This window comes from Carassius gibelio, chromosome B8 (genome assembly GCF_023724105.1).
Source record: "Carassius gibelio isolate Cgi1373 ecotype wild population from Czech Republic chromosome B8, carGib1.2-hapl.c, whole genome shotgun sequence".
NCBI classification, from domain to species: Eukaryota; Metazoa; Chordata; class Actinopteri; order Cypriniformes; family Cyprinidae; genus Carassius; species Carassius gibelio.
Window position 1 is genome coordinate 24,233,591 of NC_068403.1, and position 65,422 is coordinate 24,299,012.

At 37.6% G+C, this 65,422-nt stretch overlaps 3 protein-coding genes, 1 long non-coding RNA gene and 1 pseudogene across 4 annotated transcripts in view; 4 read left to right on the forward strand and 1 right to left on the reverse strand.

Moving 5' to 3' along the window:
• LOC127962990 (neuropeptide Y receptor type 1-like) overlaps positions 1 to 1,900 on the forward strand; it is a 17,901-nt gene extending 16,001 nt beyond the window's left edge. Inside the window, exon 2 of the mRNA XM_052562630.1 lies at positions 1 to 1,900. This exon is cut by the window's left edge and continues 4,239 nt beyond it. The gene's annotated coding sequence lies outside the window, so the exon portion shown is untranslated.
• Positions 1,901 to 5,400: 3,500 nt separating this feature from the next.
• LOC127962962 (uncharacterized) lies at positions 5,401 to 12,251 on the forward strand. Its single transcript, XR_008154705.1, has 3 exons — positions 5,401 to 5,459; positions 11,565 to 11,672; positions 11,773 to 12,251. It is a non-coding gene; the product is annotated as an uncharacterized LOC127962962 (long non-coding RNA).
• Positions 12,252 to 13,132: 881 nt separating this feature from the next.
• LOC127964188 (olfactory receptor 24-like) lies at positions 13,133 to 14,158 on the reverse strand. The gene has a single exon (XM_052564333.1). It carries the CDS (start codon positions 14,096 to 14,098, stop codon positions 13,133 to 13,135), a length of 966 nt encoding a protein of 321 aa, XP_052420293.1. The 5' UTR covers positions 14,099 to 14,158.
• A 2,536-nt stretch (positions 14,159 to 16,694) lies between these two features.
• On the forward strand, positions 16,695 to 18,090 carry LOC127964189 (uncharacterized; annotated as a pseudogene).
• A 10,485-nt stretch (positions 18,091 to 28,575) lies between these two features.
• On the forward strand, positions 28,576 to 37,516 carry LOC127964238 (BTB/POZ domain-containing protein KCTD9). The gene is made up of 13 exons (XM_052564383.1): positions 28,576 to 28,644; positions 28,731 to 28,807; positions 29,180 to 29,301; positions 29,499 to 29,542; positions 29,722 to 29,818; positions 31,990 to 32,048; positions 32,157 to 32,285; positions 32,530 to 32,597; positions 32,970 to 33,065; positions 33,158 to 33,307; positions 33,408 to 33,513; positions 35,725 to 35,858; positions 35,954 to 37,516. Exons 2-13 carry the CDS (start codon positions 28,760 to 28,762, stop codon positions 36,068 to 36,070), a joined length of 1,170 nt encoding a protein of 389 aa, XP_052420343.1. The 5' UTR covers positions 28,576 to 28,644; positions 28,731 to 28,759; the 3' UTR covers positions 36,071 to 37,516.
• The last annotated feature ends 27,906 nt before the right edge of the window (positions 37,517 to 65,422 follow it).

Here is a 65,422-nt window from a genome sequence, read left to right on the forward strand (position 1 = left end):
CGTAATAATCACTAAAATCTAGCTTGCGCTCACTGTTGTAAAACAGAAGCAGCTCCGGGGAATGACGTATGAGGTCAGCGCTGCGCATGCGCCGGTGAGTCTCCTGAAAACCAACTTTTGTTAACATGAGTAAAATAAAGCAAACTTTCCTTACTTTAGCAAAGAAAAAACAGTCTCTTCTTGGCTTATATGGAAATCCTCCGACATTCTACTTTACAAATCCATGTTTTGTACTTCTAATTAGTGACCGTTGTTTTGTTCTGATCGCTCCGCTGTGTTTCTGCATGCATGATTTCTGAATGGTGCTTGCACAAAGCTGACCTCATACGTCATTGCTTCATTTACAACAGTGAGAGCATGCATTATAATGATTATTATGTTTTAAATATGGATATTTTTCTTACAAAAATGCATCGATTTACTACAGAAGGCCTTTATTACCCTGGAGCCATGTGAGAGACTTTTTTTGTAATGGATTGGCTTTTTATTAAACTTATCAAAGACTAATGCAGTGTAACACCGGCTGAGTGGCATCAAACAACTTGAAAGATCAAAGACAATTTTTTAAATAACTCCAACTTGGTTCATATGAAAGAAGAAGACCATATACACCTAAAATGACTTCAGGGTGAGTAATTTATGGCTTAATTTTCATTTTTTGGGTAAACTAACCCTTTAAGTCCTCAGAGACACAATGCTCTTCTGATGTGTCAAACAAAGCACTCATCACACCATAGCACTGATAGCACACTGACTATATAACGTTTGTTCACTTCTGACACATACTGTATAGCTGCAAGTTTATTCTTATTGATTTAATTGATTGTGTTTTGCTGAAACGGTCCATGGTGGTTTTAGGGCCTGACTGAGTGGGGAAATTTATGTTTTAACTATACTAGCTTGAGTTTCCCAAAAGTAGGGTTGATTCAAGAGTGAAATGCATTAATGTGTGGCCATAAAAAACATTATAGCCATTCACCTGGAAAAGTTAAACAGTCAGACACCATTTACAAAGATATTTATGGTGTGATATGGTGTTTTTCAGAAGCATCAGTAGTTTTCCTCTCTCTGGTTTTCACATATTGGAGAGTCAGTTATTGACTGGACAGCCTGCAATGAGGAAAAGCTATATTCCAGCAATACACCTTTAGAAAATTGCTTTGAGTTTTTATGTGGATCAATACTTTTTTCTCATTTTCTTTTTATTTTGCTGGCCACAATGAGTGGAGTGTGCCTGAGGTCAGTCAGCTGTTTAACATAAAGCTGATATCTGGACTGCTCGCAATAAAGCATTTACAACAGACCTGCCATAAATACAAAGTCACATATGGCAAAATTTCCATTCATGAGGCTGAAATATACAGTATAAAATCACTAAAGTATCTGAAAATCTCCTGGACACATTGCAGCTCCAAACACTAAATAAACTATACACAATTGTACTGTTGATTTTATGTTATTGAGTATGCAAAACTTTATAATTTGCTGTTCAGGACAATTCAATGTGCCATACAGAAATTTGTGTCATGATTTATTTATATATTTCAGAACTATTTAACATATTCAATTTGCTCTATTGTCTTATAGTTTCTACATTAACCAGAATCAACAAAACACTAAATTATTTAACTAATTTGACTCATTTCATAAGAAGTAACACAAATTATGAATAGCCTATATCCATTTTCTAGTCAATTAAATAAAATTAAAATTCTGCTTTAAATGCTTTGTTTTGTGAAGAATTTAGATGGCCATCTAATAAAGGATCAGCAGAAATACCCTCAACAGTGTAGTCATTTGTACATTATTCATCATGTCATTGGATATTTGGTAATGATGTACATATAAAGTGGACCAAAGCTTGTATTGAACTTATGTATATTAAAATTTTAAACCTCCATCCTGTTTCATCTTTTGTGTTTCTTAGTGCTTAGTTACTAATTTTGAGACATTTCTGAGAGTTTTAAGATATAGTTGATGCCTAAAATAACTACACTGTAAAAAAAAAAAAAAAAAAAAAAATCCAATTAACAAAATGTTGGAAGGGTAAAAATATTTCATTTGAGCTCATTTTATTGCTGCATAGTTGAGAAGACATATTATATTAAGTCTACACAAATATATTAAAAAAAAAACATGGAATAAATGGTTATTTTCAAATCTTGTCAACATTTAGAATATTATGGAGCCCGGGGAGTCACCTCTAGGAGCAAAAATTAAATAAATAAATCTGTGGTAACCATAACCATACACAAATTCATAGACCGTTCCCTCAGTTCAGTAACAAATCCTGCCCACGGATTAATAAACCATACCCAAAGATTTCTAATCCATGTGCTCAAATTTTGTAAATCGTACCTTTTTGAATCCATATACCAACAAATTCAGAATCCGTGTGCACGCTTTTACCTATTCCCGCTTATACGGATTCATTTTAGAAGAACAGCAAGCTCCCAGGTAGCCTACGTGTTAACGAATCACAGTGTATACTGCTTTATTGTATGTTATAAAATTATATGGAATAGCCCTATGTCAGATTGTCTTAAAGGATAACTCCACCCCAAAATGAAAATTTTGTCATTAATCACTTAGCCCCATGTCATTCCAAACCCTTAAAAGCATCATTCGTCTTCAAAACACAATTTAATATATTTTGGACGAAAACCGGGAGGCTTTTGACTGTCCCATTGATGGCCAAGTAAAATACACTGCCAAGGACCAGAAAAGTATGAAAGACATCATCAGAATAGTCCATCTGCCATCAGTGGTTCAACCATAATGTTATGAAGTGATGAGAATAGTTTTTGTATGCGAAGAAAACACAAACAACAACTTTATTCAACAATTTGTCTCCTCTGTGTCTCTCCACATCACTGTAGAAAAGAGAGAAATTCTGCTGAACGCTAACTGTGTACGCTATTCTGAGTGAGCTTCACCACAAGAAAATGTTTTCAATGTGAATTTACGCTTTAATCTGAACAACAACAGTGCATCCGGGCAGCACGGCTTACACAGAAGAGCATACGCTGCTTCTGACAGCGGATATTCTCCAAAATGGCACTACACTGTTAGCGATGTAGAAGAGGAAAGGAGGCATTTGGACCAAAGCACTGCAAGGTAAAGGAGGAGAAGACTCAAAATGTTTCTAAACCTAAAATGGATTTTTGCCCCGTTTGTGTTGTTTTACTTTTTTCAAAGTTAAAGTATAAAACATTGTTATTTATAATAAACAGCATAGGATTTCCACCTATATAAAAGGTCTGCCGTAAAATCAGCATGCAGTACTCAAACTAAATTTTTGCCCATGTGAAGGATTTTACATGGATATTGGAGCATGAGTGAATTATAAAGCCATGTTTAGGCTACATAATGAATAGTTTAGCAACCATATGTTACAAATATGGCAAAAATGGAAACGTTTCAGTTTTGCTTGAATGCTGTGTACAGTAAATGCCACTATAGCCTAATTTGTGTTTTATTTAATAGTTTAATATATGTTTTTATAATTACTTGTTTTTCATTACTGTTCTGTTCTGAGTACCATTAAATTCAAAATATTTGTTGTTAAATAAAGGCAATTAAATAGGCTATTGTGTTTATATTTACCAGTATATAGATATAAATTAATGTAGCCTAACAGTTTTTTTTTTGAAGTAAGATCAATTTCTCTTAGAAGATTACTTAATTTTTTTTTTTCTGGGTTTCATTTTTCCATGTCGTAAACTCTAGGTGCAAGGCTTCTAAACCAGGGTGTTTTTAGGGGCGTTATATTCAAATGATGATTGTTTTTTTAAGCTGCCACATTAATCAACATACAAGCATTCGTACGATGAGATTTGCAGCATATGAATGTTCACGAATCACGTGTGAATTCTGTCATACGTTGATTTGTGCACACAGATCTGCACTCTTTTCTATGTTAGATTGATTAATGAGGCCTAGTGTCTGGTTCCACTCTTTGCCAAATTCTTCTGAGTGTGTCCACTGTATAAATTAAATATAGATTATTCTTTGTCAAAGCTGTGTTTTGTTATTTGCTCTCATCTCTTCTTTTGTGCTGGAATGTTTTAAAATGGATTGTGTAAACAATTACAGCTTACAAATAATAAAAGTTCACGTTCACTCTATTATTGTTAAATTTTGCAGTTAAATTGGCAGGTGGCCAGTATAAATTGCATGGGCGCAAAAATTACGTCAGAATCACGACTGAACTCTAGCACAGCTGATCAAACAGCGACCACAGCGGCTAACCTAATGTCCCCATGCAATTAACCTCTTTTGCAAGGGTGACCTGGCCAAGACCGGCAGCAGCATATAAAACGTAATACAAAAACAGAGGCACAAACAAATAACACAGAAAACTAAAACTAACACTTAAAACCATTTGCAATCATTTTACAATCTAAAATCATTTACATATTAAGGCATCTGCCTCTATATCTTTCATTTTAGATTTAAATGCGTTTAGCGAGACTAAATCAGTTAGTTTTAAGTCCTTTTGCAACGTATTCCATGCCGAGGGTGCAGAATACAGAAATGACTTCTTTCCCAATTCTTTGTCACTTCTCTCCCGAGTCTTTGGCACAGAGAGCATAAAAAAGCCCTGAGAACGCAAAAAGTGTTGCCAAATTAGATGTGTGTCGCCAAAATTAAATGTGACTAACAACCAGCCACGGTCAAATCTCAATTTATTTTTCAAATGGGTTGGGTTCCAGTCGGTGGTTTTAGCCTCATGAATGGAACTTCAGAAGGGAAGTTCATTGTTTTGAACCAAAATGAACAACTAAATCCTTTCACAAGGCCATTATCAAAGAAGGGTACATCTCAGTCAGTTCCCTAGTGAATCACTCATTCACACAAGTCCCTGCAATGGTAAAGAGACCATGGCTTAGTAAATATGGCAATTGATTAATTAAATATTGATTAATCGATTTAGTAAAATGTTACTACTAGTATTTATCAACAACAGGCAGGACCGTTATATTTTGTGTGTGGCAAAAAAAAAAAAAGTAAAAAAAAAAAAAAATGTTTTATCACAAATTTATTAAGCTGAAATTACTTTTTAAATTATTTAAAAGGCTTTACAAAAGGATTTAAAAAAACTTTACATTTCTTTCTTTATCAGGGTGTGGCCAAAGGTTTCATTGGTGCTTTCTCCTCATTACAATTTTCAGATGCTGGACAGTCAGTTCTTCCAAGGCACCAAGCACTGGCACGTGAACAGTCTTCTCCATTGCAACTCACAATATGTGTACTTTCAACACTAAGACCTAAGGTAATATGTGTAAATGTTTACAGTTTTTTTTACTACAATTAAAATGTTCTTTATTGTTCTCAGTGGTGGGCAATGGAATCCCCTAGGTTTAAAAAAATTACAAAAAGAATCCCCTTGGTTAACAGGTCTGCTCTAGGGATTTCCATCTTGTTACCACCACCCACTGGACACCATTCGCCTAGCTGTGAGTATGCAAAATTATATGCATGTACTGAATATTTTAACATAAAACAATTAATAACTATTGAACAGACATTACAAAGAAAAATTATAATTTATACAAAAATTTACCAATCAATATACATATTATAGATTTTGCCACAATTATGTAAAACTTATCATGCAAATGAAATGTTAAAATTCTCTAAATTACTTCTAATAATTTAAAAACTAAATAGTGGCGATTGGCCACTCAGAACTTGGTACTGTAACAAGTTCCTCACAAGCTGAAGCAAGTTTTCATAATGTTCTGCGCAAAATGGTTCAAGTGCAACTTTTGAAGTTCTTTAAAATTAAGACAACAGAAAATGTACGATTTTTTCCTTGATTGTAATTTAAAGGCATTCATGACATTATGTTATTGTGCTGTATGTGTGACGGATTGGTAGACGATGGGAAGGTTGACATATCGAGCAGTTTTGAACGAATCTGTGATTTGAATGATTCAATAAATCATTTATTAAAAATGGATTTACTGCCACCTAAAATGTTAAATACCTCTTGCAGACACATAATAGGTCTAATCAGGATGTAACATGTCGTGCCACAGCAGTCTAACTTCACTTCTAATAAGTGTGAATGGAACCTTGGGTATTTCCCGCTATGATTCAGACAAATAATCTGACAGCTTCATGGAAAAATGAAAGAAAGTGACTTGACAGGACAGACAGAAGAATGAGCTGTATTAATGAGCTTCTGTCACTTTAATTTTCTTTCTCCATCCACCAGTCCATTCCTACAATAAGATCTCTTTTCCCTCCCACTGTTTTTCTTTCCTTCTACTGCCCTTCTTATGTTCCAATCTCCCTTTTTGCCTTAGGATTCAGTTCTCACCTGTCTTAAATGAGCAAACCTGCACTGAGAAATGGAAATCCATGCCTTATTCATAGGATGTCAAACGTGACTCAAAAGTTTTGCACCCATATACGGTGTATTGACATTATTATACAGCACCAGAACAGACGCTCTGGGGTTAACACAGGATAAAGAACACAGATGAGCACATTGTGTACACATTTTTATCACTGACATTAAATATTTTTTAGTGCAAGACATGAACATGACTTCACGAGTATCCTGGATAACCTCACGTAAACACAGTCTGTATCGTTTGAGATATTTAATCATCATTCTGTTTTGAACTCCTTTGCTGGGAGGAACGAAACAGTAATGAAAGCTACATGTATTTAACCATCGCCAATCCTCACAACTGCTTCCCTTCCTGACCCACCTGAGTAATTAGATCCCATCTGTCATTTTGTGTACTTCTGTTAGAGAAATATTACACTGCAACAATAAATAGAATACTAAATGGATCCCCTGAAATACACTCAAATGTATTTAATTGGAGCTGAGATCCAGCACCTGCTCTAACCTGAAGCAATTACAACGAATGGCATGAATGTCGCATAAATACAAATAAAGTCATATGATTATGGAAGCTGAGAACTGATGTGTTCAGAGAGAAGTAAAATATTTTCTAATCCCTGAAATGTTCTGCAGAAGTACTAAATTTATAATGGGAGCTTGCAACAAGTCTGCGTTTTGCCTTTTGTGTCTTTTTTCAGACACAGGATAAATGTTAAATGTGGTCTTTCTGAAACAAACAGGATGAAACAAACATCAGTGTACATTTGCTAAAAGTCTCAGACATGTAAACAACAACTTGCTGCTGACATGTTATACATAAACCGGACAAATAGCGGAAAATAACTAGCAGCTTACATTCATAATAAAAATCATAGGGTACACATATGCAGGGAATTTAGAATAGCTGCCCCAAGATTAGCATAGCTAATATGTCTAAAGATACAGGTCCTAGTCTGTGGAGTTAGTTTTACCTCCATCTGGAAGTGCCAGAAGTCTGACAAGTTTGGCCACAGATTATAGGTTTAGATGATCATTGACCTGGACTTGAGGTGACCTGATGCGTCTATTAGCACTGGCTATCAGTTTGACAAACCAAACCAACTGGTCACTGAGCTCTAGGATTCTGCATATTGACCACCAAAATTTTCCCAGTAAAAATTTGGGTTTCCCACTGCCACTTCTGTCTAGACAGTTTAGAGGCCTGGGAGCTAATGTAGAGTGTAATATGACCAGAAGTGATCAACGTTAACTGAGAATGAGCCAGCAGTGCTTGGATAGAGGTTGTGGAGTATAGATTACCTGGGGAAGTAAGGCAACTTGCCACCCCATAAGCAGCATGTGTGTATAACAGTGGTTCTTATCCATTTTTTTCCACGGGGCCGCACTATGAAACTATCAAACCATTTCATAATCAATGTGGTCAGAGCAATTGGCTAGTAATCATTCATGCTGGTAATGGCTGATTTTTTAGGTATGGGAATTATAGTGGCATGATTCAGACAAATTGGCACTGTGGCTTGCTGAAGCTGTTCAGCATATGCTTTCAGTACTTGTCCTAGAATGCCAACTAGAATGCCAACCAAGCCTTTTTTCAGTTGATGCTGGATAGTGCTCTCTTTACCTAAAAGTTCTGAAGAGTGAGTGGTTGGTCACTCTGCAAAACTGATGTCTGCATTTCAGTCTGTCCTCCTGTTAAAGCTGAATCTGTTCTCAAAATGAATGAAGAAAGTATTTAGCTGCTCGGGGAGAGAGAGATAAATGGAAGTGGGATGACTGTTCCTCTGCTTATAGTCAGTGATTTTTCTTACACCTTTCCACATGACACAGCAAGTATTTTCATTTAAATGTATCCTTTGCTGATGCCTCTGTCTGTGTAGATAAGCCCTAACCCTCCTGCACTCCTCTCTATCTTGTGATCTTAGCACTGTGTCCTGGACTCCCAAGGCGCTCCCAAGGGATGCACCTGATAGACTACATTTGATTGGGATAGACCTTAAACTGTTTTTTGGGGGGCTTTACAGTATCTGTGCAGAAAATAGTGTAAGACAGAACTGTAGTAGTGTAGAGATCTATGTCTGACTTTTCAAAGAGCTCCCAGCTAATATCTTCAGAACAGACCTGCAAGGCTGAAGAAACCTCTGGTCTTTCTGGGGACCGTTATCACCCAAACACAGATGGATTACGCGGAAACACTCCCTGACTTTTCAGTGGCTAGTGACATCATTCAATTTAGGAACTTCACATCCCCTCAGGGCTTTTCCAGAAGATACTCTTCCTCATGCAGTTGGGTAACCCACCGCTGCATCAGAGCCAAGGCCCTTTGGAAAACTTCTCTTCCCGCTGGGACTGACCTCTAGAAGGAAGGAAGTCATGACAGATGGCTCCAATTTGGGTTGAGGAAGTCTGTACAAGTGCAAACTGGCTTTCAGCTCCTGGTAAAACCTGGAGCATTGCTTACACATCAACTGCCTCGGGTTGATGGCAGACAGGTCTGGGAAGTTGGATGCTCAGTCCTCCAGATTCGGCTGCTATCGGCAGCCTCTCGGCCGATACCACTGAGGAATGACCTTCTCTCGCATGCAAAGGGCATGATTTGGCATCCCTAGCCAGAGCTGTGGAGCCTTAACATTTGTTCTTAAACTGCTCTTTTTTTTTATCAAGGTGTCTCCCTTAATCAGCAGTTGCTTCCAGGTCCTACACTTGGTGCCTTATTGCTAAGAGCACTTCTACTGTTTCAGCAGTACGTGGTCAGTATCAGCAGTAACATACGTTGTATGTTTCTCCAGGTGAGACTCTTACTGGGTACTATTGCAATGATGAGGTGACGAGGGGTGAAAGTTTGTTATACTGAAGAAAGTTTGCTGATGCAGTGATGCATCCTGGCTATGATGCATATGTGGTGTAGATAAATGAGAATAACCAAGGTATGGTGAAGTTGTAACATACAAGAGGTGTATTTTGTGTCATGTGCCATAGAGCTGACAGTTGAGAAATGTCTCTGCTGGTCACAGGAACTAGGATTGGCTGGAATGGAGTGCAGGTGATACAGTGCCATTGCTATAAACCATATACAAGAACACACACACAAACACACACTAGGTTGACCAGACGTCTCTGTTTCCTGTTGCTGAAAAATAACCTGTATATATAGGAAACAGTCACGGGTCGTATCAATATTTTAAATGCAGCTATGCGAGAGGGAGAAAAGTTATATTAGGCGAGTTCGACTTGAAGCAGCACTGCACAGAATGATCACCGTATGACATCAAAGTACTGTGAGAGCGATTCGAATGCATTGGATCCGTGTGCTCTCTTATCGCTCTCGCGGTACTTTAATGTCACACAGTGATCCTTCTGTGCAGCGCTGCTTCAAGTCGAACGCTCCTATAAACTTCATTCGATTGCTTCAGAAATTGGCAGGCTGTAAAATTGTGTCGTATATCACCTCGTCCGTATGATTTTCAGATAAACTCACTTGTGAAGTGTGTGTGGACATACGATCTTCCGACCATCCGAATTTGCACTGTGTACTCCCGTCTTAAGCTGCACTTAATGGCACACCCATCTTAGCCTGTTAATTTTCCAGTTAGCCCCAAGCTCTTCCCACCCTTCACAAGGAGTTAAAGTGCCCCTATTATTGGGAGTCCCCAACAACAGGTTGACATGCATGCAAGGTCAAAAAACACTTTCATTTCATTGTCCTTTTTTCCGCATCGACTCCCAAACAATTTGTTTAATGATTCATTTTTTCCAAAACCCTCCCACCAACATATTGCTCTATTCTTTATCAGAACTACAAGTAATAACAACAACATTCACTATTAATTGACACCTTTTTAGACAATTGCAAGCGAACAGATATTGCTGTTAGCCAGTTAGACGGAGACCTACTGCATGGAGCGAACACAACTAAATACTTATTTGCATGCTACAGTACATGGTACATGACTGACAGCAACAGTTTTTAAAAGAATTACTCCACTTTTAGAATAAACATTTCCTGATAATTAACTTGCATGTCATCAAGATTTTCATGTTTCTGTTTCTGCAGTTGCACCCTCCTTGCACGTTTACTTTGTAAACAATGGGTTGGTGCTTCTGCAGCGTTTAGGATAATTTTGCAGTTGGAGGAGAAATGAGTTGCGAGTTATTCAACATTCCCTAACTGTACCCTAAGGGATTTCCCCTCACAGTGAAGAGCACAGTGTCATCTTCAAAGCCATCTGCTATGATGTTTGATGGAGGGGATGTTCAAGATTTCCCGGGTCTGGACGTGCAACAAGTGGGCAGGCATAAATATGCTAATGTTTCAGTTTGACGTCACCTTGAAACAGCTAAAAGGCTTGTTTGAGATGAGCAAAAACCGTGAGATGCATAAAGTGTCCGAGTTACGTCCGCCTTGCTCTGATTTCATGCTTACGTGTGCCAAAAAACTCTGAAGTGTCAGGGTCTGTCTGAAAAGAAGGGAAGAAATTCTGAAAAATGTTTGCTACAAAACAGCTTTGACTTGAATATTATGGAAAAATACTATGGATGTGAAATGGTGGCAGAAACCTACTTGTTTGCAAACGTTCTTCTAAATTTCCTCCTTTGTGTTCAGCAGAACAAAGGAATTGATGCACATGATTACAAAACAGTGGTATTTCGATTACATCCACTTCATCTGTGATAAAAAAAAAACGTGAACGCGTTGCTGACGTTTGCAGGCGACAAAACAGCGAGATTCAGGAAGTGTCCGACTTCAAAGGTCTTTTTTGACCCCTCCCCTTACTGCAGCCGCCTACTCTCACCTACATTTCAGGCGAGGCAAGGCGCATCTCAAACAAGCCTTAAGACTCATTTTAAAAATCATTCATTTTCATGACTCTGAGTCAACTCTTTCTTTTGAGAGACAGTAACTTTATACAGGGTGCACTTTTAGATTTAAAACTTTTTTGTTCAAAATGTTTTCATTCACTTATGTTCACTTGAGCTGTGTTACACATTGCATGAAATCTAATTTTCAAAAATCCATAACATGGGCACTTTAATTTCACAAGGAAATAATTTCACTCCTGGCAAGTGCCTATTTTATATGACATAAGTTTGGCCTAAAATGTGTTTGTGTTTCATACTTGCTATATTTTCTATTAAGGCATGTGCTTTGGTCATTTAAATGTTTATTGGAAAAGTGAAACTCTGTATTTATGTTCCCTTATAGAAACTACACACACACACCATGTGCTTTGTTCATTTATGTGGAACACGCTGTTGTGTTCTGTAAAACTTTGTGATTCTGCATATGACTGCTAGGCGGCAGTATAATAGTGTAAGTAAAAGAGTAGAGAGATAAAGAATTCTGTTATTGCTGTTAGACATGAGTTGTCAGGTGGTTTTCATGTAATAAAATCTCCATTGTATGGTTTCAGCTCTGGCCATGGTCCTTTTCATCTGCAACACCACACAGACCCAGAGCTTTAGACACTTTGACCAGCTCTTTGTCTGCTTCGGAGGTCAGCAGAAGGGAAAGCTGTCTACAAACAGAGAGGTTGGCCCACTGGTCAATGGATGCCTTCACCTTGGCGTACCAGACAAAAGGCGATCCATGCCTCCACTCAGAGTGTTGTGTCCTCCTGGACATTGGAGATTGTTTCCTTCTGTGTGTTGGGTATGAAAAGGTCATTTGCGCGAGGCCTGGCTCAGTGAACCTAGTTCTGGCTTTGGCACTTTAACTTTGACTGAAAGTGAACGTCTTGGTTGTGTTGTGTTATGTTTTTTTTTTTTTTTAAGTCAACATTGTAATAATGAAAAATTACAAGTTTTACTCAATTTAAATCATTTAATAATTATTTGTAAAATGGTAAACTTAGTTTGATGTGTTGACTAACATTAAAGCACATGGAAAGTACTTGACCAAAATTTTAACTAGTGTGCTATTTGGTATTACATTTAAATTGAATATGTTATGTAGAATAATGCATTTTTGTGGTTCAAAAAGTAATAACCTATTCAGTTGAACTAAATGCATTATATATATATATATATTATATTTATATAATGTGAAGTGTGTATATATATATATATTACATTTGGTTTGCACCAAGTATATTAAACATATTAAAATGTACTGCAAAAGTAAAACTTTCATGAATCATGATAGATTTCAGTAAGTTCTTGATAGAAATACTTCACATCATGCATTTTGTTAAGAAAGTGATGTTTTATTGCGCAGCACTGTCTCAGAGGCCTGTGCATCAAGCAGATTTTGTGGCTGAAGTCCATTTGCTTCAGGGGCTGCTCTTTGCGAGCGTTCTGGTTGGTGGTCATATACTCCTTAAACTTATGAACCTCAATCTCACACTTCCTTCAGTCCCGATGCTTAGCCAAATCAAGTTAATTTAAACGAATTTGAACAAATAGGCTACTGCTCAGCCAGGGAGCAGTTTCATCCATGCTGAAGTACAGTAAATAAATATTGTACAAGCTTTGCACTTTGGAGACCAAGTGTCTATTGATTTTCACCAGAGACAGATACAGGAGAAAAGAAGTAAAACTTAGAATAAGGATGCTGGGAAATGGACTAACATGGAGATGTACATTATTTAAAGTATGTTTGAAAGCAACCCGCAAGCAAAATTAGTAAATAGTGGTATATAGAAGTTGTATTTTTGGTGAAATTATTACTGAAAAACCATGCATTTTAAAAAATGCCACAAAAGGAAGCATCACAGAAAGCCTCCAAGTTAACATTATAAATAATCTTAGCACTTCACAGACTTATGTTCTACATCAATAATGTATATTCAGAGGATGAACTGACAGTCTCTGGATTAACAAAGAACGAATCCGGCTTTGAATCTCTTTAGTTTTCAGTGAGTAGAGGATGGGATTCATGCAGGGTGGAAGGAGGGATGACAAAGACAAGCACACTGTTCTTACATTTGGGTTTATAACAATTCCAAAAAGTCCAAGATTGAAGATAATAAAAATTGGAATGAAGAAAATCGCCACTAACATGAGGTGCTCGGTGCACGTGGCCAGAGCCTTATAACGGCTCTGATTATTTTTCATTCTGAATACAGCAATCAGTATACCCATGTAAGTCAAGAAAATAAAAATCAAAGGTACAGCACTGAAGAGTGTAGATGAAGTAGTGGCAAAATTCCACTGGGTTGTAATATCGCTACAGGAGAGTCTTAAAATGGGAGCATAATCACAAAAATAGCTGTTGACCTTAAGAGAGCCACAAAATGACAGGATTGAGATGGATAAAGGATTGTACAGTGATCTAACAGAATTAAAGAACCAAACTGCACAGATTATATAGGCCATTCTGATGTTTGTGTTTATAGACTTCTGTTTCAAAGGGAAACAGATCGCAATGAACCTGTCATAAGAGAGAATACATAAAGAAAGTGATTCAAGTGATAAAAAATTATAGTAAATAAACATTTGCACAAGGCACAGTTTAAATGGCACAAAATTGTCTAGAACAATGTAAGTTTTTATCATGCCAGGCACAAGAGAGGTGCTGAGAATAAGATCAACCAAAGCCAGACTACCAACGGCCATGAACTTTGGGGCATGCAGTCGATGGTCATAGAAAATGATGGCGATCAGAAAGACATTGCAAATGATTGTGATCACATAAATCACAGTGAGGAACATGACATAGACATTACTGTAAGGCATTGAACTCAGCGCAACAATGTAAAACCCTGCAGGCTGAATGATGGGATCGCTGGTGTTCTGCATGCCTGTCCTTTTTTTACGTCCCAGCTTCCTTGCAGCGTGCTTCACTTTCAGTGAATAAACCAGAAACCTGTGAGAAACCGTCACAAACAGTGAGTACATATCCTTATGACATTCAACCAGAAATGTAGCAATATACAAACATACACTAAATATGCTACATTGATTATTCTTAACTCCATACATGCAATGATGCTGTGGTTTGCAGATAATGCAGACGTGCCGTTGTCTTCCCCCCAGTTCAGTTCCGGATCACTGTGTATCCTAAATGTTAACTCAAGAATCTTTTTGAGGGCAATATATTGATCCATTTGTCCTCCAGAGGTGTCATTAAACAGAAAAAGAACCACCGGTATCTAAATAGTCTTGAGAGAAAAGTCATTCATTAGTGGTGTTTACTAACTGAGTTTAATGATGGTATAATTAATTGCCTTTAGTTTGTTAGTTTTTGTGTTCAATTTTGTAACAATAATACAAATTCTCAGAAGGATAATGCAAAGGAGGCATTATAAAAAAAAAACAAATTATAATATAAAAAAACTTTGCATTTAAAGATAAAGGCTATAAAATCTTTTGAAGCAACCAGTTGATTTACTATATTTTATAATGTGTCATGCTCCATGGCCCATCGTCCCCTTGGAATTATAAGGTTCTATCTGACATTTTTGTCAAAATTGAGTTATTCACATATTCATATTCTGTGTCAATGTATTTAAAATTTAAATTATTTGATAGATTTTTTTTATGTAGTGTAAATTATGGGACTTTTTATTTAAAAAACAATAAGGTTCTATCTACACAGTCGAATGGAACACAAAAACTTTGAAGCTCAATATCTCTAAACTACTCGGAATGCAGATAGAACCTTATAATTCAAAGGGGACGCAATGTCCTCCATTTCTTTATGGTCTGGGCCTACCACTGTTCCTTGGAGTAGATCCAGTGGCAGGTGGTCCAGGGCTGTGTTCCACTTTGCTTTTATATAAACACTTGCAAACACTTGCAAACTTCCCTAATTTTTGAAGTGCGTTCCATTTTGTGAAGGGGACTAGTCGATCCCTCCATTTCGACCATGTGAGCATCTACTTCAAATGTACACTTCAGGCCGCTCCATATACTAACCATTCTAACAGGCCCTAACATGTCTACGTCATGATGTGGGTTGATTTGCATGACACCACCCCAAAAGTTCACGCAAAGAAAGAAGACGTAACTTTTATTCTCGCTGTTGCCGCCAGCACCATGTTGTGGAGATGCTGTGTGTTTCGTTGTGAAAGCTAAGCTACTTTGTTTGGTCTTCCAAAAGAGGAAACAACTAGAAATCAGTGGTAAATTTGTACTTACAACATTGTTGCAGAACAGTTCAACCCTAATATTCTGATGTGTGCAGTGAAATTTAACGGAGGACAAGGACTGTTTCTGTGCACAAAGGCTGTTTCTATAAACTGGGGCAATTCCAACTTTCAAGGACAGTCTGTTGCTTCTGACTCACGGTATGTAAGTACATTTACATATTTAAAGGATTTGCCACTGATGATTCAAACGTGAGTTTTGAGCAGTGTAGAGTAGCTCTTGTTTCTCAGATTACAAATGCAGACATGGTTTTATGTTTATGCAGCGCGATACGCAATGCAACATGTATAAAGACAGTATAAGTCATTATAATCAGTATTTATTTCCCCACTGGATGCGACAAATGCAATGTTTTATAGGTTTTGTCTTGTCACTCCAGGACACACGGCATCATAGTGTCTTAAGGGGCATAACATTTCCTTCACACGCTTGAGGCATTCAGCCAATCACAACGCACTGTATAGCTGGCCAATCAGAGCACACCTCGCTTTTCAGAACGATGAGATTTGTAAAAATTTAAGCGTTTCAGAAAGATGGGGCATAGAGGAGCAACAATAATGTACATTATGTGGAAAATAATGTATTGTTTTTTTATGTTTTATAAAAAAAAAACCTTAAACCACATAAACACATTGCATTACACCAAATATACAAAATAATGTTCTTTTTCTAACTTCGCTCGGTGTTTCACTGTGGGAATCGCTTTGGGCGTGACCAACTACGGAAGCTCCTATGCCACCACGTCTGTCTTTGACAGACAGGTCGACCTGAGATCTAGATCTCTGTGTGTTAAACAAGCACCTACAGAAATATTCATTCAAAATGTTGACACACAAAACACTTTGTCGATCCATCCGCCAGAACGACTGGTTTGTGACGATCTATCTGTCAGACGCGTATTTTCACATAGATGTTTACCCGTCTCACAGGAAGTATCTCAGGTTTGCATTTCGTGGCACTGCTTATGGGCTGGGGAGCGACTCTGATGGGCAGAGCTGTGAATGGCGTTTGGCCCCCTCAGCTAATGCACAAACACATAAATTACTTGGAATTGTTGGCAGTGTTTCTAGCGCTGAAACATTTTCTGAGCTTCATCAGGGGTCGGCATGTTTTAGTGAAAACAGACAATTCCACAGTGGTTGCTTATATCAACTGACAGGGAGGCACATGCTCTCTTCAGCTGCACCAGCTGGCAAAAGAGCTGATTGTGAGAGTGGAAGCTTCATCCCCAGGTGGTGAAGCAGATATGGCAGAGATACGGCCAGGCGGTCGTGAATCTCTTCGCCTCGCAGGAAAACGCCCAAGGTCCTCTTTACTTCTCTCTGGCAGACGGAAATGCAGCATTGGGTGTGGATGCTTTAACCCACCCATGGCCAAATGTCCTGCTGTATGCATTTCCCCCTCTGAGCCTGATTTCACCCACTCTAGCCAGGGTGAGGGAAATGGGATTGTCGATGATACTGATAGCCCCACGTTGGCCATCCAGACCTTGGGTGGCCGAGATAGTTCAACTACTGTCGGGTCAGCCGTGGCCCCTCCCTCCCCGGAGGGACCTCCTGTCACTATAGCTCTCTGGGCCTGGCCCGTGAGAGGTGGAATTTAATTGCAGCAGGCCTGCCCCCATCGGTCATACACACTATACAGAGTGCAAGAGCCTCTTCCACTCGTTCACTGTATAGTAATAAATGGCGAGTCTTTGAAGAATGGTGTGGACGGAGTCATATTGTCCCTTTTCAATGTTCAGTGAGGGACACATTATGTTTCCTGCAGGATCTGCTAGATAAAGGGAAAGCTTTTTCTACGATAAAGGTATACTTAGCGGCTATATCTGCTTGTCATGTGGGTTTTGGTGACAAGACAGCAGGTCAGCACCCTTTAATAAGTCGATTTATGAAGGGGGCACGACGTAAGAGGCCAGGGGCCAGGCGAATGGTCCCATTGTGGGATTTGTCTACGGTCTTAGAGGCCCTTTCTCAACACCCTTTTGAGCCTTTGGAAGCTATAGGGTTAAAGTTTCTCTCTCTTAAGACAGCACTACTGTTAGCACTGGTGTCAACTAAGAGGGTGAGTGGCTTACAGGCACTGTCGGTCAGCCCGTCAGCAGTTTTCTACAGGGTTTACAAGGGTTTCCTTTCGCCCTAAACCCTGCTTTCGTACCTAAAGTAGTGGATTCGTCATATAGATGTCAAACTACAGATCTTGCAGCTTTTCACCCTCCTCCGTTCTCTTCTCCGGAGGAAAGGAGGTTGAAGACCTTGTGTCCTGTATGAGCACTTCGTGTGTACGTAGAAAGGACAGCAGGTTTCAGGAAAAATGACCAGCTGTTTGTGTCATGGGCTACTCCTCACAAGGGGAAGCCATTGTCACGTCAGTGACTGTCCCACTGGATTGTAGAAGCTATTTCCTTAGCATATGAATGCAGAGGTTCCCAACCTCCCGAGGGCTTAAGGGCCCACTCCACTAGGGGCATGGTGACATCATGGGCCTTACTTAGAGGCGTTTCGGTCCAGGAGAACTGTGCTGCAGCAAGCTGGGCCACACCACACACTTTTGTGCGATTTTATAGACTGAATGTGTCTGAGCCATCCTTAGCTCATGCAGTGTTAGGAGCCAGCACGTCAAGTCCCATAAGATTGGTATAGCATACGTTTCAATCTGGGAGTGGTCAATATCTCCCATAGTGAAACACAGAGTGAAGTTAGAAAAAGAACGATGGGTTACTTAACGTAATCCCGGGTTCTTTGATAAGTGAGTGAGGTGTTTCACCAACACTTGCCTCCTTGCATAGGAACGGGAAGAAATCTCTCTTAATGACTTCGTAGGGGTCGACCTGAGTAATATAGGTGCCTGACCTCAGGTCGACCTGTCTGTCAAAGACAGACGTGGTGGCATAGGAGCTTCCGTTGTTGGTCACGCCCAAAGCGATTCCCATAGTGAAACACCTCACTCTGTTATCAAAGAACCCGGGATTACGTTAAGTAACCCATCGTTCTTTTTAGCAACATCATATGACCCCTTTAATAATTTCTATAAACCTGGATTCGCCTCATCTCACCTTTGCTCAGTGCCTTGCATCACAAACATACATCCAAGCTAACAGGACAGAGGGAAGGAGCCCAGGTCCACCACATGCCATGATCCTGGGCCACTTCCTTAATATGGGCCAGCCATCCATCCCTCCCATTTGCCCTCGTTCACTCCACTTCCCTCCTGGACATTGTGTAAAGTTTTATTCATGTTTTGGGCATCAGAAGCTACCTATAATGAGGGAATTTGTCAGGTCTGGATTTGATTTGTTTGTTTGTCTTTTATTTTGTAATTTGCCTTCTCCATCTGAGGGTTATGACCCCCTAAAAATATCAATAAAACCACACTTTGAATTGTAAATGATATATAAATCACAAATGCAAACTGAGCAAAAAAATGGAAGCATTAAATCGAGGCATTCTTCTGTGTACACATTTCCTTAAAAGTACATTTTGTTGAATTTTGTTATTTGTGTTGCTTTCAAAAATTGCCCTTAAGAATTTTTATGTTTATTGCCCCCAAATGTTTGAAATGTACAATGTGGCTTTAGGCAATTTTTCTAATCACTCTCGCGGTACTTTGATGGTTTTCTGATTTTGAATGGTTCTGTTTTCATGTTTTGATTATTTCACTGTGCTCGTTGCTTTCATGTGTGTCTTTGGGTCATTAGTCTTTATGTACTGTGTAAATAGCCCCTGTGTTCCCACTGTTTCTTGTCTACCTTTGTTTGAGTAACTGCTGTTGGTATATTTTTTTCCCCATATTGATTGAGATTATAAATGGACATTTATTCTTAAAATTCTCTTGTCTTCATTCAAGGTGTTTTGAGTGGAGCTTCTACAGATGAGTTAATATTTCCAATCTGACACTGGTCAAACAAACAGTTAACAAATTGACCGTTGCTTGGAATTAGAAATGTAAAGTTTAGAACAAAACACAGCCATCTTCTTGTAAATTGACACATAACTTATACGTACCATATAAAGAAATGACAATCCAAAGGGGAAAACACACACTCATAAACAACCTAATGACTCCCCAAACAACCTCATTCTCTCTAAATAAAGAAAACAATGAAAAACTGACTAATTTGACTTCTCTTATTAAGGCAATGCTAAGACAAAAAAACAATCGTGCCTACTGTGTGAGAATGATTTCTGCTCTAATTAGCCCCAGGAAGGTCCCATCTCATGAGGGTCAGGTTTAATGGCCTTATATGCAATGCAAACAACAACGTTCATCCTCAGAGCTAGTTAATTGATCTCCCCAAACTCAAAAAAATATCATAATCCTCTCAACATTTAAATGAAAATAAACAAAACAAAAAAAAAGGGCTTCATTCAGATAACTCTTCAAAAATCAAAATGTGTGAACTTTTTTAATTGGCATCAAACTACTGAATGCACCTGAATACATGTTCATGACTGTCATTTCTTTTTGTAGAGGAAGGGCCATTGGCAATAACAGTTGCTAAAAAGCAACCACGTGCAAGTGATTTTATCCATATCCTTTCAAGTATAAATAATGCAGCCTCTTTCTGTCAACAAGCACCTTAGTCCACTGTCTACCCTGTAGATGGACAAATGGTTGAAAACAAGCTCAAACTCATTATACATCAGCTGGAAACAGATAAGCATGAAAATAAGGCATGATAAATGAGGGCAGCTATTAGCTTGGAAATGAGCTTCATTTATTACAGGGGATCTGGGAGAAGAGACTAACAGAAAACATTTTGTTTCAATTGGCCTTGACCCCTTTTGCCTTAATGATTCAGTGTCCTGACTGCTTACTTACCCCTGACTCGAGGTCGTATGTGTTGAGTTCCAGCTTTTAGCATGACCTTTAAAAAATGAGCTTGAGCTAAAGCTGTAAAAATAAAGAGATTTAACCTCTTGATTATGTCACTCTATTAGTAAGAAGTAAACACTGTAACCAAAAGCTGCATTTGACCAATTTTGCAGGTGAAATAAAGCTTTTTTAGATTCACTAAGCTATAGAAAAGTTGAAAGACAGAGGAGTGTCAAAATGACAAATGATAAATGCTGATCTATTTCTATAAAAACAGATGCAGTGTCACTGCTTGTGATGAAATACTTATACAAATTTTAGACAAGTATTTTTACTTTCAACAGAAATTCAGATTTTCTATCAGTTTTATGGATGAGCGCATCAAAATGAAAACCCGGCTTTGACACACAGATCCACCATACATCACACAACATGTGCCACTTCAAGCTATACATATGATGGCTGTGCTTTCTTGGATACATAAGCTTCCAAATTTGTCTCAAAGCAATCACATAAACCATCTTTGATGGATAACAACATTGTTTGAATGAATGTGGCATGTGGATAGATATTCAAATAATTCATTATATTCAATCATTAATGGATAAAATCGAGCCTTATTTTAAAAATAGAAAATTCTGTTTTACTCGAAAATGTCACATTGGCTCGATGTTAAATGTGTTAAATGCAGTTATTCATTTGTTTAGGGTCTTATAGTCCAGTCCTTTTGTAATGGAGAGATAGGATGTAAGTTTGAGGCCTGTCTTGTAGTTTCTTACACAAAAGTATCTGCTAAATAAATAAATGTAAGCCGTATGATATGCTTTGATGGTTGAGTCAATTGGCTTTACATTAAAATTTCAGTTATCTGACGGGATTCCACAAAGACTCTGTCATGCTATCATTTTCTCCTGTATGTAATTCTCTTTGGAGAGAAAGGATTTTTTAAGACTATAGAACTTCTCACAGCTGTCATGCCACAGAAAACTAGCTGAATGATTGCCTGCATACCTCAAAATTGCATAGTAATATCTCAAAATTCACTTTTCTTACATAATGCAATTCTGAGTAACTATAATGACCTTTTCCTCTTAGAACTGCCAGAATAAATGTCTCAGTTTATCTATGGACATCCCAGACAGGAGCAAAGTGCACTGTAACTCCACCATCTGAAACTGTACCATCATTTCCCCAGTCTTTGATCTAATGTGTCTACTGAGCTGAAGAAGCTCTGCTGGTGCTCTCAGTCAGTCTCCTCCAAATGAGAGCACAGTAGATGATAGCTTTCCTCCATCTGTGACCCTTAAAAATACTCAGTCTTCCGCAATACCTTAAATTGAATTAAAAGCATATCTGGTGTAACTTCTCTTGTGCAACAACATGATTGCATTACTTTATACGATTTTGCCTTGAAATCCTAATTGTTAGCTTTAAATAATTATGACGGAGAACATAAACGTAGTTAAAACATTATTTAGATACAAAATACAGAACTAATGATATTAAAATTAAACAAGCAGGTTTACTTTTTATTTATTATTATAATTATTAATATATATATATATATATATAATGTGCTATTTTAAGCAACATTTGTTTTTCTCACCAAAACTATTTTAGGTCACATTCTAATGGGCACTTCAAATTGTAATATTGAACATAATTCTGGTGGTCTTGCATGTCTGATAAATTATCTTGATGTTTTGTTTACATAACAATGATCATAATCATAATCAATCATAATGTCAATTCTTAGTGGAACTGCACTAATAATTCTTATAGATAGTGAAAAAAATTAAATTACTGGATTTATTTATGTAGTAATGTTTATAGTAAAATGGTTGCAGTCATGCATAAATAACAATTCTGATTAAACAATTAAACAATAATAATCTACAGAAAGGCCAAGAAGAAGACAGAACTCCAAAAGTGAAGATGAGCTCAGATTTATGAGCAATATTAAATAGTTAAGTGATCCTAATTCGCTCAGTTTCAGTTTGTAGGTATTCCAAATGTTTTATATCAATTGTGTAGTTAGACATGAACATACTGAAAAGTTTTTTGCTTATTATTTTCCTGGTGTTGTACAGATTTGCCATATAGCAACATTTTCCCCATTTTAAATGTTTTTTTTTTTTTTCTAGAGGCATTTTACAAAAACATATATTGTGTATATATTTTGTAAAAACAAACAAACAAAAAATAATAGAAAAATATATTTCCTTTGATTAAAACTATGCATACCATACATTATTTATATGATATATGTGCATGTACAGTAAATATATGGTTATAAAATTAAAGTATTTTTACATTAAATTGTAATAAAGCAGTTATTTTGATATATTAATTGTGATGATGATATAATGATGAAGCAAAAAAGATGTTGGTAAGGTGTTTAGTGTTTGTGATATCCTTTTCTCTTCTTTTCTTTGTCACACTCCCTCTGGGTTTGTACTCTGTTTAATATCTCATCTCCACTCAGACTGTATGCATTTATTATGTATCCATCTGATTTATTTCAAAAAAACATCAGAGCTGCATGGCACCTGATGCTTTATTCATGGACTGGTGCACCTTTCGGCCCACTGACCCACGGGATGCTCTTACACAGCTCCCCGTGTTTCCTCAGTGCTGTAGAAACCTTGCACTGTGAATTACATCAGCCTCAGCAGCATCCACGCTCTCAGAAAAGGGTTTTGCTGAACACAACTGGCAACCCCAAATTCAAAAGGCATTTTATAACAGAGGGTAAACATAAAAGTATTCTCCATTTACAAGCGACAGTTGTTAATCATAATTTTATTTGAGCTTTACAACCCATTAGCTATTTCAGGACCATGTTAAGAGTCACAGTTGCTGAGAAACAACTTACACAAGTCACACATGAAGAGACAAGGTTAGTACTAACCACTGTTTACACTTTCCTCTTTATGCAGTACAGTACTTTTTACTTTAACCACAGAAAGACACTGCTAGCATAGTGAAGGTATGTCACATATGGACTTATACAGCGAGCTAATGAACATGTAAATTACACTATGGCTGTGGAGAGTCCCTGTAAACCATATACGCAAGTGTGTGTGTGTGTGTGTGTGTGTGTGTATGTGCCCACACCTGTTAGCATGGTTTATGAGAACACAAATTTGTGTAATGATATGGGTATGCCAAAGGTGTCACAAGGTCAAGGTGATTTATGAAGACACTTCCTGTGTTGTCCCTGTACTTCTAAAGGCTTTAAAAACTGTTGTGCCTTCTTCACTAATGACCACTGGTGACTTGAATTATAACAAAAGTGAAATTTAAAACACAACTGATTTACTAGAATTTCAGATAGTTTTACAGGGACGTTGAAATCACTTTAGCAGCACACACACATACTCAGTTCACTTCTTCTCATTCTCTCAATCCAGGAAAGTATTATGGGCAATGTATTCTTAAAAGGAACAGCCCAATGAATGACTATATAACAGGTTTAGGGGTAGGGTTGGTGTAGTGTGGTTAACTCTCCATAGGTGTAATGGTTTTTATATTGTACAAACTTTCTACCACACTACACCAAACCCTACCCAGTATCTGTTGTGTCCCATGGGGAATTACAAAGGCGGACTTCCACTTGTCCCCCTTCTGTATCCAGATGATGTTTTATGTGCGTTGCAGGTCCAGATTTCTGAAGATGGTGGCTCCATGAAGAATTTCCAAGGAAGCTGGGTCAATGGGAATTGGATAATGCTATTTCACAATGATATTTTTGAGTGGTCAGTAGTCAATGTAAGGCCATAAATAAACAGTGGATGTGATGGGAGAGTCTGGTATATCCAGGAGTGCCTGGGTGTGGGCAGTGGGCAGTGCCCAGACATTTTTTCAGCCATGCTGATGCTCGGTGGATAAGCACTCTTACTTACCTGCCCAAGCAGAAGGTATGGCTCTCAACGAACACATCAGGCTTCTCCAGCTCTGGTGCCAAGTACATTGTTCTATTTCCCATTAAAGAACAAGTCAACCCAGTCACCTGTAAGTTGAAAAAGAGTCCCCTGTTCCCTGCTCCTCCCTATTCTGGTAGATGGCAGCCAGCTCCGGTGCCAGGCGAACGGCGGCGACTCCTCCGCTCCCGCACGGAGGGCAGCCGTCCCTCCACACCTCGGGCGGCTGGTAGCAAGCTTGTCTGTCCCCCTGGCAACTCACTCCATCCACCGCCTCGAGCGTCCACGGCGGCAGACTGCTTCGCCCTGCTCGATGGCACGGTGGATTCACCACAGCGGCGAGGGATCTTCGGCAGCGCGTCCCTCCTTCCTCCCGGGTTTCGGCACCAATGTAAAGCTTTAAAAACTTCATAATCACGGGAAGAAGGAGGCAGGAACCGGCGAACATTTAACTTGAACTTTAACTTAATAAAACAAACCCAAAACAGTGCGACAGCCCCTCGCGGAAGACTTCAGTGCACAAACAAAACCAAACACAAAATAAATCCCAGGCCTGGTCCTCTCTCCTCCTTCACTGTTTTAACTCCTCTTTTGTATCCTTCCAGAGCTCCTCCGTGGGACTCGAGACCGGTGAGTGGAACAGGTGTCGCTCATTTCCAATCACTCCACCGGCCTTGACCCGTTCCCACAGCTCTTGGCCCTGCCCCACTCGTCACAAGTACCTTGTTAGTTGGGAAACAGTTGGGACCTGAATATAAGATATAAGATATAAGATAATGGGATGAGGGAGGCGGGTACTGTTCTGGAAACACCTGGCTCTCCTGTCAAACACAAAAGAAAAAACACAACACAAATCTGTACAACACAACAAAAAAATGTTTTATAACTCTTGTCTCAGTCCGGTTCATTTTTTGTTTGTTTTGAAGAGGTCGCTATAAAGTAATGCTTGAAACAGGGCCATCACTACTGGGGTGCGAGGTGGTGACGATTATAGGCGCCCAGTAGTGATGTGCAGGTCTGATTTTTTTCCAACATGCGGGTCCCACTTTTATGAAATTATATGGCCTGCCCCTGCCCGCCCCGCAAATAAAGTACATTTTCTTTACCCGCCCTGCCCCGATCATCACACAAGGGGGCATCATGCAAGTTACATTGCTACGTAGACCTTCATATTGTAACCTTATCAAAGAATATGAATAATAATAAAATAAAATGATAAAATTTATATTTTCAATAAAATATGAAAATATATATTCCAAATATTTAATATAGGTTATAGGGAAAGGCATGCAACATACATTTTTTTATTTAGTTTTTAATGACCCATCCAACCCGCCCTGCAAATAAAGTGCCAATTTCTTTACCCGTCGGGCCTGCGGGTTATGAGGGCTGTGGGGGGGTCCTTGTGCTATTTCAACCGACTGCCTGAGGTCAGTATGAAATATATTCAGTGACAGTTGATGGGCCATTGAAGTGTGTCATTATGAAAGATTATTATTTGCATGTGTTTTTAAGCCTTTAAGAATTCAGGAGATTTAAAATCAATCAGGCAAAAGACATAAAACAGTGCGACTAAGCACACACGCACTGTGTTCGTACCAACAAATTGATTTCTCTCCCACATGCTGTGCTCACAGTGAGGATGCAGAGAGCCATGTCTCACAATACTTGAATATCGCATTGAGTTTTGCCTCTTCCTGTGCTTGAATAACAAATACATACATAAATATGTTGCAATACCTGTCTTGGCGAGTATCATCGAAAAACCATTGGTTATGTTTGAAGTGAACATAAAAGGTTGAGAAAGAAATCGGATTTGTATAATTATATTTGATGCATTGTCTCTTAAAGTGACCAGGCCTAATGTACTAGTTGCTGTCAGTCTCCTTAAAGGGTTAGCCCACCAGAAAAATATAAAATTTAGGCATCCTAGGTGTGTGTGACTTTCTTCTTTCAGACAAATCCAATTTATATTAAAAATTGTCTTTGATCTTCCAAGCTGTTTAAAGACAGGCAATGGGTGTGACCTTTCATCAGTTCAAAAGAAGTTAAATAAAAGGCATCCATCCATAATAAAGAAGTGCCTCACACGGCTCTGGGGGGAGAACAGAGTCTTCCTGTAGCGAATTGATGCGTTTTTGTAAGAAAAATATCCATACTCAAAACATGATAATCACTTTAATGTAGCATGCACTCACTGTTGTACATAGAAGCAGCTCCGGGTGGATGACGTATGAAGGTCAGATGATATGATATTTTATTTTTGATTATTTGGTTCCTGGACCACCTACATACTTGAAAAAAAAGAAAGAAAAAAAACAACATAATAATTTTTTTATTTGCATCTTTGTTCTATTTATTCATTTGTGTTATTCACATGATTTCAAACAAGGCCCAATGGTACAACCTTCACTGGGGCACCCCAAACCCCATGGCTCTTGCTAGAAATAATTGTAAAGAGCTTTATTGAATTTAAGTTCAAATTTAGAATTTATTTATCCCATCTGACAGAAAATCAAGCTAGAATGATGTCCATGTAGATAATAAAAAAATTTTAAAAAAAAACACAAAATGTGTCGACTATAAAGGAAGTCCACTTTTATATTCACATTAGTCTGAAAATATTTTAAATCGAAAATGCCCTTAACTATGTGTGCATAGGACAAACCTGTTACCTCCTATTACCTCCTGATATATTGATACATTTTTTCCCAAATCCTGTTAAGTTCAAAATGTTATTGCTGTTATGCTCCATCTATCCAGTTCAGAAGATTATGTGACTTTTAACGTGCATTGTCACATCTTAATATTTAGAGAAGATACAGAAATTGATTTAGTGTATGTCCACTAGTTTTTCTTAGACCTCAAAATGAAACTGTGGTACAGCTGATTAACTGATGTTTAGTCAAACAATATCAGACTAAATGTAGTCTGGGTAACATCCCTACTCAAAGCATAACTAATAAATCTTGCAAGGCCAGTTAAGGAGCACAAACCTTACATGCAGTGGGTATGAATATAAAATAGGTCACCACATTATCTCTGTAAAGAAAACACACTTTATTCTGTGTGTGTTCAATGGCACCTTATCTAATTTATTTTCAATAAGGCAATTCCCAACCCAAATAACCTGACCAGGAATTAAGGGAGAACTGAAAACTTCCCTGTACCTGAAGGACATTTTGTCAACAGTAGTTTGCAAGAGAAGTGATTATCAGCCCTATGTGTTTGCAGAGCACGTGGGCAGTTACAGACATAGTGGGACATTCTGGAAGAGACAGGCTTTTTACAGAAGATAAGACTGGGGCCACCATGTAAGAATCAGTCAGCTAAGCAGGATATTATCACTCACTGCCTTATTGTTTAACATCATTTATCAGTGCTTCTGTGTGTCCGGTTTTTGTTTTTTTCTAAATTCTGCAGATATGAGAGGCAAACAAATCTGCTAGCCAAGTAACGATATTAGTTTTAGCTTATGGGGATTTTTTCAATACTTCAGAAATATTATATGGAAGTAGCCTACTGGGATATTTATTTTTTCAGTGTATTTAAGTTGTGAAACATTATGTAGACTAAACAAATAGTGTGAGCAGCTATGCAGATATGACTAATTATCTTACATTAGATGTTCATAGAAAATAGATAGTATATGACATCCTAAGGTACCATTAGTAGTTCTTGAACATAAAGTTTGCGGCTTAGACTGCATGTGGTTTATATAATAATATGATGTGTGTGTGTGTGTGTGTGTGTGTGTGTGTGTGTGTGTGTGTGTGTGTGCGCGTGTGTGGACTTTATATTTAAATAAAAATCAATAAATCGCTCATATTATTTAACATTGTCTATACACAATTGCATATATAAATAGCGCAAGGGAAATAATACTAATACTAATAATATGTAAACTAGAAATTAATAATTAATATCAAGAGTCATGTGATTCTTTTTTTTACCCAAAAATGTTTACTCTGCCCTCTAGTGTACAAAAAATACACTAGAATACACTATATATGCATAAATAATTTGAAACCATCGAATGCAGTTCAGTTGAATCCATTTGCACAAAAGTCAAACGTTCTTATGAAATTATATTTTTAATTTAGAGACTTAAAATTATATAAATGACAGATTTAGAAATCTGTGGTTCATTTTGCAATACTACTTGGGCTTGACTTCCACATTTGAACCCGCAGTCCTATATACGGCTTTGTAATGAATGAGTAGTTTGACTTCAGCAGCCCACAGACACTGAGGTAATCATTTCCCTTGCGTCAAAATTCCATTCTCACCAGGCAAGTTTTTCATTAAAGAGTCCAACACCACAATTGTGTCCGATTGGTCGGAACCGCGGGCTAAGTCTATGAAACGCGTCCTGTGATTGGTCAATCGTGGAGGTAGACAACAGGATTCGCGTTTTGATTGGCCAGCTGCTTCGTCATCTTGGTACAATGTAGCTAGGTTGGTTCTTCCTACTCTCTTTACGTAGGTATTAGTTTAATACATAGATAAGTTAGCGAGATATTAATTCATTAATATTTGTACAGTTGATACGTTTAAGTGGTGTAAACAAAGCATGCGAAGGGTGACGCTTTTTGTCAACGGAACCTCCAAAAATGGCAAGGTGAGTGAACACACGCAGTGCACGTTTAGCCTGTAACTCCAGTGTTAAGTGTTGAGGGGACAGTGATGTCCTGTGAATGCATGAAGCCTTCTGTTACTCTATTTCACTTTATGTAGTAAATATTTAAGTTATTACTTTACTCCTGACGATAAGGATAAGGACGCACAAGAGCTCGCTTTTCTGTTATTTTTACATTATTGTTTATTATTCCTCGCAATTGCATTTTCTGTATTGTACTGATGTTACCAACAGCAAGCAGTAAGGCAATAAATGTCAATATACATTTAGTAAATAATTTACATATTTTTTATTTATTTATTGCAAACATTACAATTTTAATTGCTTATTCATGCATTTTTTTTTCTTTTGCAGGTTGTAGCTGTTTATGGGACTCTGTCTGATCTATTGACAGTTGCCAGCAATAAATTGGGAATCAGGGCTTGTAACCTATATAATGGGAAAGGTGGTCTAATAGATGACATTGCCCTCATCAGGTGTGCTGCATTTGCATTTTTCAATTATTTCTCATTTATGAAAGACAACAGTGGGACAACATTATTGAAAAATCCGATTCTGTTCTCAGTTGGACCTGCTTTGAGTTCTGTGATTACGGAGAGCCTTGTACTTGATTCTTGTGTGGGATGATGATATGGTGGATGAACTGACTGGTTATTGTGTATATATTCCACAGAGATGATGATGTGCTGTATGTATCAGAAGGGGACGCTTTCATTGGTGAGTCAACATCCTTTTGTTTTCCACTTTATGCCAATTGGAACACCAGGGTCATGAGATTCCCAGGGAACACAAACAAATAGCAAGGCACTTTTCATAAAAGTGTAAACATTATTCAGTGAAACTTAAAGTGCACTTATAGTTCAGTGTGTGAAACTATGAATGTGTTTGTGTTCTAGACCCTCAGAGGGATGGGAAAACGTCAGATGACATCTCAGGATCGCACACTGATTGGCTGACGCTGAATATTGGTGGGCGGCTTTTCACCACCACTAGGTAAACACATGCACCATGGGCTCGCTGGCTAAAAATCCACTGGAGTATCTAATTTATTACTTAAGTTCTAATCTTTTATAACTACTGTTAATACATATTTTTACATTTTGTATGATCCCTCTTATTTTGGTACAGTAATTCTGCAAGGTGTATGTAAACATTTGGCTCCACTTATTTTACTTATTTTAAAACAATCTTTAAAGTAAAATTGCAGTTTTGTAAAATTTAGTTTTAATTGAAATAAAGCTGAAAATAAAATATAAAATAAATGCATAATAGTATTTTTCGGACTCTAAGTCGCACCTAAGTATAAGTCGCATCAGTCCAAAAATACGTCATGGCGAGGAAAAAAAAACATGTACAAGTCGCACTGGACTATAAGTCGCATTTATTTAGAACCAAGAACCAACAGCCGCGAGAGGGCGCTCTATGTTTTCAGTGTAGACTACAGGAGCACTGAGCAGCATAGAGCGCCCTCTCGTGGCTGGAGACGGTAATGTTTTATATTGGTTCATTTCTCTTGGTTCATGTCAAATTAATTTTGATAAATAAGTCGCACCTGACTATAAGTTGCAGGACCAGCTAAACTATGAAAAGAAGTGCCACTTATAGTCCGGAAAATACGGTAAAATAAAAGTATATTATATATAAAAAATATAATATAAATATTAGCCTCAAACTGAATTAATAATTAAAGCTTAAAGAGCCACACAGATGGGAAATCAAAAATTACTTGTATTACAGTGTATGATGCAGCTGTTCATCTAAACAATGTGCAAATAATTAAACCAAAAAGTACACGATTTGTAAAGTTATTGGCCTCTAAAATAAGGAGTCGACTCTGAATCGCTGAAACGAGTCGTTATAGATTTCAAATCTTTTGCCCATCTCTATGTACGTCACTAGGAACACTTTGCATAATAATCTCCGCCTACCGTCTTGAGAGAAACGGAACTCTGACCTGCCCCACCCCCCACACAGACGCTCTGGTTGGTGTGAGAGCATCATGTCGAGGAGACAGTGTGTTTTTAATTGTAAAGGCAAGTTTGTTTTATTTTCACTGCCAAAGAATGAAGATCAGAAGAACCAATGGCTAAAATTCATTTTCACCACAATACCAGAGCAGTACAACAAATCCCTTTTGTTGTGTTCACAACATTTCACTGATGACTGCTTTTCTAATCTCGGTGAGTATAGCGGGATTTTCAAAGCGTTTGGCCATAAAAGAGGGTTCATTACCAAATTTATTTAGAACAACGAGCATCTCCGAATCACAACGCGAAGTATGATTATGAAGTTATGTGTCTGTTTTCTCCCGAGCGTCTTATCAGTATGTGTGCTGTCTGCAGCCTGTCTGCGCTGATCGTCAGTACAAACACCTCATTAAAATGAAGTGTAACTCTGTGAATACTCAACGAAGAGACATGAGAGAGATATCTATAGAAAGCTTGACATGTCTACTTTAAAACTAAACAAGTGCTGCCGAAAACAGATATTCTGTGATAAAGTAATCCATATGAAAACAACGCGATGTCTGTTTTTCATGTCTCCCTTCGTTATATGTGACCACGCCCCCGCGCTGAACGCGCCATTCAGATTCAAACTGAAGCGCGCGGCTTGAATACACCCACACAGAAGAAAAAGCAGCGAGTCTGTTCAAGTTTTTTATTTTACTGTTTGCTTCGCGATGAGAGGAATAATACATAATTCACCCCAAACAGATGCTAACGCATAGTTTACCGTGGAGGTGTGTGCGGAACAACCAATCAAAACTGACTATGTCAGTTGACCAATCAGAACATAGTATGCTATCGAAAGGTGGGGTTTAAGGAAACTGAATCTTTTGAACAGCTTCGCGCGAACCGTTTGGGGATCTCTGAGAATTGAGGTAATTTTAAAATTATATTTTGACAAAATGACAATGTTTTTTAACCTTGGATGGATTTAAACCTAATGTACAGGACTTATAAACAGTGATAGGAAGCTTAGAATTTTCCTCTTACTGGCTCTTTAATACAAAGAAGTACATAATAAACGTACTATAGTAAAAATAAATGAATTAAGACATATTTTAGTAGTATATAAAAAAAAAAAGCTAAAATAATACTAGTCTGCAGATGCTTAGTGGTCTGTCCTTGAGATGTCATTAATAAAGTTTCCTCTTGTTTAAGGAGTACTCTTGTGAGTAAGGAGCCTGACAGCATGCTGGCACACATGTTTAGAGAGAAGGGTAAGGTTAGAGTTCATGTTCACACACTGACTGATTTAGGCATTGTTTGTATTGCTAGATCATCAGGTTGTGAATCAGTGTAAAGCACAGTTCTTTCTCGATCTGCAGATGTATGGGGTAACAAGCAGGATGAGCGAGGGGCTTACCTCATTGATCGCAGCCCAGAGTACTTCGAGCCCATCCTGAATTACCTGAGGCACGGCCAGATCATTGTCAATGAAGGAATAAACTTACTCGGTGAGTGACGTCTGAATGTTACCAAAGGCATTGTCAAATGATAGTTCCCATGTAGCTTATTAGATATAAATGTAATAGTTGATGTTATATATATACTGGATATTCAACCCAGGGTGTAGATTAATGCAATAAGTTTAACCTTGGTACTGCAATACAATGCACTGCTTTTATAAAGTGACAGCAATATTAATATGATAAAGACACCATTTTATAGTTCTAGTGGAATGCTTTTTCTGTTTTCTAGGGGTACTGGAAGAAGCTCGGTTCTTTGGAATAGAGCAAATGGCTGAACAGCTAGAAGTCGCCATTAAGGTAAGTGATTCTTGCTCCATAACATTTAAATTAAAGTTTAAAGTCAGTGCGATTTTTAAGATATGCTCACCAAGGCTACATTTATTTGATGAGAAATACAGTAAAAACTGTAACTTTCTGAATTATTACCATTTAAAATAACGTTTCTCTATTTTTATATAAAAAGTTGATTATTCCTGTGACGTTAAGCTGAGTTTTCAGCATCAGTTTTCAGTGTCACATGATCCATATTTTTGTGGAAACCATAATTTTTTGTTAAACTGATACTTTATTTCAACAATAAAGCATCTTACTGACACCAAGCTTCTGAAAGGTTCTCTATATGCATATAATTATTCATTTAGTTCTTGATTTGTTTTCTATGGGGTGCAGAATTCTCATCCGCCTGAAGACCATTCTCCACTCTCACGCAAAGAATTTGTTCGCTTTCTGCTGGCTACGCCAACCAAATCAGAGCTACGCTGTCAGGTAGAAGACATTTGTTCTGGAATTATTCAGACGAGTGTTTTAGTCAGTTTGATGTTGGCATTAAGGTGTCTTTCTTCCTCTCTCCCTCTCAGGGTCTTAATTTCAGTGGAGCGGACCTTTCTCGGCTGGATTTGCGCTATATCAATTTTAAGATGGCAAATCTGAGCCGCTGCAATCTCACCTATGCAAACCTCTGCTGCTCAAACCTGGAGAGAGCGGACTTATCTGGAGCCAACCTGGATGTGAGCTGATCAAAACTTTTATCACTTTTTTTATCTCTTCTTCTGGTTTCAATCCCTTTGAACTGATATAAAGCCGGTTATTTTCTTGCCCGTTCTCCAGGGTGCTAATCTTCAGGGCGTGAAGATGCTCTGCTCTAATGCAGAGGGAGCGTCACTGAAAGGATGCAACTTTGAGGATCCCTCTGGGCTCAAGGCCAACCTAGAGGGTAAAACTGCACACAGAAGCCATTGTTTAGCATTAGAAATAAAATAACAAACACATGACAAAAAGTACTGGTACCATGTCGATACTTAATTTGTAATGTATCAATACCTGCCTTTCTGCAATATGGATAGTACCAAGCTCAGGGTTGATGCAGTAACGGCTGAGAGGGGGCTGCTGTAAAACACTCCTGTAAGTTAAAATCTCACAATATGATAATATCGCGATATGAAGTTTGCAATACGATATTTATTGTGATATTTAAAGGGGACATAACACATATTGTTAAAGAGTAGTACTGCATCCTTCATATCTCCAAAAAGTCTTTAGTTTTATCATATTTATTTATAAAATAAATATACAGCTTTCCGATTATCTCTGAAAACAGCTGATCTCCTGGAGGCACGCCGTGGGCGGAGCTAAAGAGTGACTTTGAGCGGTGATTGCCAACAAAACACTGACATTTGATTCAATTTAATTTACTGTCTGCAGGTCTGAATCATGACCTGGATCTTTTTTAACAGGGACCGCTCCATCCTTCAGTATCAAAGGATGTGAAAATCCAGCGTCGAACTGGGTCTTGTTAATGAAACATTCAGCAGCTTGGGAAACTCAGTTGCTGCCCAGGAAAACTAACTGCATTCACGGTTTACGTAACGCAAGGTTTTTTGGGAAGCTGAACAAAGTTATCTTTCCCTTAAGTTATAACCAAATACACATTTCTTTGGGGACATTCTTCCCGAGCGAGTCCCGTGCAGAGCTGCCGAGTGACACTTTGAGGGTTCAGAATTAAGAGCTGCAACCCGTTTACTTAACTAAGAAAACTTAAGTCAGAAAAAAGTCAGTGAAGTGACTTGTACCTGAACTTTAAAGTTGACTCAACCCTCTTTTTATTTGTGGTATACTGTCTCAGTCTAAATAACATTCACACTAGTGTTTAAGGAAACAAATTAGAATATAATAATAATAACAATGATAGTAATAGCCGTATATTGTAAAACAGTTGCACTATAAAATACATGAAAATGAATATTTCGTAGGTATATTATTTTTGCTTTACACTACAGTGGGAAAATTACAATACTTCTTTCCTAATTTCTAAACTAGAACGAGATATTTTGAAGTTGGACTGCATTTGAATGACTAGCTGTCAGCAATTTATACTGCAGCTTTTATTTTGGCTTTTTATTTTGCAGTAGAGCTTTTATTTTGAAGGAAAACTCCAGTTTCAGTGAGAACAGGCTTACAAAAACATGTCTCACTGCAAATCTAGTGAAATGCTGTAATTATCTGCTATGAAAATAAAGCATAACGAGAGGCTGTTGCGTTCCCAAATCCGCGCTAAACTCGCAGAACGTGCAATAAACGGGTTCTCTGTGATCAGAGGCATTCTGATGTCATTAATAACTCACCCTCATGTCGTTCCAAACCTCGGTTTATCTTCGGAACACAGTTTAAGATATTTTAGATTTAGTCCGAGAGCTCTCAGTCCCTCCATTGAAGCTGTGTGTACGGCCTACTGTCCATGTCCAGAAAGGTAAGAAAAACATCATCAAAGTAGTCCGTGTGACATCAGAGGGTCAGTTAGAATTGTTTGAAGCATCGAAAATACATTTTGGTCCAAAAATAACAAATACAATGACTTTATTCAGCATTGTCTTCTCTTCCGTGTCTGTTGTGAGAGAGTTCAAAACAAAGCAGTTTTTCATATCCGGTTCGCGAACGAATCATACGATGTTACTGGATCTTTTTGAACCAGTTCACCAAATCAAACTGAATCGTTTTAAACGGTTCGCGCCTCCAATACTCATTAATCCACAAGTGGCTTAAGCTGTTAACTTTCTGCACATCAAGTTCTTCATTCCCCACTGACTGAATCGATCATTTCTTCTTGAACCTTGCCTTATACACAGAGGCATTGTCATGTTAGAATAGAAAATTCTCTAGAATCTCATTATATACCTAAACATTAAGATTTGTACTCATGGAAATTACTAAAGTAGTCAAACCTATTCAATAGAAGGAGGTGTCCCAATACTTTTGTCAGTATAGTGCATTTGTTTTTAAAGTATTACAACAGTTTTTGCTGTGGAACGGAAATTGGTATGAAGTACTGAGATTTTGCTAATGAAAATGACGCTGATACCACATTATGTTGCATGACCATGTTTTGTGTTTGCGTGTGGGTAATTAGTGTATCCTCTGTGTGCTTTAGGGGCTAATCTGAAAGGAGTTGACATGGAGGGCAGTCAGATGACTGGTATAAACCTGCGTGTGGCCACGCTGAAGAATGCTAAGCTGAAGAACTGTAACCTGCGTGGTGCTACATTAGCCGGCACGGATCTCGAGGTGAGTCAACCGTGTTGATTTTGTGGCATGTAGCCACATTCCTCATAACACTGAAAAAATGCTTTTTACAAATGTTTTCTTTCATATGTGTGCAGAACTGCGATCTCTCAGGCTGTGATCTACAGGAAGCCAACCTGCGTGGTTCAAATGTGAAAGGAGCAATTTTTGAGGAGATGCTGACTCCGCTGCACATGTCCCAAAGTGTGAGATAGCCAATTACATCTCTCGCTGGCCGGCGACCTCAGCAGCCAGCTGTTCACAGCTCTCCCGTACCCCGAGCCCTGTCTTCGTTTCACGCTCCTGTGAAACCGTTTGCAATAATAGCACTTGGTTTGCCCAGCCTTTCTCTTTGAGCTTTACTCTCATGCACTAGTGCACATCCAGGGTCTCTGTTGTCATGGCCAAAAATAGCGAAAGCTTAGTGTAGAGAATCCAAATATTCGAAAATGCTATTTGCGAAACCAAACTTGTTACCGTTATTTATGCTTCGAGTTGACCTTTTGTTCGATTTCACTGAATGTATGCATTTCATGTTCTGTTTTGTCTCAAATAATGAAGTCAACATTTCAGTCGATCAGTACAACCAAATATATCTGTAGTATTTTAGATTTAGCAATCAATCGTAGGCAATTTATGATAAGGCTTATTGTTGCACAGCGTACTGCAGTCAAAACAAGCCATAATAGTAGCTTATAAAAATACCTTAGGGTCTGGCTACAAATATGCAACATAAACATATAGCTCTTACATATTCTGTTTTCACATCAAATTCATTGTTTGTTTTGTTTTCTGGTTTGTCAATTGTTGTTTGATCTACCTCCCAAAAAACTGTTTTAAGTCATTACGTGAAATGCAAACCACATCTTACTGTGTTTTTCCAACACCTATTAATCTTTAATAACTGTGTAATAACACTTTGCCATAGGCTAATATGCACAATTATTAACCAGTGGTGCCAATATGCTGGTTTATAATATCACTATATTGTATGTGTGAATGTTTCGCTTTCAGATTTCAAATTTTTCCCATTTTTAATCTCGTTTTTAATTGAAGTGACCGACCCACACCAAAAATTCTGTGATGTTTTTCATGTCACTATCAAACCCAGTGCTTCCTTATTTAATGTTTGTCAAGATATCACGTTTGTTCATCAATATCGTCCTACTTTTTAATAACATTTTGAACACATGGACTTGTGCATTCTTATACCTAAATTGTGTGTAAGACTGACAAAGTAGCGCATTTATGAAATGCAACGTAGGTCTTGTGCTGCTCAACTATTGCGTTATAATATCACCTGATCTGGATTAATTGCCTGAATGGTTAAAAAAATGAAACCTAACTATCTCGCATAGAGATTTCTGACAGTAGCTCAGACTTAATTGTTTTTCAACATGCTGTTATTTTTCATTTACAAATGTTATTGTAGGTACTCTATCAATCCTGTTAAATGAAGGCAATCAAAATAGACTTTTGCACCTAAAGTGTAATTCACTATGCATATCAGACCCTTGTTGAAAGGGTGCTAGCTATTTATTTATGTATCAGGCTGTGTTTATGTAAGTGGTCGGGGGAGGATCTACCCGCTCTCTCTTTACCAAACTTTGTTGCACTCTATTACGGAAATGTGTTTCCATAAATAGACTGTTATAATCAAACTCCTGCTGTCTGTCTTTATTAATTTGGTTGCATATATTAGAAACCATTCTGAAGGATCATGTGACACTGAAGACTGGAGTAATGGCTTCTGAAAATTCAGCTTTGGATCACAGGAATAAATTACATTATAAAATATATTAAAATAAAAATCATATATATTTAATAACATTTATTTGTTTATTTCTTTGATTATTTATTATGTTTGACTAAATCTGAAGACTGAGAGGAACATCATCTGCTTGCATGTTCGTGTGTATCATCATTCAATTCAATTCAAGTTTATTTGTATAGCGCTTTTTACGATACAAATCATTGCAAAGCAACTTTACAAAAAATAAAGTTTCTGCAATATTTAGTAGTAGCTTATAAGTGGTGATCAGTTTATGTGCAAATGACAGGAATTTTCAGAAAAATTTATAAAATAAATAGTCAACCAGACGATGAACACTATTAACAGCAATTATAATGTGACTGCATAGTTTTTTTTTTTTTTGTATGTTGTTTCAGTTGTTAGCATCATCTGGGGTCATCTGAGGGTAAGCATCATCTCTTCTCAGGAGTTCTGGATCCAGACTGGAGCTTGTGTAAATCCTAATTACGCAAAACATAGAAACAAATAGAGACATAATTAGCGCAGCTGCTGTTCCAACAAAGTAAAATTAATTAGTTTTACCCAAGCTGAAGAATAATAATGCAAATTTAATCAGATACAACTGCAGTCACAATTTATGAGATGCATTATTCGAATGCATGGTGAAAGAGATGTGTTTTTAATCTAGATTTAAACAGAGAGAGTGTGTCTGAACCCCGAACATTGTCAAGAAACGTTTTGTGACCTTAGGGTGCGTGATGGATTGTAGCGTGGTAGAACACTAGGTACGCAGAAGCTAAACCATTTAGGGCCTTATAGGTAAGTAATGATAATTTGTAACTGATACAGAACTTAATAGGTAGCCAGTGCAGAGACTGTAAAATTGGAGTAATGTGATCATATTTTCTTGACCTGGTAAGGACTACCTGACTACCTGTAGCTTGTTTAATGAAGAAGAAGGACAAACACCTAGAAGTGCATTACACTAGTCCAGTCTAGAGGTCATGAATGCATGAACTAGCTTTTCTGCATCAGAAACAGATAACATGTTTCGTACCTTGCCAATGTTTCTGAGATGGAAGAATGCTGTTTTTATAACATGGGAAATATGGTTTCTAATATAACACCCAGATTTTTGACACTAGAGGAAGGAACCGTACATCCGTCTAGTTGCAAACTGTAGTCTACTAGATTTTGTGTACTGTATTTTGGTCCAGTAATTAATATCTGTGTCTTATCTGAATTTAATAGAAGAAAATTATTGGTCATCCAATCTTTTACATTTTTAACACACTCTGTTAGCTTAGATAAGTTTCATCTGGTCTCGTTGAGATATATAGTTGATTATCATCAGCATTACAGACTAATCCCGTATTTTCTAATAATATTACCAAAGGGTAATCATGTCACCCCATATTCTATATTAGAAGTAGCAGACTATTTGATGCTAGTTTCTGAATGTATTTGTAGTTGTATATGCACACAGGTTACTGAACAGAAGCATTTTGCAGTTTGTGAGCTGTTGGTGAACCACCTTCCAGCCTTACAAGTTGTGAAGGATAAAAGATAACACACATCTTTCGATCTCTGTCCAGAGAATGACGGCGTTTAGGAGTTCATGAGACCACAGTGACCTGATCTTACTGAAAGAATATGAAGTACATTTTAAAAGCTGTGCCTTGTAAGTCAGCGTGTCTTTTGGTTTGAAAGAGGCATAGTTGCTTAGGTTAGTCTTGTTTGCCTTAGTTCTTTATTCATTGAGAGTCCAAACAGGGAGCATGTGCTTTATGTTTTCTACAGCAGAGGGTGATAGAATCAAGTTAATGAAGCACTTTATAAGGAAACATAGGATTGATACCTCAGAAGAACTTGAATAACTTAATAAACAGCTGTTTCCATGCCCAGAGAAGTAAATATGAAGATGATGAACTTCTTTAAAATGTTTACTATTTACAGTGGTACTATATACACATGGTAGCAAACACATCTGGAAAACAACAGCATTTATAATGTCTGATGTACAGACCTTTTGTATTGTAGCAGTCATCTTAAATCAGTCAAATTAATTGTAATTGTAATTAGTTGTTTTGATATTTTAAGTAATAGTATTTTATTTCATTTTTTTTATAAAATGTAATTTCTTTTTGTATTTTAATTTTTTGCTGTTAACTGAAATAATCTTTAAATATTCCATGTAGTCTCACTATTAGTCAAACAAACTACAATGTGTTACAACATTTTCTGAAGAACATCACAACCACAAAGCTTGAAAGTAATATAATATTAATGCAATGGCCACTTATACTTCCATGAGTCTATTTAAAAAATGAAATGTTACTTTAAAACTACATTTTAAATTATTATCTTTTAATAAAGCAATAGGCACTTAGAAGCCTTTTTTTTTTTTTTTTTTTTTGGTTTTACGGTGATTTTACAGGTCAGGGGAGTTATTAGGCACAATGTAAAGCAATGCTTAGCAGAGTGTTTAGCAACACACACATGTCGTGATACTGATATAAAAAAATAAAATGTCACGTGTGTTTTATAGAGTATTTTACAATGGCCTCAAACTTGGTTCAGCCAATCATGATCAAGACAACTATTTGTTTATAAGAAGTACTTAATTCTTAATTAAGAATTCTTTAATTGTGGTATATTGTTGCATATGATATTTAATATGGTTGAGTTCAACTAGGGCTGCCAATCGATTAAAATGTTTGAATTATGATGTGTTGATTAATTAATCTAATCGCACAACAAGTTTGGCTGAGCAATTACCCACAAAAGATAATTCAAACAAAGTTACATCAAGGAAAGCATCAAATGGATATTACAAAAAGTAGCTTTAGAATTTTTTTTTATTTTTTTTTATTTTTTTTTTTTATTATGATTTTTTTCCATTTCCAATTGGTTGAGAAAATGATATAGGCTCATTACTCAGTGTTAAACTAGCACTGTACTTGGTGTTTTGTTTCTTAAGTCTTTTTTTCTGTATGATCATGCGCTTTATGAAGAATTCAGTTTGTGAACCGAAACACGTACTGTACAACACATTAGCAAGAGTAAAGTAGTCAGGCATTCGACAGTCAGAAAACTGAACAGAACTGGGACACCGTGTAAGGCATGTCTTATTATGGATGTACGTGCTTTATTTGACTACTTTTGGACCGTTGACTGTTGAACAAAAACACCAACCTATTCCCATTTTAATGCTTGGAAGAGCCAGGATCATTTTTAATAGAACTAAGAAGACTAAGAAAGTGTCTTGAGAGGATGCTGGAGAGTGCACGGTTGACTGTCTATAAAGGTATCATTGCTTCTCATAATAATATTTTTGTTTGATGGCTTATGCTTCCAGTCTGAATGTCCTTGTGTTTGTGTGAGCGGTCACCTTCAAGATTTGCCAATGTCCTGTTGATGTGTCAGCTTCATGCTCCAGTCCAGCTCCAGCGGACCTACGCATGACTTCTGGACTGCTTGCTTTTCCCAATCATGGTCGTTTTTGTTTGCTTGTATTTTGAGCCAAATGAAGCTCCTCATTTCCCTTCCCCAAACCCTGACATATATATAATACATCATGCTGTTATTTTTTTTTATTTATTTATTTTTTTTTAACTTTATTGTAGTTTGTGATGGAGAGTTAAATGTTTTCTATGAAAGTGTATGGAAAGTTTTTTTTTTTTTTTTGAAAGATTGACACATGTATGATTATTTTACGATTATGACTTTAATTTGTTTTTGAAGTTATGTTCACTTACTTTGAAATCCATTTTATCGTACCTGTTTTATTTTATTTTATTTTTTTAATTCAGGTATACCCTACATTATGGGGATGTCCCCACAAAGATGTCAATATCTAGAAACATGCTCTATGCGCATGCTCTATTCTGCCATTACAATTGGTGCACAGATAGATCCCACTGACAGGCTTGTGCAAGCAACGTTCTCTTCCATGATGTAAAAGATTTTGCTTAAAGTTGCTTAAACTATGAAGTCGTATAGTAGCATTTAAGCCAACTGCACAATTATATAGTCTCTCTCTCTCTCTCTCTCTCTCTCTCTCTCACACACACACACACACACCTATCATTTCATTTAAGAAGACATTAACTCTAAACTGGGTTTGATGGATTAACATGTAACATGTATTAACTTTAATTGGTTTTGAAGCATCAAATTTGAGGGACCCATGCACTGACATTAGCCTATACAGACTTCTAAAAACCATAGTTTGTTCAATGATAGTTCATCAGGATTTACATAGCTCATCTACTCCAGTTCTGAAGGATAAATCACTACAGTATCTGTCTGGAGAATGATAGAGTTTGGCAGTTACTGACCTGATCTTACCTGTGCTTTATGTTCTCTCCAGCAGAGGGGGATAGAGTCCTCTTAATGCAGCACTTTATAAGAAAACCTTTTTTTTCAGTTTTGGTACTCTATTCCAGGGCCGTTTTTAATTTTTTGGGGGGTGCAACAGATGCAGTTGCTCTGGCCCCTAGGGGTAAAGGAAAGTGATGGCGAACGGACTGGGGTGACACTCCAACATTTTTTAATTGTATAGTCTATAATTTTTTTTACAAACAAATCAAAATGAACACATTTCAAACTATATTCTTTTTGAGATCTGAGTAAGTTCAATGTGTATTCTGTGCAAAGATGCAGTTTTGCATCATGGTTATATAATGGCATCATCATCCAATGATGTCACAACCTCATTTAGCAACTTTAAGCAACAAATCAACCTGCCTTTAGCAACTTTACCTCAAAATAGAGTAGGGGAACTATGACGTCACTTTGTAGGCCATTTGGCTGTTAGCATCCCTCTGGTTTGTTCTCTCAGCAAAAAATATTTTTTCCATAGGCTTTTTGACTATAGCAAAGAAAAAGCTCTGTGTTCAACCGTAGTCCATGAAACGTACACGTTTTTAATCTTCGCAATTTTGAAGCCTAAATAAAAGCACCAGAAGAACTTAAAAACTAAACTTAAGCTATAAACGAACTACAGCACCACGATCGCTCGCCTTCAAAGTCACCACCACGCTCCCGACAACTTTTTAAAATGAATTTTTAGCGTTCAGTGAAAAGGATTTACTCTGTGGATGAATTTGAATCCATGCTAGTTGAACCTTTTTATATAAACTGCAATAAATACAAAACTAGAGCCCAACTATTGAATAAATGAAATAATCATAACTAACCCTTTGATGCACAGGCTATGAAAACCCCTTTTAATGCACAAAATGGGTCTAAAATGACCCGTATTCATTTACTGTTATTTCATACTTCACTTGGCATTTCTTTTTCTTTTATATTTTGAAATCAGTTTATTTCAGCATTTAATATTCACTGATCTATAAATTCTTTGATCCATGAATATTCAAAATATCTTTTCACAATGGCGTTTTTACACTTAGGTTTTTACAATGAGGTTTTTTGTAACTACAATAAGTTTATAGGTTGTGCTCCTTGCACACAGGCCTGACACTGAACACCAGTGCTGATTTGTCTGTCTTTGGCAGCTGGGCAGATCCTGCACCTCTTCTTCTTAGGTTGACCCCCCTGTCTGATTCATACCAGTGGCCGGGTGGTGGCTGTGCTTTGTTTTTATCCCATTGCCTCTGTAGTATGGTTATGAGGTGGGGTGTGCCCTCCAAGCACCTCTTCATATGTGGCACGACAAGCTCTTTGACCAGCTCCTTGATGAATAGCCGTTGTGCATGGGTCACACCATTAATGAAATAATGGTCAGCATCAGTCCTGGAGAGCCACAGCCCTGTAGAGTTTTGCTCCATCCTTGATAAAAACTCACCTGCCTGTAGATTTCTAGTAACCCTTAGACCTTGATTGGCTTGTTCAGGTGTGATTTATGACAAAAAAATAAAAATAAATAATGAAATGTGGAGATACGAGGTTTCCGCCTGACAGCAATGATACTTGTGTATAACAACATATTATTTTGTACGCGCTAGCTAAAATAGAATATGTAAACAACAAGCTAGTTAATAGTATTGGACATGTTTCTCTGTCTCACTGGTAATAGATTTCAAGGTCAAGGTAACCTTAGTCTAACATTCAAATAGTATATCCAGTTATCTTTCACAGAATATCAAATATTTTCTTTAGTAATAAATTATAAAATAAGACTAAATGTATCAATTATACAAAAGCAGCCATGTTGAGTTGTTAAATGTGGGGCAGGTGAATAGTTTTCTGTAGTAAATATTTACTTTTTACAATTGATTGACACTTTGCCAAAACAATGGCATGCATCTTTAGTTATCATTTCCAGTTATAATGACAGATCAGTCGTGGACAACTAGGTAATTAATAAAACTGCAAAATGATGAAGTCCTTTAAAATATAACATGCTTTCGAACTTTTACAGAATCCCGCCAGGTCTTCAGGGGCAGACAACTGAGCTGCAAGTCTGGCCCAGATGTTCGCATCCATTCTTTTCTCATCCTCAGGTTGCATTGATTGCAGATTTCTAACTCCTAACGAATATGGAAAAAAGATACATGGACTGACAGTAAATTCCAGGCACTTCTCCATCCTCAGTTGATGTTGTTTAATGTCATGTTTAAATGGTGTCACTGTTGGCTAGCTTACGCCACTTAATGCTGGTGCGAATACAACCAGGAAAACAGTCGAATTTTGTTCTCAGGGGACTGGCTTGGTGACTAGTTCCTATAACTGAATTAATGTGAAAGTCCCTATAGTCAGCTATGACATCCTGAACCTGAAGTTACGATCTTTCATTAAATTAATTTGGGCTTGATGATCGATTTCCAGATTAAACTTTCTGCCAAGTAAATAAAATATCAGCGTGTCAAAGGGCCATTTGAGGGCAAGACATTCCATCTCTATTGTGGAGTACTTGTTTTTTTCTTGAAAAGCTTGTAAACTGAACTGGCTGCTCTTTTTCTGTACTTATTTGCACCAAGACTGCTCCAATGCCAGTATCAAATGCATATGCCGGAATCAGAAATCTTGTTTTGAAGTCTGGACTGAGGACTGGACTGCAACTCATCAGCTCTTTTGATGAATGCCTCCGAGGGGTCATCAGACAACTCTACAGCAGCGATTCCCAACCATGTTCCAGGAGTACCCCCCAAAACTGCTCATTTGAAATCAGAGGCAAATCGGTGCGTGTATACAGTATATGAGTGATGATCGCATACAGTAAATTATCAAAGACAAAGAGTGGGCTGAGTATTTGGGACTCAGTGCCTTGCAGCTTGAACAAAAATGTGTTTTGAATGGAAATGACGTGGGCGACAACCTACAACCAGCGAGAGAGCATATTAAAAGGGCATATTCGCTCACATATAATTTTATGTGAATTCTCGCACATGCGATTAGTGATTCGTGAGACATTCTTCCTAGTCAAAGATTTTGAAATGAGTGACCGTCATTTACCAATCTGTTTTACAAACCACAAGAGTCTCACAATAGACAAAACAGTCATGCAGTGTGAAAGGAACAGTGATCTGACAAAAATCGTGTAGTGCTTTGGTGCCATAACTTAATAAGTTAGTCAGGGTTACTGCAAAGGTTTCAAAGTTGGGAATGAAATGATAATACCAACTCATGAGACTTCACCTTCTTCTTGGGCCTTGGTGATAGAGTTTATCACCTTACCACCTATACATTGTCAACTTGAGGTATCTCCTAACAGCTGCCTAGACCAGTGGTGTCCAGTCATGTTCCTTGAGGGCCAATACTTGCAGAGTTCAGCTCCAGCTCCAATTAAACACACCAAAGTAATCTAGGTCTTCAGGCTTACGTGCATTAATGTGGTTTGTATTCAGAATTCTTGTGTATTTTAATGTGAACACTTTTAATGTAATTTTAATGTTGAAATACCTTTGAATAAATTATAAAATAAAATTTCTTAAGAGAGTAGGCTTCCCTGTATATTTTCAGGTTTGTGGTCTCAGTATGATTCTTTATATGACCCTTTATCTGTTGGCGATCAGCCGTATCCCATCTCTCTCTCCAGCTGTTCAGCTGTTAATGTTCCCAGATGGGCCAACTGCCATTGAGTAAGCACTGAGAATTTTCAGATTAATGTTTTAAATGTCGGAATGACTTGACATTGATTGTGTATTTGATGCACAAAACCGAAGTACAAGTGATAATGTCATAATCTCGCCTAGAAGCCTAGTATATCTGCTACTGAGGCTAATGTTTGCTGCCTTACAATTTCCTTTGAGAAATTCAAATCTTACCACTTTATAACTCAGTATTTACTATGAAAAATAAAGAAATAACCATGTTATCTGCTGTAACTGATTGTATGGTGTGTTTATTCTCATGACTGCAAATTTGTGACAATATTTCTCACAGTTGTGATGGTGTTTCTTGTTATTTCCAAGAGGCTGGTACCCTGGTACCTCACAGGCCTACAATCCATCCTCGTTTATAATACATAGGGAAGAAGGTAATAATGTACCAAAACTAGTATACACCATCAAAGCTGCTATAAAGTGTTCACAGCACTATTAATGCCCTAAGGCCAGGAACAGATTACATTTCTTGTTTATTTCATATTGTCCCAACAGTTAATGACAACATTAAAGAGCTGTTTGTCTATCTATATCAATTTTACAGTGTTTTTTTTTCAGCTGGAGGCCCGGTCTATAATCTGTATTTGACCCTCATGTGGCCCTTGCAGCTGACACATGATACATTTTAGTGCAAAATTGTGGTGCCAACAGAAGAGTTTTAATTTTTAATCTTGACACATTTAAATTAAAATGTTTTCTGCTATGGTTAAAATTAACCCATCATTAACCCGCTCATAACCCATGTCTTTCAGAGAGTTACACACCGGTTTCCCTTCTTCATTTCATTGCAAAAACATTTGAATGAGCTGTGTTCAACCAAGTATCTGGCTTTTCTCACAGAGAACAACCTACTGGACATGAACTGGTCTGGTTCCATAAGTGGACATTCAACTGAGACCACCTTGCTCTCAGTTGTTAAAGACCTAAGGCTGGCAAGAGCAGATATTCAATATTATCTTGCTGGATCTGTCCGCCGCATTTGACATGGTTAACCACCAGATCATCCTGTCAACCCTATTGGCAGAGAGCATCTCAGGAACCACACTCCAGTGGTTTGAGTCTTACTTCTCAGATAGGTCCTTCAAGGTATCTTGGAGAGTTGAGATGTCCAAGTCACACCATCTAACTACTGGGGTGCCTCAGGGCTCAGTTCTTGGACCACTTCTCTTCTCTTTCTACATGGCATAATTAGGTTCTGTCATTCAGAAATTTGGCTTTTCATATCACTGCTATGCTGATCACACTCAACTCTACCTCTCAATCCATTCTGATCTTGACTTGTCTAACAGACATTCCTTGCTGGATTGAAGACCTTCACCTTAAACTCAACATTGCCAAGACAGGACTCTTTATGTTTCCATCAAACACATTGTTCAACATATTATCACCATCCAATTAGGCACATTAACCATAACATTAACCATATGATTGATGATCAGCTGACTTTCTCAGACCACATTGCTAAAACTGCCTGATCCTGCAGATTTGCTTTATTCAACATCAGGCCAGACACTTTCTTCTGGAACATGCTTCACTTCAAGCTCTTGTTATGTCCGGGCTGGACTATGCAATGCTCTCCAGCCAGTTCTTTCCAACCTTTCCAATTAATCCAGAATGCGACAGCAAGATTAATGTTTAATGAGCTGGAAAGAATGCAGTCACACCTCTGTTTATCAATTTGCACTGGCTACCAATAGCTGCTCGGATAAAATTCAAGGCATTAATCTTTGCCTATAAAACCACCACTGGCTCTGCATCCCTTTTCCTAAATGTGTTACTTCAGAGGTATGTGCCCTCTAGAAGCTTGCATTGAGCAGGTGAACAGTGCATTATTGTGCCATCCCAAAGAGCCACAAATCAGTTTCACAGACTTTTACATTAAAGGCCCCCTGCTGGTGGAATGACCTGCCCAACTCAATCCAAGCAGTCCTTAGCCATCTTCAAGAACCCCTTTCATCTTTATTTGTCCCTCTAAGTCTAGGACTCTCTAATTATATTCTTTAAAATAAATTTATAAATACTTGCCCATTTTAGACTTACACTCTATTAATTTACTGCATGATAAAAAAAATATTTAAATCGTTTTACAGTTTTTGTATTCTGTTTGTTTAAACTTGCTACCGTGTACTGAATTAGGCTAAATGAGACTTATCATAGCACTATCATATCATTGCTCTTCTGTTGATTTTGATTGCTTCCATTGTCATTATTTTTAAGTTGCTTTGGATAAAACCGTCTGCTAAATGACTAAAGGGATTGTAAACATAGAATTAAGTTACAGTATTTATACCTAGCCATGTATGATCAATAGATAATGTCCCAATTTAGCCAAGTAAACGTGTGTGTGCGTATAACATATTGGACTCTTGGGGCCCTATCTTGCACCCAGCGCAATTGACTTTGTACACCGAGGCATGTGTCATTCCTATTTTGCACCCGCGCAAAGCGCGCTTTTCCCTCCACAGAAGCACGTCGCTAAACTAGTGAATGAACTTGCGCTCCCTGGGCGGTTCAGCGCAAAAAAGGAGGCGTGTTCCGGCGCAAACAATCCCTGGTGCTATTTTGCTGTTCCATTAAACAATTGCGCCACTGACCAGAAAAAACCTAGTCTAAAGTCAGTGGCGCGTTGCGCGTTGTTCATTCTGCTATTTTAAGGGCGCAAGCTTGACCATAATGTATAGCGTGCACAACGCGCATACACTTTGCTCATGTAATCTACACAGATGCAACAGTTATTTTTGCAAATCATAAATTGTTACACTAAAAAAAATATTAACACATGAGATGACGGAAATCATTGTGAAATCTTGCTTACAAATTATTCAGGCTAACTGTAGTAATTAAGGATCAGACCTGTTTGCCCGATAGTGGCAAGACATATATGTATATAAGGACATCTGACAAATTTGTTTGTCCGTCAAGAACCAGGAAAAAAAAAATCGATGAAACAATTGTGGCTATTTCCTCCCACGCCTGTTTAACCGACGCTATTTTGGGTGGGTTTCTCCCATCCCCATACAGCACAACTTCTCTGTCTTTCACTGCTCTTACAAGAACATCAGTCTCCTCGGCTGTGAACCGCTCCTGGCGTGCGCCTGGTAAATACGCCATAATAATAGCAATCCATAATGGAACTTGCGCACCTGCTTTTAAAGGGAATGTTGGATGAAGTTCTGATTGGTTTATTTAACGTTACGCCCAAACCACACCTATGAATAATGAAGCTACTTCAGACCAACCCACTTTAGATTTGCGCCGGGCGCAAGAGCCATTTATCCCGCCGGGAAAATAGCAACAGCGCCGAGACCCGCCCACAAACTTACTTGCGCTTCGCGCTTTGACACTTGCGTTTCAGATCGTTAAAATAGGGCCCTTGATGGGCCTTTAGTTTGGTAATTCCATAGCTCTTGGTTGAATGAGCATGCTGTTAGCTAATCTCCTGATTATTTTTGCAGAAATTGGACAGAAAAGATTCTGGCAAGCAAAACTCACATGCAAAACACAAATACACCAAATTATTGTTATTGTGTAAACTGATGTGTGCATCCTTCAGATGAATCTGCTATTTTACATGTCAATATATTTTACATGTTTTACAAGCCACAATATATAATAGCCAATAAAGACTAAAAGCATAAGTAAAAATGTCTTAAAATATCATCTCTGCGCAGCCTGTTTATCAAGCCCACAGGCTGCATTCAGAAAAGGTTTTACCACAAGCACAATGTAGACATTATCACCACACGTTCATTTAGTAGTACTTTTGTTATTGGTAAAATACTGCACTGGCTTTGCAAAATACATCCTGGTCATCTTTATCTAAACAGTTCCACCCAAGACAGTGTTTATTTTCACACATAAACTCTAAAAATTCCAAGTCAGCCCACTACACTGGTCATAAATTGCACTTTTAAATTACATAGTGGGTGTTGTGTCTATACGAAGGCCTAGAATTTTCTTGGAACGTTGGCTGAGGTGTACATATCTAATCATTTCATGTCTTATGAGGTTTATGTCTTTAGAGATTGTTTGACAAATACAATTTTCTGTTCTTTTTTCCCTTCTGTTCTTCTCCAGTGGACAAGACGAAGATGAAGTCACAAACTGAATGTAGTTTTCCAGCACATTTGCTGCTTCTGCTTCATTTGTTGAGTTAGATTAATGGTATTTGGACATTGGACCTGTATATTGACATAACAGCAGGAATCACTTTAGAAATTATTGGGCTGAAGCGTATGTTCCTCTATCTCTCTCATAATTTTCTTACTGCCTTTTCTGCCATATTGATAATAGATTTCTAAATAATTAATTTCAAGTCTTTGGCTTTGTTGTTTTATACCTCGTTCGCATCTGTGATTATATGTGTGTGAACACGTGTGTTTCTTCACCACATCCAAAGACCTTGTCTGGAGGAGGGCCAGCTTCCATCTGGAGCTTATTGCAGCTGACGCCATGCAGCGCAGTGCAGGAAAGTGCGATCATTGATGTGAATATTATTTAGTGTGTTCACTATGTATGTGTATTGCAGCCTAACTGTTCAAGAAGGCAAATTAGCTACCTCTTATCCTAACAGCAGTGTTTAAAACTCCTCAACAGGCAGATAATACATCTCCAATGAACAACCTTTAACTAATGCCATTCAAGCTGGGTCATGGGAAAAGACAGAATCCAGACCTCATTCATTAGAAAAAAAAACCCTCTGTGCCGATGCATATGGCTGAGAACGCTGCCATGGAAAATGCAGCCTAATGCACTACAGCAGTTTGACTGATTCATTGCAGATGGCACGGGCAGTGTTCGAGCAGAAACATGGCCAAATGCCGGATTCAAGTCAATGCATGATTCCGGGAGAATTTAAACAATCACTCTAAGAGGCTTTCCACCGGCCTGTGTTTGCCAAAAGCTTCTCATAAAAGAAGAGAGAAATGTGTGACCTTTAGGCGCAATAAGACGAGAACTATAAGGGTTGCACTATGTTTTGATGTGTGAGGTTATGTGTGTGGCGTGTGAATAAAGGAATATCTCAGACTTTGATGTGGTAAATAGTCTCTTGCAAAGCCTGGAACTGATATCAGCTCCAGATGAAGTCTAACCAGAGGAGAAGGGAGGTCATTGTTTGGTGGCTGTTCAGCATTTGAATTTAGTTTAAAGCCTGTTTTTGTAGCTTTATCTGTGGATGGATGAATGGATGGATGGATAGATTGATAGACCAAGTAACGTGGTTTTCTCCAGCTACAAGTTCTCATCTGTGGTCACTTTTAAAAATTACATATCAGACTCAGTCAAAATATATTATATTGATTTCAGAGTCAAACATCACCTAGATATACAGTAGGTTAGAAATGTGAAGAGAGAGCTGTGTCTTACATAAGAGCATTGGTTAAAGCTAAACCATACTCCTTCCAGAAGCAAATATAGAAAGACACCGCAAAGGGAAAATCTGGATCCGTTTGGGCTGAATGAGATTTATTTGGAAAAGCAATGAAAGTTCCCGGAAAATATACTACGAAAAAAGCACTTTCTCAAACACTTGAATGAATGGTCCAGGCTTTGGCATAGTTGGCACTGCAAATATACTGTTATTTTTTATTTATTTTTTTGTGTATCCTTTAAACAATATGTTTGCTTGGTCAAGCAGCGGATACATTTTTTTTTCTTTGGTAAGAATGAAAAAGAAAAATGTTAAAGTTATATATAAACCAAGATATGCTTTTCAAAACAAATCTTAAAGTCATAGGCAATTTAGGTATAGCTATTTATTTTTCACTGGTAATTTAGGATTAAAATTTAAAAAACTGTAATTTAAAAAAAATATTATTATCTCCCTCCCTCCCTCTCTCTCTCTCTCTCTCTCTCTCTTATTTTATTTTAAGTTGGGTTTGGATCAGCATTAAAATGGGAGATGAGTTCAGATACATTTTAGTTGTATTTAAAATAAACAAAAAATTGGCCAGAATTCTTTTTTATTTCAAATAATTAATAATATAATTCTACCATTATAAAAAAAAAAAAAAAAAAAAAAAATTGTGTTAGATATTGTAACCTAAAACGTTATAATAATTGAAAGCATATGTTGCCATGATTTTGTAACTGGAAAGTACTTTCTTTCCACTCTATTTTAAATATTGTATTGTCATTTTCAATTTGATGAATATATTTCGCATCATATAACTAAATTATATTTTTGTCTTCAATATACTTTGGGATGCTGAATCAAGTTGCGTAATTTGAAGTCATGATTGTAGCACAAATAGTGTGTGTGTGTGTGTGTGGGGGGGTTATTATTTAAATCACTTACCGTAAATATGCACAATACTATTAGTGGTCCACTTTCATTAAGCACCATTGAATAGCAAGTATGCACATCTTTGCATTGTTTGTTCTCTTTTCTCTTGTTCTCCATTCTTCTCTTTCTCTGTATTCTCGGTTGGAAGTGCATGCTATTCTTGAACTAGGTTTAATCAGGTAAGTGGCTCTGTATGGGCCACCACTTCAAAGCGTGCCACATTTCCAGACAACACATCTATACAGGTAGACGAGACCCACATTACCTAATAGCCTCTGTGGACCTGCGCTGGAGGAGGCTGGGAGAGTGACAGTGGCTGGTAATCTAATCTATGGACACACCATCATAGGCCACAGAAAACTGGGTGGAGTGAGATGGAGGCAAAGCTAGAGTAATTGAATATCCTCATCCTTGATTTAAAACATCTTGTCATTTGATGATTGTGCTCATTTACAGCCTTCAGCGTGGGCGACTGCTCTGCGAGACACAGGATGGGAGGTGCCAGAAGGTGTGAGAGACGGCGAGGAGGGCTGAGGTCAGATCTAGGGGAGGTGCTGTTTTAAACGGTCAGGGGGTGGAGCTGTGAAAGTCATATTAAGAGCAAATACTGCATCACCTTTCGACTGACACACGGATCAGGGTCATGACTCCTGGATGTGTGTTGTGTATTTCCCTTTAGTTGACCATGTTTTTTGGCAGATGGATTACCATTTGTATAAGTTTGACTACAAATACCACGGGTAAACTATAGTTGGTGAAACAAAAACTATATTAATCATGCTTTTTTGATTGATTGATTTATATTAAAATCATGGTTAATTTTTAAACATTGTAACGCTGCACATTTATATAATACATATTTTGCGTATTTAACTAAGATTAAGTTCATAGACAAATTTGAGAAAGAGCTAGTAAGCTATTTACAGACTTAAGTGTTTGAAGGTTTTAAGTTTGAAGTATGGTAGATTTAAAGAGTTTAAAAAAATATAGATAGATAGATAGATAGATAGATCAAACTGAGCATCAGAATGGGGAAGAAAGGGGATTTAAGTGACTTTGAACGTGGAATGGTTGTTGGTGCCAGACAGGCTGGTCTGCGTATTTCAAAAACTGCTGATCTACTGGGATTTTCACACGCAATCATCTCTAGGGTTTACAAAGAATGGTCCGAAAAAGAGAAACTATCCAGTAAGTGGCAGTTGTGTGGACAAAAATGTCTTGTTGATGTCAGAGGTCAGAGGAGAATGGGCAGACTGGATAGTAATAATAAAAGCCACTCATTACAACCAAGGTATGCAGAATACCATCTCTGAACGCACAACATGTCGAACCCTGAACCCTGGTGGTGGTGGTGTAATGGTGTGGGGAATATTTTACTGGCCCCTTAGTACCAAATGAGCATCGTTTAAAGGCTCAGCCTACCTGAGTATAGTGTATCCATCTTCTGATGACTACTTCCAGCAGGATAATGCACCATGTCACAAAGCTCAGATCATCTCAGACTGGTTTCTTGAACTTAACAATGAGTTCGCTTCACGTCAAATGGCCTCCACAGTCACCAGAACTCAATCCAATAGAGCAGGTTTGGGATGTGGTGGAACGGGAGATTCATATCATGGATGTGCAGCCGAAAGATCTGCAGTAACTGCATAATGCCATCATGTCAATATGGACCAAAATCTCTTGTTAAACTCTTGTTAACTTGTTAAATCTATATCATGAAGAATTAAGGCAGTTCTGAAGGCAAAAGGGGGTCCAACCAGGTACTAGCAAGGTGTACCTAATAAAGTGGCCTGTGTGTGTGTGTGTGTGTGTATGTATGTATTAGGGGTGTAACGGTTCACAAAATTCACTGTTCGGTTCGATACGATACACTGATGTCACGGTTCGGTTCGGTTCGGTTCGATACGTTTTAGATACAGCAAAATGTAAAAACATCTCAACTTTTCAGAATGCCGCAAGCGCACCGCGGGTCATGTGACAAGAACCAACCAATCAGCTTCATCCTTTCCCGTAACAACGTTGAGAGCTCAGCCAAGATGAAGGATCAGCTGATCATAGTTGTATATGGATTGCAATTTTGAAATAAATTTAGTAGCAGAGCTACTGCAAGCGATTTTTAGAGCTGCAAATCCATTTATCCTTCGCTGAAATTTCCGCGTCTCATGGAGAGAGCACGTCATTGTTGCTTAGCAAAGACAGACACCTCATGAGCGCTTCTGCCCGAGCGCTTTGGAAAGGAGGAGAAAGACGCGCTTAGCGTTTTCCATGCGTTTTTAGGAGCGATATGTGAACGGCCCCTAAGGCGCTCGCTCACTCAGCACGTGCTGAAGGCTCGTTGCAAAATGTCGAATGCATTTAACAGACCAGAAATATAAGATCCTAAAATAACCAACAGGTCTGGTGTTTGGGTTGGATTCCCTGTAAGCTATAGTGTCTAAATGCTGCAGGGATAGTTTGCTGCGTGCATGTTTCTCCTTTTTTTCGTCTTTTCCCAGATAGTACTGACGCATATATCCCAGATATTCCCGCTGGTGTTTTTTTTTTTTTTTTTTTTTTTTGTATTCCCGCTGGTGTACCCTGTCATGTTGCAGATGCGACATACCGTTGTTTTTTTATCCACCACTCTCTTGCCATCACCATTATAGCTTAAAGGGAATCCAAAGTGCACCCAAACACCAGACCTGTTGGTTATTGGAGGATCTTCTCATTTCTAGTCTGTTAAACGCATTGGCTATTTTGCAACGAGCCTTCAGCGCGTACTGAGTGAGCGAGCGCCTGCTGAGTAGCCTAACATAAACATATAAGTTGGTGTTTTTTTCTTCTTCGGGAGTGTCAGGGGCGTTGCCTGTTACGTTGTTTGGGTTATTGGGCTACCTTGTTGAACGCATATCATTATATTTCTCTCTCTCTTTTTTTTTTTTTTTTCAAATATAATTAATTACTCCAACGAACCGTTCGGTATACATAATGCGTACCGCGTACCGAACCGAAAGCGTCGTACCGAACGGTTCAATACGAATACGCGTATCGTTACACCCCTAGTATGTATGTATATATATATTTTTTTGCACCATCAGATTACAGATATCCAAATAGTTGTATCTCGGCCAAATATTGTCAAACCCTAATAAACCATACATCACTTATCTTGTTTTTTTTTTTGTTTGTTTGTTTTTTTAAATAGACACTTAAGTTTTGTGGTCCAGGGTCAAACAAACACACACACACACCCACAAATATAATACCTTCACATATACTTAATTGTATTTAAAAAATAAATTCTGATAAAAGTTCTGACAAATATATTTTCCTCATTTTTTAAAAAGTAAATATTTTCTGTTACTGTTATACATATCATTTAGCTAGCTTGTAAAATGTATGCTCATACATTATTAAATATATTTCTAATATGCTAAATATTGTTTAACTAAAACAATTCAACATTTTTAACATGAAAATGAAAGTGATATTTGAAAGCTTCGCAATATTCCAGAGTTTATCTGAGCCAACTGGAATATTAGGAGAGTTGTTTAAGATCTCAGTATAAAGTGCTGTAAAGCTGCGGGCCTGTTCTAACATGTGAGGTATGTATCTGAATGACATGCATTCATTGACTGTAGGCTACCCTGTTAACTAGACAAAACACTTCCTTTAGCCCTCTGACTTTGACAAATGAAGGAGGAGAAAGAAAAAGTGAGAAAGAAACAATGGATCACAATGTTTGTTCCAATGGTTGATTCATCCCATTCGCGTGCATTCCACAACCTTTTTCCGCTGTTGATGCTTACAGCACATTCTTACACATAACACATGTCGTGTTCCTGTCATAATTGTGAAATATTCATTCAAATCAAAACCTTGCAGTCATTTGAACTGACTGTCTTTAAATCCAACTAAAGAGCTCAAATGATTCGGAAGAACAGAACACTTGCGTGCTATTACAGTTGAACTGGTTAAGAATCAGCATAACAAAATGCTTCTTTCAGCCACCACTCCCTCTATTTTGGTCTGAATTCTTTGTTAACAAAAGACAGTTGATCCTTTGGCATTAACAATTTGCTGTCTGAGTGTAAATCTGAGTGTAAATCTGTGCATATGTTGTTTGTTCAAATGTAAGAAGTCGGTCACAGAACAGAAAACTACATAACATCAGACAAAGAGGTATGAAAGAGACTAAAGAGAGGTATAAAAGAGACCAAACAACGTGTCCATTTCTAGTCATTAGGAGAGCTTTATTGTTAAACATTTTAAAATTCCAAAGTTACAATCTCACACTGTACAGTTTAGATTAAGTATTACTGCACATTGGCATTTCTGCTGAAGCTGCCTTTGTGAAGTGCACTGAATTGCATTGAATGACCACTTGTTGCATGTTTATTTATTTTATACTTTCAGATTGCTAATATAAAATTACTGAAATAAAGGCACTCACCATTCTGTATAAAGTTTATATAGGAAGAAGTTTCCTCCATAATGTTGTTTATGAGCAATTCAACCGATAGCTTAGGGTTGTAATACTAGCAGTTGGAAATAAATCACTAATAAATTATAATTTTGTCACATCGGTATGTGCTTTACATTAGCATCTCTGGGCTCATTTTAGGTCACGAGGATTGTATCTCAGCACAGAAAAATGTAGTCCTGCCAGAGAAGATAACATCATCGCTTGGAGAGTAGAATTATACACTGGGAAACCTCATGGGTACAGTTTTCATTTTTTGGTGTTGATGTGTTCATGATATTGATGCATGTTTACTTCATATCTCCGCCTGTTTGGTTGGAGAGTGCAGGAATAGTGAGCTTATGTGTGTTGTTGTTTTTTTATTATTGAACCAATGTAATATGCATCTAAAATTATTTACATTGCACTGAATAATTATTAAATGGCCCATAAGGTGAACATTATGTTCTTTGTCAAAGAAATTTTTGCTTCTTAGCAAAATGAGAAATATTGACACTGCATGTTTCACCGCCCCAGACAAACTTTTGCCAGACTTTGCGCTATTTATTTAAACACCAGACATGCCACAGCACATTAAAGCCTATTCAACAAAACCTTAATGTTGCCAACTGTGAAAAAGCTCTTGTATTCACACATCACACAGCTGACTTTGCTGTCAAAAGTATCCTGACCTGGGTTACAGCCAGCTATGTGCTCGTGCAGAAAACATCTAAAGCTTTTCATTTTCGTCATCCTCCCAGTTTTAAAAATATTCTGCCAGGGGAAATGGTCTAAAAGCCTGCCCTTTCATTTTCCTCATGCTAAAACTGAAGCCAGCAGCCCACATCCTGCACGCTAATGTGTGATGTGTTATAAAAGCCTAACGTCTGACGTGTGAGATCACGCTGGTGTCATTACAGCGAATTCTAATGCGATTTGGAAAAACTCCAGGATGTGTTTCTTTTTATTTCTTTTTTACACATGCTAAATAAAGCTATTGGTGAGGACATACCATAAAAATGTAATGTTTTTATACTGTGTAAAGATCATCACAAACATTGCACACTAACCCTAAACAAAACCTTAACCAAAACCCTAAAAACTTTATGCATTTTATTGGAGAACTTTTACACAGCAATGGGTTGATCCCATGGGTTTTTGATTTAAAAAATATTTCACATATAAGTTTCACGTATGATGATCAGCCCTCAAAACATCCTACGCTAGGTGTATAAGACTTTTTCTTTCAGATGAATCCAATCTGAGTTACTTTGATAAATTGATTCGTGCTCTTCTAAAATTTAAGAATGCTTTTTCAGCAGTCCAAAATAAGTCAAATAAAGTGCATCCATCCATAATAAAACATGCCTCACACGCTTCAGGGGCTTGAATAAAGACCTACTTTAGGAAATCGATGTGTTTTGAAAAAAAAAAATCTATATTTAAAACATAATAAACATCCTTCTTTCACTCCTGACTGGCGTAGGGGGAAGCCGTTCTACTTACTTACTTACTTTATACTTTATTGTCAGACTGTGTCTGAAATTTTTCTTGCATAACAGTATTTATGTTTACAACATTTAACATACATTCTACATTGACATTCACTCTAGCACGTACAATTATACATTTCATACAACATTTATACATCCGCAACACCGTCCCAATACTCTTGATCTCTGATTAGGTGTTTTTGTTCAGTGCAAGGATTGCCTGGTGCACAAAAGAATTTTTCAGCTTCACTTTCTTAAATTTGGGAACTCTATACCTCCGTTGTGACGGTAATAATTCAAAGTCTTTATGCAGTATATGCGTAGGATTAGAGACTATATTGTTAGCAAGCCTAAGCATCTTCTTATAATAGGATGAATCGTAAAGCTTCTCAAGCGGCTGACCTACTATCTTTGAACAGATTTTTAATTGATTAAAAACCTTGTTTTTTAGCGCAACAGATAAACTTTTATACCAAATAGAGTTGCAGTATTGCAGTAAGCTCATTATCACAGACCTATAGAACAACAAAAGAATCTGCCTTCTTACTCCAAATGACCTAAGACGGCGAAGAAAATAGATTCTCTGCTTTGTTTTTTTACATAGAGTATCAATGTGATCTTTCCATGACAACATGTCGTCTATAATTACTCCCAAATATTTATAGGTCTTAACAAATCTAATTGTCTCGTTATGAATAAAAACAGGAGTTATATCCGCCATAGACCCGAATACAATCTCCTCAGTTTTACTTGTATTAATGATAAGGGCATTATTGTCACACCACTCTATCAATTTAGTTACACCTTGTTGATGAACCTCAGAACTATCCGAGTCATTCAACACAGATATTAAGACAGTGTCATCAGAGTACTTCAGAATATACTGATTAAACATGCCCGTTCTACAGTCGTCAGTATATAAAGTAAAAATTATAGCAGAGCTAACGCAACCTTGCGGTACTCCGACATTTGTAATGATTTCAGACGACACGGTTTTATTCACCATGACTCTCTGAACTCTATCAGTGAGAAATGATCTATACCACCAAATCAGATAAGGATTTACCCCCAGCTGTGCAAGTTTTAACACCAGTCCGTCAATCTGTATTGTGTTGAAGGCGGAAGAGAAATCCAAAAACAAAGTTCTTACAATTGTTTTGGGTTTGTCTAAATTTTTTGAGATAATGTGCACTAAAGAAGAAACTGCATATTCAGTACTACAGCCTTTCTTATAGGCAAACTGCCAGGGATCTAATTTATCTTTAACTACCATAACCAAATGATGGAGTAACAGTCTCTCTAGACATTTCACAATTACAGAGGTAAGAGCTATTGGTCTGTAGTCTTTACATTTTTTTGGACATGATATTTTTGGTAGTGGTTTTATGTATGCAGTCTTCCATATCACAGGAACAACATGTGTGTCGACTGAAGATTGAAATATTGGTTGCCACACAGGTGCTAATTCATGAGCAAAATTTTTTAAAAGGCCTGCACTACAACCATCAGGACCCACAGCCTTTTTTGTATTGATAGATTGAAACATTTTCCTAACATCTTCAACCTCAATGACAATTCTCTCTGATGATGCTAGAACTACATCTGTTGTTTCTATGAATTTGTCTTGTTTGCCTATTAGTTCAAACCGGGTAAAAAAGGTGTTTAATTCATTCCCAAAACCAAGTTCATCATCAGTTACAATGGATTTTTTTTGAAGATGACAATCCAGACATAGTTTTCATAATGTCCCAAACCTTTTTAGTATTATTAGTTTTGAGGGCTTTTTCCAGACACTTCTTATGAGCTTCTTTTGTTTCCTTTAGTTTAATTTTTAATTCTCTTTCCGTTTGTTTAAATACCTTAATATCTTTATCCTTGAACGCTACTTTCCTCACATTTATCATTTCTTTAATATCTTTAGTCACATATGGTTTATTATTTGGAAAAACTTTAATCTCTTTAGTAGGTATGTTCAGCTCCACACAGAAATTGATATAGTCATTTAACACTGTAGTTCTTTCGTCCAGTGAGCCTTCATCAAAAATGTCCCAGTTTGTCCAATCAAAACAGGCTTTCAGTTGTTCTACACTTTCATTCGACCATATTCTGATCATTTTCGTTTCTGGTTTACTTTTTTTAAGTTTAGTCCTGTACACGGGAATCATGTGCACAACATTATGGTCAGAATTTAAAATTGGTGGCATACATTTGGACACATAGGCATCCCTTACATTTACAAAGCACTTATCCAGAATGTTGTTGTTTCTTGTTTGAGTCTTTACATACTGTTCAAATCCCGGCAACAAAGTCTCCAATTTGCACTGGTTTAAATCGCCCAGTACGATCACAGGTGCGTCGGAGTAGCTGAGTTGCAGTTCGTGAACATAGTCCGCTATCAGGCTTGCTGCCTGAGATGGTTTACCGTTGGGCGGTACATATACAAGGATTATTAGGAACACCTGTTCAATTTCTCATTAATGCAATTATCTAATCAGCCAATCACATGGCAGTTGCTTCAATGCATTCAGGGGTGTGGTCCTGGTCAAGAGAATCTCCTGAACTCCAAACTGAATGTCAGAATGGGAAAGAAAGGTGATTTAAGAAATTTTGAGCATGGCATGGTTGTTGGTGCCAGACGGGACGTTTTGAGTATTTCACAATCTGCTCAGTTACTGGGATTTTATGGCACAACCATTTCTAGGGTTTACAAAGAATGGTGTGAAAAGGGAAAAACATCCAGTATGCGGCGGTCCTGTGGTAGAAAATGCCTTGTTGATGCTAGAGGTCAGAGAAGAATGGGCCGACTGATTCAAGCTGATAGAAGAGCAACTTTGACTGAAATAACCACTCGTTACACAACCTTGAGGCGGATGGACTACAACAGCAGAAGACTCCACCAGGTACCACTCATCTCCACTACAAATAGGAGAAAGAGGCTACAATTTGCACAAGCTCACCAAAATTGGACAGTTGAAGACTGGAAAAATGTTGCCTTGTCTTATGAGTCTCGATTTCTGTTGAGACATTCAGATTGTAGAGTCAGAATTTGGCATAAACAGAATGAGAACATGGATCCATCATGTCTTGTTACCACTGTGCAGGCTGCTGGTGGTGGTGTAATGGTGTGGGGGATGTTTTCTTGGCACACTTTAGGCCCCTAGGTTCCAATTAGGCATCGTTTAAATGCCACGGCCTACCTGAGCATTGTTTCTGACCATGTCCATCCTTTTATGACCACCATGTCCCCATCCTCTGATGGCTACTTCCAGCAGGATAATGCACCATGTCATTTCAAATTGGTTTCTTGAACATGACGACACAGTATTAGTATGGTGTTCCTAATAATCCTTTAGGTGAGTGTATATTTATAATGTTGGTCACAAATTTAAAAAGCACAAAATAAGTATTTGTAAAGAAAAATATTGGAGGATTTTGTAATAAGCCAAGAGGAGAGTTTTTCTTTGCTAAACTAAGGAATCTTTGCTTCCTTTGTGCCTGTAAACAAACTTGCTAGACTATCATATTCTCAACAGAGCATGAGCGACGTGTACATTTGATGTAATCCGCCGAAACTTTGTCATGCCGCTGGTCGCCAACGGTCGCTGTTGCTTGTATCACCAGAAATCTCCTACTCTTCATTTAAATGAATTGGATCATGTAGTTGCATGTTGCTTGTAGTGTGAAAAGTGCTTTACATTTAATACGCATGCACATGACGTCAGAGTTTTCTCAAGTTTGCATATTTGTAGTTTTCACAGAGATGATGACGGTATTGCTTTCAAAACTTTGAAACCCTTTTTTCTAATGTTTGCATTTTCATGCCTCAAAAACGCTATTGTCGTGTAATTGAATGGCCAAAACACAGAAAAAGTTTTTAGTTGAACATGGTGTTGTGTAAATGCCCCCTTAGAATTGAAAAATAAAGGCTAGGAGAACAATTTTGAAATGAGGATGACACTAAATGTTCCCAAAGGGAGTTTTTGTCCAATGAAACTTACTCCTGGTGACAAATCCGTCTTCAACCCCCAACACACACTCATGCACAATCATTGAGCTGTTCAATCTATCCCAAACAAAGACATGCCGGAAAGACACAGGAAGGCTGATGGAATGCACAATGCGGTGTTGACAGGTGCATGAGCTTTATCACAAGTGGAGGTGGTTCCAACGTTGCTTTGGCACAAGTTACCTCATCCAAATCCCAACAACATAGCCTATGCCTACAAAACACATTAAACCCTTATTATGTAACCCCCATATTCTGTTCTATATCATTCTTTTGTATCATAAAGATGTTATCTTTTAAAATATGTGATTTTCCAACAGTAAAATCTGATATGTGGCCTGATAAGTCTTCTTATCTCATATTATATTTTTGTGTGAAGAGCATATTGCAATTTAAATATTTAAATCAGTATTCACTTAAAGGCTTAACATCCAGCGAAAAACAAAACAACAACAACAAAAACACTTTAGCATGTTTTATCTTCAAATGTAATTTCATAATTATATCTGTTGTCTTTGAAATATGGTTAAAGTGTACTGCTGAATTTACTGTCAAATTCATGGTAAACTAAAGTATAATTTAATGTACTGAATTGTATATCAACTTGCACAATTATAAAGTTGTAATTAGACACATTTAACATTGATTACATTTTATACTGAATAAAACTACGGTTAAAATATTTACATTAAAACATTAAACAAGTGTACTTCTTTAAAACATGACAAAATATAATTAAAACAATGATTTAAAATGTACTTTAAAGTATAGTCATGAAAGTGTCCCTCTTACACTTAAGTAGCCTTTTATTTCAGTAATATTACCATAATTTCATGACTATGAAAATTGTAGATTCACACTGAAGGCATCAAAACTATGAATTAACACATGTGGAATTATATATGGAATTATATACATAACAAAAAAGTGTGAAACAACTGAAAATATGTCATATTGTAGGTTCTTCAAAGTAGCCACCTTTTGCTTTGATTACTGCTTTGCACATTCTTGGCATTCTCTTGATGAGTTTCAAGAGGTAGTCACCTGAAATGGTCTTCCAACAGTCTTGAAGGAGTTCCCCGAGAGATGCTTAGCACTTGTTGGCCCTTTTACCTTCAGTCTGCGGTCCAGCTCACCCCTAAACCATCTGGATTGGGTTCAGGTCCGGTGACTGTGGAGGACAGGTCATCTGGAGCAGCACCCCATCACTCTCCTTCTTGGTCAAATAAAACATTGATGCCTTCAGTGTGACTCTACAATTTTCATAGTCATGAAAATAAAGAAAACTCTTTGGATGAGAAGGTGTGTCCAAACTTTTGGTCTGTACACAAGTGTACATTTAATACCGTTAAATGCCAATATTATTCCATTTTGAAGACCCCATTCCCAAATAATTTCCCACGTTCCACAGAAGAAAAATTATGATAAGACTAACATAAAGGTTAATAAACTAACTATCCCTTCAAGTATGTTTTTTGAAATGTTAAAAGAGTCTTGGTGTTCAAATAGAATATGAGGTGTATATGATAAAAGTGGTATCCAGTATTTTCTCCTGGAAAATTGTCCTGGAAAGGCAAATCGTTAAGGAAAAGGTGAGTAAGACCGTGGGAGCAGTTAGAGACTAAAAGCTGGGTATGAAAATCGGTATGCAAAGATAATTCCACGGTCCCATTGTTCAGAGAGGGTTCTTCTCCCTCTTAGCTCTGGCTCATGACACTGTGTGGTTTTCTCTTTTTTTCATCTCCACGGATGAGAGGGTTCTGTCTTTACTGGTGCCTGCAGAATTTCCTTATGCTGATAAAGAAGGGAGTGGACATATAGGTATGGAGGATGGAGTCTTTGTGAAGCAAAACAGAAGTCAACAGCCTGTGTTTTAAAGGGAAATGGTTCTATGGATGTTTGGTGGCAGGTGTTTGTCACTGAAAAGACAAAGACATCCGTCTTATTTGTCCTATGCAAACATTTGTGACAGTCGTATGACCAAGATTATGCGAGTGTGTGAGAGTGTGTGCTGTTGCGTTTCTAAAACTACCAGGATATGCAGAGGTCCAGGGGAACGGTCAATCATTAAACATCTAAGCAGAGTTTATATAAACCTCCAATAACACAAAGGCTTCTTTTTTATTGCCACTTTATGGAGGCTTGTGACTTGAGCGTGCGCACTCTTCAAAGTTCCTTCTTGGGAGCTACAGCTCACTTCCCAGCTGTCTGTTCACTTACATGCCACACACACATAACCACTAGCTCTGTTCCAAGACCTGTGTGCTCCCTAGTTAGACAGCATTTTGAGTGCTGGTTTGTGCGTTTCATTTCATTGCAATACTTTTTTAATAGGTGCACAGCCTCACCGCTTTCTCGGCATCACATTTTAAGACTCAAATTAAAAGGAGTTCAACTGCCCTGCATTCTTTTCTATTTTTCTGCACCTTGCATATTAAAGCGTATTCGGTCTGATTATGTTTATTATATATCTATTAAGTATATTGTGCGTTATTTGTGAGTTATAGGCCAATTTATTAATTTTTTTTTTTGTTAAATGTTTATTTCATTATTGAGTACAGTCCTTTTAGATTAGCAACATGCTAATGTCAAACTATTGTGGTATAAAATGTACAATGTTCCAATCATTTCCTTTGGTTCAATTTCAGTTAGGACTGGGGTGTCTAGCCCTGCTCCTGGAGATCCACTGACCTGAAGAACTTAGCTATTTCACTAATTAAACACACCTGAAATATCTAATCAAGAACTGCATCCAAAAATCACAAACTGTCTACTAAGTACTACATTTGGTTTGGACCTTACCCTTACCATTGAATAAGGTTAATATGAATGGAATTCAGATATACCGCGTCCACCATGCTGTCCCTGTCACATGACCTAATAACATCAGTTGTGTGACTTCAATGGCATTCACAGCTCTTCTCCTCTGGCTTAATTGGACAGTAAAGTGTCAACTGAATGCTCATCTTGCTGTAAGTAACAAGTACTTTTCACCTACTTTTTTGTGTATTATAAATTTGGATGTACTACTCTTGGTTTTTCAGGGCCTTTACTAGAACCTTCTGACAGGTGTGTTGGAGCAGGCTGGAGCTAAACTATGCAGGGCATAATTCCTCAAGGAGTAGGTCTGGACACCCTTAAGTTTATCTGTACCCCTAATTAAACACCTGAATAAGGTGATCAAGGTCTTTAAGATCAGTAGATATTTGCTGTATTTTATTTGTACGCAGAAGTTGGAAATTCTGATTTATGACTTGGAATTTCAAAGGAGTCGCAAAAACTCCGACATCTGAATCTAATATGGCTGCTCAAAACGGTAGTCATATTGTTTTTTTAACACTTGCATTTGTCTGTTGGTGCATTCAAGTCATGCTGGATACATCATATTTACGAGTTAAATACACATGAACGCCACCACAGAGTCGAGTAATTACGAGTGGGAAACACAGAATTTTCTTTAAGCTCCGAGTTGGGGTGGGGGTCAATGAGAAACATGACAGAATCGATGGATGC

What these genes read in the sequence shown, in the direction of transcription:
- LOC127964188 (XM_052564333.1), bottom strand. Translation starts at nt 14,098, where the DNA reads ATGCAGAACACCAGCGATCCCATCATTCAGCCTGCAGGGTTTTACATT.
- LOC127964238 (XM_052564383.1), top strand. Translation starts at nt 28,760, where the DNA reads ATGCGAAGGGTGACGCTTTTTGTCAACGGAACCTCCAAAAATGGCAAG. An exon ending in AGCTAGAAGTCGCCATTAAG is followed by an intron (nt 32,598 to 32,969) that starts GTAAGTGATTCT and finishes TATGGGGTGCAG; the next exon opens with AATTCTCATCCGCCTGAAGA. An exon ending in TAGCCGGCACGGATCTCGAG is followed by an intron (nt 35,859 to 35,953) that starts GTGAGTCAACCG and finishes ATATGTGTGCAG; the next exon opens with AACTGCGATCTCTCAGGCTG.